Consider the following 72,089-nt stretch of genomic DNA (forward strand, 5'->3'; position numbering starts at 1 on the left):
ATTAAAAATAATGACTTAGATCTATATTTACCTACAAGGAAAGATGCATATGATACATTGTTAAACACTGAGAAAGGCAAAGCAAGTTTCATAATTAGGATGTCTCATTGTTTTTTCCTTCTAAATGAAGAAGAGAGAGAAAGAAATAGATTTGAAGGCAGTCACAGCTTGTATTTAAATCTCTGCTCTTCCATTTCAGAGTAGACGAGACCAAACCATTTAGCCTTTCTAATGATAAGTTTTCTCTGCTATAAAGCAAACTAAAAATAAAAGCTGCTTCTTGGTACTACTTGACTTAAAAAATAGTTACAACCTAGACGTTCAGAGTTATGTTTTATTTGGTGGGAATTTTTAGGACTTCAAGCCCCAGAGACAGCATCTCAAATAACCCTGACAGGACTGTTCCAATGAGCGGTGAGGAGGGGTCGGGGGGTGATGAGGGGTAGGGAGAGTCAGGTCATATAGAAGTTTTACAAAAAATGGTAGGTAGTATGAACCTCTAAAGATTATTGCTAATTAAAGAAAACCAGATATCCCAAATTAAGAAATTTAGAGCTTTTTTTTTTAATGTATAGGCAGATGCAAGAATTTGGGTGTGCTGAAACCATTCCATTCACACACATCTCAGGTGTGTGGGGCTGGCATAATGCATTTTTTCACATTCTCCACCCCCACCCCCCACCCCCACATTTGGAGTGCTGATGGTTGTGAGACATCCTTGTTTATTGATATGGCAGGAAATACTCCATTCCTCAGTGTTGTTCCAATGAAATAGTATATTTAATGCATTTTAACCTGGTGGTTTTCAACCAGGGACAATTTGGTCTCTAGAGGACATCTGGCAAGTCTAAGAGATGTCATTGGTTGTTAAAGCTGGTTTTGGAGAGGGGGTGGCTCTACAGGCCTCTAATGGCGGGGAGCTGAGAATCGTGTTAAATACCCTGGGATGCCCAGGATACCATTCTAGCCCACGCAACAAAGAATTAATTATCTGATCCCAGATATTAGTTGTGATAAAGTTGAAAAACTATTTTAGACATAATCAGCACTCAATGAATGTATATGAATGCCATTATTTATTAATATGCTAATAGTGTTGATCTTTCTATGGTAGGATGTATTGTGTGTTTCCATTTACTATCTTCATGTTGTATTACTGACTGTGTTAAATATAGACGGTTGCTGTTTAGTTGCTAAGTCATGCCAGCTCTTTTGTGATCCCATGGACTGTAGACCACCAGGCTCCTCCGTTCATGGCATTTCCCAGGCAAGAATACTGGAGTGGTTTGCCATATCTTTCTCCAAGGAATCTTCCCTACCCAGGGATCAAACCTGTGTCTCCTACACTGGCAGGTGGAGTTTTTACTCTGAGCCACTGGGGAAGGCTTGAACATAGGCTACTTGAGTACTAAAATAATAAATACAATTAACACTTCAACACTAATTTTCAGTGTCAATCTTTTAATGGCAACAATCACAGGTAATATAACTGGAAGCCCGTATAAGTCAGAGATCACATTTCATCTGCCTAGGTCGGGGCCTAGCATACAGTAGAGCCTGCTAAACTGAAGAGAAATGCGCAAGGCAGTAGTCCCGAGAAAGGGAGAGGACACTAGCTTGTATGACTCGACAAATTTTTGTTAGTCTTCTAACAAAGTGGATAGACTAATTTGTAATCAGTACATTTACAAATATGTAAATTATACTGCAAACATCCTGTCTGGAGGGAGTCTGTCAGCTAAACACTAGTCTTCTATGACATACTCTCACCAACTGCCACACCCATGTACCAACCAATCACACACATAAATTTAAAGGCTGTAAAAGTTAAAATATCTCCCAATAATAAACATCCTGAAGGTACAGAGGTTTTTTTTTGTTGTTGTTGTTGTTTTCCTTCATTCTACAGTGCGCATTACCCTCTGTTGTGTAGTGCTTTGATATGATTTCAAATCCACTTGTTTATGACAAATTGATGTTGTATTTATAAGCTGTTTTGATATTAAATAAAATTGTGTCTGTCTGTAGCTCAGCTGCTGAGGGGCCCTGCTGAGGCCTTATCAGTAACAATATGTGAAGAGGCAGCTAGCGCCAGGGAATATTTAGACTGTAAATACCCAGTGTGTAAGGACTAACCAAGAGTGTTTGGTCTGGGCAAGGCCACTCTTTCCTGATCAAAATAGCTCTCCAAAGACCTTAGGGCATTCGCTCCTGCTTGGGCAAGGCGACTCCGCTCTGCAATGGTAAAAACCATGCAGTGGCCCCTGCAAGATCATCTTGCCCGCCAACACTAGAGCCTCTGTTCCCTAGCAACATCTCTAACAACAAGGGACTTTCGTTTTGGTACCAGCAGCTGGACATCATCTCTAGGCCGGCTATGCAGTCTCTCCTGGGAACCAACTCATAGAAAGGTACGAGAGCTTAGTCAAATTAAATTCACACTTCATTCCTTTCATCTCCCCTTGCCTGGAAAAATAACATAGTTAATCTATCATTGGTTTGCAGTATATCTCCTTATTGGCTTATTAAGTGACATCTTACTGCATGCTAATGGCTTGTGAAATTATTACAATTCCTTCAGTGAACCTGTGTTAAATAAAATATTGGCAAAGAAAATTTGCCCCCAAATAAAACACTCTTTTTAGTTCAACAATGTTGTTTCATTTTCTTGCTGGATAATCTGCTCCAAAACATTAGAAAAAAAGAGAGAGAGAGAGAGACTCTGTTCTTATCCTGGAGAGTCCTTGAGAAACAGTGTTAACTGGTGAAGTTACATGAGACTGAGTAACACTTCTGAAGCTCCATGTCCTTATCTGTAAAATAAGGAGCATAACACTTATGTTGTGGGATTGCTTTGACAATCAGATGAGATAATGTGATAAAAAGAGCAATACACATCCCTGAGAGTGAAAGGTAGCAGTCGTCATTCTTTCCAAAAGATGGCCACTTTGCAATTTGCTATACCTGCAAAATGCTAACCCCTAACCCTAATGAACAACCAGTTTCTCTTTCAGTCCTGTCCTGGAAAAGAATGGTGAACACATACATGGTTATAAGTCACTAAGAGATACATACCATGTTGTCATGGGTCTACAGTCACCAAAGAGAGAAGCCAAATTTTATCAACGTTATCAATGTTCCTTAATGTGTTAATATACATTATTCCCTTCAAACCAGAAAATGCAATCAAGGCCACATTTAGTGTTAGTTGAAATTTGAAAAATAATTAAATACCGCAGCCAACTCAGTAAAGCTCTTCCTGTAAGTCATCTTTCCAAAATCCTTATATCCCGCTCTGCCCACTACTCCAGGGATGTTTTCAATTTGTCTCTCTTCATGCATCATTGAGAACAATACTTTGAATAACTCTAGAATACTTAGGTGGTCCCAAGGAATCTTTTTCTTGTCTGGTTTCACAAGGTCAATCAAAGGAAGCCTTCACTGTTCCATCACTGAATAATCAGTCAAGTCAAAAATAATTGATCTGTTCCAAGACTGTCACCAACATATCGATCCACCCATTGAACTCTGCTCAAAGACAAGGAAGGTGATGAAAGCGATGATTGCATTGAGAAATGAGCAAATGAAGGACCTTGTGCAGACAGCTTCCCCTCTTTCTTAATTATCTTGTTATTTTGTAAATTGATCTTAAGGCTATTAACACAGGAATCTGTATGCTCCATGACATGGTGGAAAGAATCGGGTCGAAATTTTCTCTTGGCCACCTTACTGTGTGAGTATAAACACACCTCCTCACCTCCAGTGGTTTTAGTCATAAAACAGGAATCTTTCTGAGACTTTCCACGGAGAGGCTATGACCATGAGGGAGCCAATGGAAGGCAAGTAACTAACAGCAAAGGCCTTGGAGTCAGATGACCATGATATGGATCCCAGCTCTGCGGTGTCATTGTTGTCAGACCTTGTGCAATGGACTTAATTTGCTTCTTAGTTCTCTTCCCTTTAAAATTGTTACAAAAACAGTAGCTACCTCACAGTGCCTTTATAAGTGATAGAACAGAAACTCATAAAGCATTTATTTTAGAGCACCCTGCTTTGAAAGCATTCAGAAAAGCTAGCCTTATTTCTGTCTTTTGAAACTCCTTTCATTATCTGTTTATTTCTTACGGTTTTTCAGTTTGTTTCACACATATTGAGCAGCTACACTGGATGAGATGTCCACCCCTCCTTGTTCAGCAAAACCCAAATCCCAAGACTCTCCTAGTTATAAAACTTTCTGGTATTTCCTAGATATATGGCTTTCCAATTTTAGATCGAATTTCTAATTCTCTCCTGAAGATAGATGTGGTGATATAAGCACTATATAATTGATATAATAAATGGGGTAGGTAACTCCCAGGAAGTACTTTTAATGGAAAGAAGTGTGTTCTTTTCTGCCCCATTTCTCCTTCAAAGAATTCTGTGAATATTCATGTGACTATTTCAGCTGGAAGGGAACTATGAACTTCAAGATGAAGTTGAAAACTTAACCTGTAAGTTGGAAAATGGGAGTGAAGGACAGCAGAACAGAAACATGGAAGAATTCTGGGACTCTGATGTTGATGGAGTCCCATAGCAGTCTTGGATCTTCTATTAGGATTCATAGCTGAGAATGAGAAATGTAGTTATGCTTATTGAAGTGACTGCTAATTGCAGTTGAGGAAAAGTCATATGATCATGCTAAAAGGACTCACCCTGGCAGTATAGAATCAAGTGATTGCCACAGTGCTGGCTGAGAAAATGCATGTGGATAATAGATAGGATAAAAATCTACTTACATGAGTGCATAGATTGAAGGGACAATAAATGAAAAAAATAATTTAAAAATGTGAAAGAATTTGCTATAGTCCAGCTCAGTCTATTTCAAAACAATATAATTCAGCTTTCCTCTCAAGAGTCTCTGAAAATTAAGTTTAAGTCATGTACAGACAACATAGAGTATAGGAAAAAAAATACAGGGCTGAGAATCAGGGACCTGGATTCTGTTCTACTACTTCTTGAATTAACTATGTAACTTTGAGGATTCATGTTTTTTCCTGAGCTTTAATTTTTCTGTACTATGTCCATCAGAACATCAACATGTGTTGCAGGAAAGGTTTTCAATAGGCTCATAAATATGTATCTTGAATCCTTAAAACATTATAACTAGTGCCATTGATGATTGATATTGACTGAAAGTTTCCATGGAAGAGAAGCACCAAGGGGCATTTTGGAATCTAAAAGTCTGTTGATGTACCAGTTGGCAGTACATCCTATAGGAATTGAGAATATGCATTTATGCACGAAAGTCTGCCCTTCACCCTGCCCCCAACCCAATCCCTGCCCTCTGTGAGGAGACACAAGCCTGCTATTCATCATAGTCTTTGCATGCCACCAAGAATGCACTGCCACTCCAGCCCATTGGAACAGGCGGTTGGTTGGCAAAGCCATCAGACACCTGTTGAGTCTGAGTCATCTCTATTCACAGGATGTGCTCACTGCCTGGGTGTAGCATGTTCAGTTAAGGATGAGAGCCCTGGCTAGCCCAAACTGGTGCAGCTGATGCTCTCATTCATTAGCAGCTTTTAGGGGAAACCAGAGAGCCATGGTCTAATTTCACTTGCTCCTTATCTTCTCCTTTGACACATGGATGTTCACAGTGGAGTGGTCATGCACATTCGTTCAGGCTCAGGAGCTTTATGAAGAATTATGGTAGGCTTGAGGGAAATCAACTGTTTCACTGAATTTAGAGTGAGTGGTTGGTGGCATTGATACATTATCTCCTTGATTCCCTTGACACTTTCTCTCAATGTACTCAGCTTTGCTAGCATGACTGCTCAAATAAAAGTCCAGGACACTATGTCAATTCCAGAACTAACAGGTCTTTCAGATTAAATTCATTCATCAGTCAATAAACACTTGATGCTAACTGGCACTTTTGTATTTGTTAAATGAATCCACAAGTATTGAAGTTGTCATAGGAACTGACTAGTCATCAGTATTGGGGTTTTTAGGACACTCTGGATAGTTAAGCCTGTCTCCCAAATGCCTCTTCAAAAATTCTATTTAGGAGTTCAGGAGCTACAACACACATGTAAGGAGAGGATGCGAGTCTTGAGAATAATTTCCTGTGAATTTTACAGGACACTGGAGATGCGCTCAGTCACTGCAGTTGTGTCCAACTCTGTGAATTATGTACTGTAGGCTGCTAGGCTCCACTGTCCATGGGATTCTCCAAGCAAAAATAATGGAGTGGGCTGCCATTCCCTCCTCCAAGGGATCTTCCTGACCCAGGAATCAAACCCATATCTCCTGAGTCTCCTGCATTGCAGGCAGGTTCTTTATCCACTGAGCCACCTGGGAAGCCCATTTCTAAAACCAGTTGATGTCTGATGACCACCTGAGTCTTTACTAATGGCATTGCCTTTATCTCTCTGGATGTTGAATTTACTGAAACACAGAGATACAAATAAGAACTGACATATTAACTTTGTTACTGACAAAGCAAGGTCAGAATGTGCAGTATGGCTTGAAACTGTATACAAAATAAAACTTTCCTCTTTCCTGCTGAATTAAGCTGACCAGCCCAGTCACAAATACAGTGGTGGAGCCTGAGGGTGTTCCTCTCAAAGATGCCATCTATGCTGCTCAGCTTACTTCAGGGAGGAAAGTGGCCAGCCTCCAGGCAGGCAGGTCCCATAAAAGAGATCCCAAAGAAATCACAGTAACTCTTTTCAAAGCAATCTAATTTATCTTATGGAGGGCAATACACCAGCGGTAAAGGGAAAGACAGAAATTCTTGACTCAGTATTTGGGAGAGAGCGAAAGTATGGACCAGTGATACTGTTGGGTAAAAAAAAAACAACAAAAAACAGCCCTTTCTTACATTTTCCAGGATTAAATAAAAAGGCAGACATGGCATGGAAGGGTGAGAAAACCCCTGGACTTGGAAGGAGATGAAACTAAAATTGAATCCAACTGCTATCATTTACTGGTTTTGGAGCAATCTCTATCTCTGTGTGCTCTCTGTGTCTTAGTTTTTTTTTTTTTTTCTTCTCCCCTCTTAATAGAACCAAGCTGGAGGAGGAAATGGCAACCTACTCCAGCATTCTAGCCTGAAAAACTGCATGATCAGAGGAGCCTGGTGGGCTACCATCCATCGGATCACAAAGACTCAGACAAGACTGAACACGCACGCAGACACACATGCACACAGAGCCAAGGGTGCTGAGATTTAAAGGTTTCCTTCAGAACAGTAGAGTGAGATGCTGAATAGAGTGAGAGTTGAGCATCCTAGAAACACCTAGTTTAGTGAATCCTTGTTTAACTGTTTTCTAAATACCAGTTTTTACATTTGTAAAATAGAGAATATGCAGGAAGAACTTAAGGCACAATAACTAAATACCTAATTGTCGCTAAAAACAAACCAACAACGGCTGTTTAACTTTATTTAATCACTTCTTGTGGAGTTTAAAGACTGTGACATCTTATGACCTATAACAAGAAACATATATTTGGTATCATTCCTTTCTAGCACACACCACCTAAAACCCTTAATATTTCTTAATCAGGAGAGTGATAAATGTGTCTTTTGTTAAGTTAATGAGTTGACTTTTCGGTTGCCCCTAAATCACCTAAAGAGGAACCAACCTTGTGTTTAGCAGGTGGAACTTTCAGTCCCATCCTTCTCACCTCTGGGGAGGGGAGAGAGGCTGGAGGTTGAATCAATTAACAGTGACCAATAATTGATCAACCATGCCAAGTCATGTAATGGAAGCCTCCATAAACCCCCATAAGGACAGGTTCAAAGACCTTCTGGTTGGTGAACACACAGTGATGCAGAAAGACTGGCTTACCAGGAAGGAGGCGTCCTTTCTATGAGGCTGTGACACACACACTTAGCAAAGGAAATCACGGAAACGTAACCAGATACAAGGTAGGGAATCAAAGGCTCTAAAGAAAGTGAAAGTGTTAGTCACTCGGTCATGTCAGACTCTTTATGACCCCATGGACTGTAGCCCACCAGGCTCCTCTGTCCATGGAATTTTCCAGGCAAGGATACTGGAGTGGGTTGCCATTCCCTTCTCCAGGAAATCTGCCCAAGCCAGGTATTGAACCCCGGTCTCTTTCATAGCAGGCAGATTCTTTACCATCTGAGACAACAGGGAAGCTCTCAAGCAGCATAGAAATACTGTTACAACCAATTTTAGAAAATTCATGGCACCAGTATGCTTTTCAGAAGACAAGGACACTGTCATCTTTCAGTCAGCTGAACAAGTCAAAAATCAAATTATGATCCTAGGTCTGTCTCTTATGTTCACATTCACATCCAATTAATCAGAAAATTCTGTCAACCCCAAATGCATCACAGATCTGAGGTTGTCTTCATCTTCAGGACAACTATCTGAGTTTAAGCTGCTGGTATGTCTCTGCCTAGATGGCTTTAGGAGCTTCTGGATCGATCCCCATCTTTCCCCCTTTTGTTTTTCTCTGTAAAGCAGCCAGCAAAATCATTTCAAGACAAGATTCAGGTTATATCCCTCCCTGCTGTCAAAATCTCTAATGACAAAGTGGATCACAGTCTAGTGATAAACAGAGCAATTCAAGAAGATATAAAAATTCTAAATGTCAATGAATCTATTATCTGAAGCACAGAACATGGAAAACAGATAGTGACAAAATAGATCTGACACATCTATGCTTACAAATGGTGATTTTTTTTTTTATAGCTCTTTCAGTAATTGATAGATCGAGCAAAGGGAAATTACGGCATATGCCTTAATAGGTTACAAGTAGGCTGAGACACTCATCCCCTTAGCCAGATGGGTTCTCTCCTCTGAACTGTTATGTTTATAAATGCCTGTAGGAAGATTGGGAAGCACTGCCTTCAACCACCTCTCAAATAATAACCTGTACCAAAATGCTCATTATAGTATTTTGGGATAGTGAACATTTTGAAATAACCAACATATCCATTGGCAGAATTAAAAAAAAAAGATGTATGTCTACACCATGGATTACACATTCATAGACAAATCTTACAAATATAACACTGAGAAAGAAAGTTGGAGGAAACATGCAACATGATGTATGAAAATGTTAAAAATTCACTACACAGTATTGTAATTACTCAAGGATTCATGGGCATGATTTGAAAGCATAAAGAAAAACAATAAAGACAAGTATGGCAATGAAAGTCACCAAATTCAGTTTAGGGATTATGTATTGGAAGGATGGAAGAAAAGACAGGAGGAAAAAAGTTATAGTAATGAATTCATGAGGGAAATGAAATGGGTTTAAGTCTTTTTTTTTAAAAAGTGTTTTCTCTCTTAAGGGGCAATGGTACATAGGTTTTATTATGCTGTTATTTTTACACATGAAAAAGAAAACAAAGTTCTATTCCAAAGCTTAGAAAAGAACATGCACATACCACACTACACACACACTCAGGAATATATGCATCTGTGAACATGTCTCTTGTGCTTTCCTATCAAACTCTTTATTCTGGTTTCCAAAGCATACATTATATGATCTCTGCCCACCTTTCAGACCCAATATTGTAGCACCCTCCCTGTGTCAGCCTGTTCAGAGCCTCTAAAAGGTCGAGTTTATCCCTGCCTCTGAACATACTTGCTTTCCCTGGTAACTGTCTTCCTGACACCTTACCATTTAGAAATCACCTTTGGTGTCACCAAATTAAACAGCCTCTCTTGAACACACAAGCTAAGGTAGTCACTGCCATTCTCATGACTTTACCTGAGTTTACTTCTCCCATATAGTTTCTGGAAATGTTTTGCTTATATGATTGCTTCTTGCTTGAACTCTGCTTGTCTAGAACTTGAGCTCCATGAGAGTAGGCACCTTATTTGCTTGCATCCAACACTTCTCCAAGCAGTATTATTATTATTATCCTCGAAGAATTGATGCTTTTCAACTGTGGTGTTGGAGAAGACCCTTGAGAGTCCCTTGGACTGCAAGGAGATCAAACCAGTCCATCCTAAAGGAGATCAGTCTTGGTTGTTCATTGGAAGGACTGATGTTGAAGCTGAAACTCCAATATTTTGGCCACTTCATGCAAAGAGTTCACTCATTGGAAAAGACCCTAATGCTGGGAAGGATTGGGGGCAGGAAGAGAGGGGGACGACCGAGGATGAGATGGCTGGATGGCGTTACCAACTCGATGGACATGGGTTTGGGTAGACTCCGGGAGTTGGTGATAGACAGGGAGGCCTGGCGTGCTGCAATTCATGGGCTCGCAAGGAGTCAGATACGACTGAGTGACTGAACTGAACTGAACAACTTTTTAGTTCAATAATTTCTCCCTAAGAGTTAGCCTTAGTCTTCCAAGTTAGTATTGCTCAGCCTCTGTGAACCAACTTCCTAGGCTTAGATATTGTTCTTCTTGTTAGCTGTGTGATTTTAGGCAAATTCCTTAACCTCTCTGCAAAATGGAGCTAGTAATGCTAGTATCCACACCACAGGATTGTTGTGAAGATTAAAAGATCTACTGCACATAAAGCACTTAGATCAGTGCCCAGAGCACAGTAAACACCATGTAAATGTCAGCAATAAACATTCTTCCCTTATTAACTTTGGGACACTAGCTTTGACCTTTGTGGTGACCAGCAAGAGTTGGTCACCTTCTCTCATAGTTTACATAAGCTTTTAAACAACTTGACTAAATCTCTTCTGATTCCTGGGTTGGTGAACCTCTGGAATGTTGGGAAGAGCAGCCCTCTCTGAAAGCATAGAAGCTTGGGGCCCTTTCCCCCAACAGCTAGTTGGTCAGAAGCACAGGTAATAGCCTGGCCTTGCAACTGAGGTCTGGAGTGGTGGGGAGGAGTGCAGTTTTGCAGGACTCAACTCTTAGCCTGTGGAATCTGATGCTGTGTGCAGGTAGTTAGTGTGCTGGAATGGAGTTGAATTGTATGACACTCAGCTGGTGTCCTGAGAATTGCTTGGTGGTGGTGTGGAAATGTTCCTCCTTCTACCTACCTACCCCCCCACACCCACCCACACCCACCCACCCACCCACCCACACACACACACACGCACACTTTACACACACACGCACACTTTACACACACACACACACTTTACACACACACACACTTTACACACACACACTTTACACACACTTTACACACACACACACACTTTCTCTCTCTCTCCAGAAATCCTTAGGATATTTCTTCATGGTGCCAACAATATTGGTTTGGGTTTTTTCCATAAGATATTATATACTATCCAACCCCATACTTCAGCATTAATTGTTATTGCATACCTAATGGCAAATAAGTCCTTTTTAAATAAATTTTCCTGTGATTTTAATTTGCTTTGACTGGAATGGCTAAGGGTGTAATACATCTGGTCCTAAGCTACCTCTCTGTTTTCTCCCCTTCTCATTTCTTCTCTTATACTCTGTGCAACTGTCCTTGGAAAATGTTTCCAGATCATTCCTCAATAAGGTTTTATTGAACTGAATTAAAATCTGAAATGATTATGATATCAGACAATTGGATTTTATTCTATAAGCCCAACTACTATTTCTGATCTCTAAATATTTACTAAATTTTCCTTTTAATTCCAAAGCATTTTTATCTCTAAAATTATATATGAATGGCAGTTAGAATAGGAAAATTTCTTATGGCTCCATCCATTTACCATGCATTCTCAAGTTTTCACAGCGTTCACTATTTACTCATACAATAAACAGAGAATGTTTATGATGTACTGGCCTTCATATGTATCAATTTGGAAAAAGAAAAAGACATTTCTCCTTAAGGATTTCAAAATCTAGTGGGAAGAAAGATATATATGAAGAAAGAGGGAAAAGAAGATTTTAATGTGGGAAATCAAGTACTATGGAAGAAATAAGCATAGGGGATTTCTATAGAGAGTTCAGAGCTAATCCAGTTTGGGGTTAAAGTAGGATTAGGGTGTTAAGAACACAAAAAGCTGTGCAGTGGAGCTGACACAGGCTGAATGTCAAGGATATGGGCAAAAGCAGTCCATACCAACAGAGGTAACATTGTAAACAAGTTCAGTTCCATGTGAGAAGGCCCCTCATTTGGGGTCTGCAAGAGTTGAAAGACTGATCATTCTGTTTCCCTTTTGCAAAGGATAAAAAGAAAGCTTGAGTTTGGGATGGCACATTTCTTTAGCTTCTTCATCTGCTGAAGGAAACTTACACTGTGAGAAGAGGCTCTATGGTCCTTTGCAAGGATTCAGTCTCAGAAATAAAGACTTGAGAGGTGTGGAATAAAAGTCAGAGATACCTTGAGTCAAGCTATTTCAAACTTGTCAGAAAAAGTGCCTTAGAAATCCCCACTTGTAGCAAACATCAGATCTTGCAAGATTGGAGCTCTGCCTGAATTTGACCTTCTTCCTACATGTGGTTTGCCAGTGGCTCTGTGACAAGTGCAAGACCTGGAAGAAACCTCCGTCCTCAGAGACTTGGAAAAGGCTGTCCAGGAATCTGTGTGGACAAAAACCATCCCTCTAGTGGTGGCCTGAGCAGATTATCACAACACCAATGTTGCCCTGACATTGCATTCAAGATTTGAGAAGATTCAGTTCACTTCAGTTCAATTGCTCAGTCATGTCCAACTCTTTGAGACCCCTTGGACTGCAGCACAGCAGGCATCCCTGTCCATCACCAACTCCCAGAGTTTGCTCAAACTCATGTCCATTGAGTCAGTGATGCCATCCAACCATCTTACCCCCGTTGTCCCCTTCTCCTCCCACCTTCAATCTTTCCCAGCATCAGGGTCTTTTCAATGAGTCAGTTCTTCACATCAGGTAGCCAAAGTATTAGAGTTTCAGCTTCAACATTAGTCCTTACAATGAATATTCAGGACTGATTTCCTTTAGGATTGACTATTTTGATCTCCTTGCAGTCCAAAGGACTCTCAAGAGTCTTCTCCAAAACCACAGTTCAAAAGCATCAATTCTTCAGCACTCAGCTTTCTTTATAGTCCAAATCTCACATCCATACATGACTACTGGAAAAACCATAGCCTTGACTAGATGGGCCTTTGTTGGCAAGGTAATGTCTCTGCTTTTTAATATGCTGTCTAGCTTGGTCATAACTTTTCGTCCATCATGGCTGCAGTTACCAACTGCAGTGATTTGGAGCCTGAAAAAATAAAGTCTCTCACTGTTTCCACTGTTTCTCCATCTATTTGCCATGAAGTGATGGGACCAGATGCCATGATCTTCATTTTCTGAATGTTGAGCTTTAAGCCAACTTTTTCACTCTCTTTCACTTTCATCAAGAGTTTCTTTAGTTCTTCTTCACTTTCTGCCATAAGGGTGGTGTCATCTGCATATCTGAGGTTATTGATATTTCTGTCAGCAATCTTGATTCCAGCTTGTGCTTCATGCAGCCCAGTGTTTCTCATGATGTACTCTGCATATAAGTTAAATAAGCAGAGTGATAATATACAGCCTTGAGGTACTCCTTTCCCTATTTGGAACCAGTATGTTGTTGCATATTCAGTTCTAACTGTTGCTTCCTAACCTGCATACAGATTTCTCAAGAGGCAGGTCAGGTGGTCTGGTATTCCCTGCTCCTTAAGAATCTTCATGGTTGTGGAGATCCACATAGTCAAAGGCTTTGGCATAGTCAATAAAGCAGAAATAAATGTTCTTCTGGAATTCTCTTGCTTTTTCAATAATCCAACGGTTGTTGGCAATTTGATCTTTGGTTCCTCTGCCTTTCCTAAAACCAACTTGAACATCTGGAAGTTCATGGTTCACTATTGTTGAAGCCTGGCTTGATAATTTTGAGTATTACTTTACTAGCGTGTGAGATGAGTGAAATTGTGAGGTAGCCTGAGCATTCTTTGGCATTGCCTTTCTTTGAGAAGATTAGGACTGCTAAGAGATCAAGCCCTGAACCTTTGGAGTGGGAGCACTGACTCCAAGACCCTAGACTACCACTACCCCTAGGGAGTATCAAATAGTGAGAACTCACACAAAGGAAACCACTTGAATACAAGACCTGGCATCACCCAACTACCAGTAGCACCCTGTGCAGGACACCTCATCTAAACAACAAAACAAAACAAAAATATAAATCCAATCATCAGCAGACAGGATTAACACCTTATTCAGCCTTGCCCATTTGAGGAAAAACAAATAAACAAACAAACAAAAAACTCAGTGCAAATCTCACCCTATAAGCTTACACAAACCACCGGCCCAAACTTAGGAGGGCAGAAAGGAAAAGGAAGAAAGAATTTAACCTTGAAACCTGGGAAAAAGAGACCTCAAACACAATAAGTTGAAAAAAATAATGAAAAGACAGAGAAATATTATATAAATGAAGGAACAACCTACAAACACAGATGTCCAAATAGATGAAGAGGAAATAGGCAAACTACCTGAAAAAGAATTCAGAATAATGATAGTAAAGATCACCAAAAACCTTGAAAACAAAATAGAGAAAATGCAAGAATCAATTAACAAAGACCTAGAAGAATTAAAGAACAAACATACAGAGACAAACAACACAATTACTGATATTAAAAATACTCTAGAAGGAATAAATAGCAGAATATCTGAAGCAAAAGAACGAATCAAGAAGATAAAGTGGTGGAAATACCTTCTGAAGAGCAGAATAAAGTAAAAAGGATGAAAAGAACTGAGGATAGTCTCAGATACACCTGGGACAATATCTAATGCACCAGCATTCAAATTATAGGGGTCCCAGAAGAAGAAGAGAAAAATAAAGCGTATGAGAAATTTTTTGAAGAGTTTATAGTTGAAAATTTCCCCAACATGTTAAAGGAAATAGTCAATCAAGTCCAAGAGGCACAAAGAGTCCCATTACAGAATAAACCCAAGGAGAAACACACCAAGACAGATACTAATCAAACTAACAAAAACTGAAAACAAAGAAAAAACATTAAAAGCAGCAAGGGAAAAGCAACAAGTAACATACAAGAGAAACCCCAAATGCTTAATAGCTGAATTTTTCAGCAGAAAGTCTGCAGGCCAGAAGGAAATGGCAGGATATATTTAAAGTACTGAAACAGAAAATTCTACAACCAAGATTACAGTACCCAGTAAGGATCTTATTCAAAATTTATGGAGAAATAAAAAAGCTTTTTAGACAAGCAAAAGTTAAGAGAATTCAGTACCACCAAACCAGCTTTACAACAAATGTTAAAGGGACTTATATAGTCAATAAATACAAGAGAAGAAAAAAGATCTACAAAATTCAAACAAGAAAACAGCAATAGGAACATATATATCAATAATGACTTTAAATGTAAATAGATTAAATGCTCCAACCAAAAGACACAGACTGGCTGAATGGAAACAAAAACAAGTCCTATATATATATGCTGTCTACAACAAACCCACTTCAGACCTCAGGACACAGATAGACTGAAAATAAGAGGATGGAAAAATATATTCCATGCAAATGGGAAGCAAAAGAAAGCTGGAGTAGCAATCCTCATATTAGACAAAACAGACCTTAAAATAAAAAGATTATAAGAGATAAGGAAGGGCACTACATAATTATCAAGCGATCAGTTCCAGAGGAAGACATAACAACTGTAAGTATCTATGCACCCAACACAGGAGCACTTCAATACACGAGAAAAACACAAACAGACATAAAAGGAGAAATTGACAGTAACACAATAAGAGTAGGGGGACTTTAATGCCTCACTTACACCATTGGACAGACCATCAAAACAGAAAATTAATAAGGAAACACAAGCATTAAATGATACAGTAGATGAGATGGATCTAACTGATATCTTCAGGACATTCCATCCAAATGCAGAAGAATACATCTTCTTCTCGAGTGCACATGGAACATTCTCTAGGATAGACCACATCTTGGGTCACAAATCAAACCTCAGTAAATTTAAGAAAATGGAAATCATGTCAATCATCTTCTCTGATCACAATGCTGTGTGACTGGTTATCAATTACAAGAAAACTGTAAGAAACAAAAACACATGGACATTAACCACCATGTTTCTAAATAACCAACAGGTTACTGAAGAAATCAAAAGGTAAGTAAAAAACTTTCTAGAAACAAAGGACAATGAAAACACCACACAAAACCTATGGTACGCAGCAAAAGTACTTTTAAGAGGGAAATTTATAGCAACACAATCCTACATCAAGAAACAAGAAAAACATCAAATAGACAACCTAACTTTACACCTAAAACAACTGGAAAAAGAACAACACCAAAATTAGTAGAAGGAAAGGAATCATAAAGATCTGAGCAGAAATAAATGAAAAAGAAATGAAAGAAACAATAGTAAAGATTAATAAAACTAAAAGCTGGTTCTTTGAGAAGATAAACAAAATTGACAAACCTTTAGCCAGACTCACCAAGAAAAAAAGAGAGAAGAATCAAATCAACAAAATTAGAAATGAAAAAGGAGAGGTTACAACAGACAATCTAGAAATACAAAGGATTATAAGAGACTATTATGAGCAACCATATGGCAATAAAATGGATAACCTGGAAGAAATGGACAGATTCTTAGAAAAGTTCAATCTTCCAGGACTGAACCAGGAAGAAAAAGGAATTATGAGCAAACCAATTACAAGCACTGAAATTAAAACTGTGATCAAAAATCTCCCCAAAAGCAAAAGCCCAGGCTTCACAGGAGAATTCTATCATTCAGAGAAGAGCTAATGCTTATCCTTCTAAAATTCTTTCCAATAGTTACAGAGGAAAGGGTACTTCAAAACTCATTTGAAGGCCACCATCAGCCAATACCAAAACCAGACAAAGACAACAACAACAAAAAAGAAAACTACAGGCCAATATCACTGATGAACATAGATGCAAAAATCCTCAACAAAATTTTAGTAAATAGAATTCAGCAACACATCAAAAAGCTCATACACCATGATCAAGTTGGGTTTATTCCAGGGATGCAAGGATTCTTTAATATACGCAAGTCAATCAAGGTAATACACCATATTAACAAATTGAAAGATAAAAACCGTATCATCTCAATCGATGCAGAGGAAGCCTTTGACAAAGTTCAGCACCCATTTATGATTAAAACTCTTCCAAAAATGGGCATAGAAGGAATCTACCTCAACATAGTAAAGGCCACATATGATAAGCCTACATGGTGCAAACTGAAAGCATTCCCCCTAAGATTAGGAACAAGACAAGGGTGTCCACTTTCACCACTATTATTCAACATAGTTCTGGAAGTCCTAGCTACAGCAATCAGAGAAGAAATACAAATAAAAGAAATCCAGATTGGCAGAGAAGAAGTAAAGCTCTCATTGTTTGCATATGGCTTGATACTGTACATAGAAAACCCTAAAGATAGTATCAGAAAATTACTAGAGCTAAGAAGCAGAAGATATTAAGAAGAGGTGGCAAGAATACATGGAAGAACTGTACAAAAAAGATCTTCACGACCCAGATAATCATGATGATGTGATCACTAATCTAGAGCCAGACATCTTGGAATGTGAAGTCAAGTGGGCCTTAGAAAGCATCTCTACGAACAAAGCTAGTGGAGGTGATGGCATTCCAGTTGAGCTGTTTCAAATCCTGAAAGATGATGCTGTGAAAGTGCTGCACTCAATATGCCAGCAAGTTTGGAAAACTCAGCAGTGGCCACAGGACTGGAAAAGGTCAGTTTTTATTCCAATCTCAAAGAAAGGCAATGCCAAAGAATGCTCTAACTACTGCACAATTGCACTCATCTCACATGCTAGTAAAGTAATGCTCAAAATTCTCCAAGCCAGACTTCAGCAATATGTGAACCGTGAACTCCCTGATGTTCAAGCTAGTTTTAGAAAAGGCAGAGAAACCAGAGATCAAATTGCCAACATCTGCTGGATCATGGAAAAAGCAAGAGTTCCAGAAAAACATCTATTTTTGCTTTCTTGACTATGCCAAAGCCTTTGACTGTGTGGATCACAATAAACTGTGGAAAACTCTGAAAGAGATGGAATACCAGACCACCTAACCTGCCTCTTGAGAAATCTGTATGCAGGTCAGGAAGCAACAGTTAAAACTGGACATGGAACAACAGACTGGTTCCAAATAGGAAAAGGAGTACATCAAGGCTGTATATTGTCACCCTGCTTATTTAACTTATATGCAGAGTACATCATGAGAAATGAACGCTGGACTGGAAGAAACACAAGCTGGAATCAAGATTGCCAGGAGAAATCAATAACCTCAGATATGCAGATGATACCACCGTTATGGCAGAAAGTGAAGAGGAGCTAAAAAGCCTCTTGATGAAAGTGAAAGAGGAGAGTGAAAAAGTTGGCTTAAAGCTCCACATTCAGAAAACGAAGATCATGGCATCTGGTCCCATCACTTCATGGGCAATAGATGGGTAACAGTGGAAACAGTGTCAGACTTTATTTTTGGGGGCTCCACAATCACTGCAGATGGTGACTGCAGCCATGAAATTAAAAGACGCTTACTCCTTGGAAGAAAAGTTATGACCAACCTAGATAGCATATTCAAAAGCAGAGACATTACTTTGCCAACTAAGGTCTGGCTAGTCAAGGCTATGGTTTTTCCTGTGGTCATGTATGGATGTGAGAGTTGGACTGTGAAGAAGGCTGAGGGCCAAAGAATTTATGCTTTTGAACTGTGGTGTTGGAGAACACTCTTGAGGGTCCCTTGGACTGCAAGGAGATCTAACCAGTCCATTCTGAGGAAATCAACCCTGGGATTTCTTTGGAAGGAATGATGCTAAAGCTGAAGCTCCAGTACTTTGGCCACCTCATGTGAAGAGTTGACTCATTGGAAAAGACTCTGATGCTGGGAGGGGTTGGGGGCAGGAGAAGAAGGGGACGACCCAGGAGGAGATGGCTGGATGGCATCACTGACTTGATGGACGTGAGTCTGAGTGAACTCTGGGAGTTGGTGATGGATAGGGAGGCCTGGCGTGCTGTGATTCATGGGGTCGCAAAGAGTCAGACACAACTGAGCGAATGAACTGAACCAAACCGAACTGAACTGAATCAGTGAATTTAGCAAAGTTGCAGGATGCAAAAATCAATACATACAAATCACTTGCATTTCCATATACTAACAATGAAAAATCAGACAGAAATTAAGAAATCAATCCCATTCACCATTGCAACAAAAAAATTAAATATCGACAAATAAACTTACCTAAGAGGACAAAAGAACTATACACAGAAAATTATAAGACACTAATGAAAGAAATCAAAGATGACATAAACAGATGGAGAGATATTTCATGTTCCTGGGTAGGAAGAATCAATATTGTGAAAAGGATACTATCAAACAGTCTATAGATTCAATGCAGTCCTTATCAAATTACCAATGACATTTTCCACCAGACTAGAACAATAATTTCACAATTTATAGAAAACACAAAAAACCTCAAATAGCTAAAGCAGAGAAGAATGCAGATGGAGGAATCAAGCTTCCTGAATTCAGATTATACTACAAAGCTACAGTCATCAAGACAGTATGGTACTGGCACAAAATATAGACCAATGAAACAAGATAGAAAGCCCAGAAATAAACCCATGCACCTATGGGTATCTTATTTTTGACAACGGAGGCAAGAATCAAGAATACACAATGCAGCAAAGATGGCCTCTTCAATTAATGGTGCTAGGAAAACTGGACAATTAAATGTAAAAAATGAAATTAGAACACGTCCTAACACCATATACAAAGATAAACTCAAAATGGATTAAAGACCTAAATGTAAGGCCAGAAACTATAAAACTGGTAGAGGAAAACATAGGCAGAACACTGGATGACATAAATCAAATCAAGATCGTCTATCACCCACCTCCTAGAGTAATGGAAATAAAAACAAAAGTAAGCAAGTGGGGCCTGGTTAAACTTGAAAGCTTTTGCACAGCAAAGGAAACACTAAGCAAGGTGAAAAGACAACCCTCAGAATGGGAGAAAATAATAACAAATGAGACAATTGACAAAGGATCAATTTCCGAAATATGCAAGCAGCTCATACAACTCAACTCAATTCCAGAAAAACAAACAACCCAATAAAAAAGTGGGAAAAAGACCTAAACAGACATTTCTCCAAAGAAGACATACAGATGGCTAACAAACACATGAAAAGATGCTCAACACTGCTCGTTATTAGAGAAATGCAAAGCAAAACTACAATGAGGTGATCTTCACACTAGTCAAAATGGCCATCATCATAAGGTCTATAAACAGCAAATGCTGGAGAGGGTGTGAAGAAAAGTGAACACTCTTGTATTGTTGGTGGGAATGTAAATTGATACAGCCACAGTGGAAGATGGTATGGAGATTCCTTAAAAAACTAGGAATGAAACCACCATATGACCCAGCAATCCCACTCATATACCCCTAAGGACACCAAAATCAAAAAAGACACATGTATCGCATTGCTCATTGCAGCACTATTTACAATAGCTAGAACATGGAAGCCACCTAGATGTCCACTGACAGATGAATGGGTAAAGAAGTAGTGGTACATACACACAATGGGCTATTACTCAGCCATAAAAAGGAAAGCCTTTGAGTCAGTTCTAATGAGGTGGATGAACCTAGAACCTATTATACAGAGTGAAGTGAGTCAGAAAGAGAAAGGTAAATTTTGTATTCTAATGCATACATACAGAATGTGGAAAAATATTACTTAAGAGTTTATTTCCAGGGCAGCAATGGAGAAACAGTAATAGAGAATAGATTTATGGCCACGGGGAGAGGCGAGGAGAGGGTGAGACGTATGGAGAGGATCACATGGAAACTTACATGACCATAGGTAAAACAAATAGCCAGTGGAAATCTGTTGTATGGCTAAGGAAACTCAAACAGGGGCTCTGTATCGACGTAGAGGGGAGGGGTGGGGAGGGATATGAGGGAGGTTCAAAAGGGAGGACATATATATATACCTATGGCTGATTCATGTTGAAGTTTGACAGAAAACAATAAAATTCTGTAAAGCAATTATCCTATAGTAGGATAATAGATAATAATAGATTTTAAAAATTCAATTGACCTACCAAAAAAAAAGAAAAAAAGCTCATCATCCATAGTGAAGAAGTAACATTCTGAAAATACCTAGATTAACAAGTGAACCATGGCCAGTCCCGGAGAAAGAAACTGATTTACCATTGGAATGCCCCCACTTGGCTTCCTAACCCAAACTTCCAATCACAAGCCATTAAACTTCCTCCAGCAGTAGTCATCAGTGAGATGATCTGGCTTTGATTCTTTTCTAGGGATAACTTCAGGACCTAGCATTAAGAGGAGATGGAAGCTCTGCAGTAAGTCAATTTGGCTGACAGTTCTATGTAATCAGGTCATTAAGGTTTAGTAACTAGAGTCTTACCACTAGTTCATGACCATGCTTCACACTCAATTTATATTATGCAGCCTTCTCTCATTGAACTGTTTATTCCACAATTATTTATTGTTGCCATTGATACGCCAGGTGCTTTGCTAGGCATGATGGCTACAGTGATAACTAAGCTCTGATCCCTGCCATATCAGAAAACATTGTCTCTCCTTCGTTCCTCTGAGTCTGATGCTCTGTCTTAGGTTTCTAGGCAGTTTCTCTGCAGACTTTTCAAGGCTCTGCTGAGAACTTCAGGAACTCTCAAATGCCATTCTCAGATTGTGGTTCCTATGGATAGATCTCTTCTACCTTCTGCCAGGGCTCTAACATTGCATTTCACCCATTTTTGGCTTACCTTCTTTCTCTAAGTCTTCTGAACTTCCTTTTAAGTATTTATCCTAGAGGACCTGTCTACCTATCAAGTTCTGGTCTTCTTCAGGTTATCCCATCCTACCACAGATCAATAACTGGTCTGGGGCCCAAGGTCATTTGGTGAGTTAACAGAGACTTGGTATTATTATTTCATTTAATATCTCTTTATTGAGCACCTGGTATATGACAGGAGTTTGTTACATATATTGCAAAGTTATTTACTTTCCCTGAGCTTCAGTTTTTTCCAGATGGAATATTAATACCTACCTCTGGTTGGGTGGTAGTAAGAATTAATAGAGATTGTAGGCTTAGGTCAAAAAATTCCCTAGAATCAGAGTTGAAGGAAAGAATTCATTTAGAAGTGACTGAGTGATGGTGTGCTTTCAGGTAAGAGAATGAGAAAAGCAAGATAGAGAAGGAAAAGGAGCAATAGAGAAGTTAGTTTCAGATGAGGTCTACCTTTAGCCTAATGCTTGTGGGTGCCAAGAGCATAGGTTGCACCACAGCATCTGTCCTGGGCTCTGTTTTCAAATCAGGACTCGAGGGAAGTGGTGGTGGGGGAGCTCATGTTGTTGTTGCTATTTAGAGGTTAAGTCATGTCTGACTCTTTGCAAAACCATGGAATGTAGCACACCAGGCTCCTAAATCCATGGGATTTCCCAGGTAAGGATACTGAGTGGGTTGCCATTTCCTTTCCCAGGAAATCTTCCCAAAGCAGGGATTGAACTTGCAACCCCTGCATTGGTAGGCAGACACTTTATTGCTGAGCCACTGGGGAAGCAGGGGAAATATTATACATCATAATCTCAGGTTGTCCAAGGATAAGAGGCTTTAGGAGTCCAAGGGGAAGCCTCTGAAGAAAGTTATAAGTGAAAGGTGGGATCTGAAATACCCACAGCACCGGAGGCGGGGCGGGGGTGGGGGTGGGTACACCCATCCAACAGGTTAAAGGGATCCTAAAGGACTTGGGTAGGGAACCAACATCATTGGTGATAATAATCTTACAGTGGAGACAGAGAAGGAAACACGTTATTGTAAATTAGTGGAACTGACTGAAGCATAAAAGTGGGAGCTTTCAATGCTATCTGTGAACCAAGGGGGAAGAGCGACTTCTTGGAGGATGATGAAAGTGAATGATGCTTTTAAGGATAAACAGATGGTACCCAGGCAAAACCATGTGCCAAATGTGGTCCTTCAAGGCTTTGACCAAGACCATCACCCAAAACCGACTTCCTTATTTCATTGCCCTACCTGACAGGGAGACACTTTTCCGTTGGGAAAAATCAAGAACCTGCCTTCTGACTGTCATTAGGATGCAGCATGGCAAATCAATATCTGATGTGGTGAAACTGGGGTGAAGTTCACTTCTTCCCAGGCAGTTGTCCAAACACTCTGTTCATGCTAATACTCTTACAGCACAGCCCAGGAAGGGCATACTACAAATGCGTAGATTGATATCAGCATGTGCTGGGCACAGCTCCAAGCTCGGCTTTCAGCAGTTTGTAAAGATGCACACGAAGCACAAAGCAAAAGATATAGATTGGCTTGACCCTAGAAGAGGGAGCAAACATACTGTTCTTGTAGGCTGTTGCCATTTGACTTTGTTCAGGGGCCTCTAGGGGCAAAGGCATAGACTAAGAGCATTTCATGATCCAAAAGGCGGGAATCAGAAAGAGCACATCTTATTAAAACCTCATCTAGTCCACAGTTACGACACTTGAAAGATGAGAGCGAGAAGGAGAGAGATTAAGTTCAGTCTTCAGTGCTTCTGACTGGGGAGAAGGCATTGATTCATCCAGGAGATTGCTAATAGCAGGTGTCTTGTGTAACTTATGGCAATGCGCAAAGTTGTTTGGGCCCTAATCCTTTTCCATCTGTTCCATAACAGGGAGAGGAAACAGGAGAGCTTGTGAATAATTCTAGAACTTCAGCATCCTTTTCACCCTGGAATGTGGAAGTCCCACTTCCCCTTCACTGACTTGATGATCTCCCGAAGATGATGGGGGAGATTTCTGAGGAGGACGGTTACCCCTCAGACATGAGCTCTTTCTCATCTCCTGTGATCTATGCTGGTGAAGCTTCCTGGACTTGAAAGGAGCCAGGGAGGTGTGATGCATTTCTCTCGGTAGGGACACAATGGCAAAGTCCTTCTGTTCCTCCTTTCCTCTGCTTACACGGAACTGTGCTCAGGTTTCCTCCTGAAAGAAGCATCCTGTACTAGCCTGGGCCGAAGTTTTGGGAAGAGCAGAGCTGGAGAAGTGGGGCAGAGGGAACAATAGGTTCAGCACATCCACTCAAGAGGCATTTTCCAATATAATAATGCATATCATCCACCAGACATGGGGCTTTTTCATGAGTCTGAACTTCCATGCATATTTCAGAACTTGGGAATCCATTAAAATCCACTTAAAAAATATTTTGGCTGTTGCATTAGCTGAGAAGAGGCTCTAGAAGATTGTCTTCTTGATAAGGAACACTGATGTAGGTGGTCTGAAGACTACCAGACCTGAATGCAAAGCAGGTGTGGCCCTCTGCCTGTGGGCACAAGTTGGCTATGGCTCTGTAGGTGGGTTGTTTAACTTCTCGGATTAGTTTTTTCATTTGTAGAACAGAGATAATATTAGTGTTTCCAACTCTGAAAGGTTAGTGTGTCATAACAGATAATTTTTAAAGTGTGACATGTGTTAGTTTTTATTTTCATATTATTATGTAAGAAACTATACAAAATACAAGACACATATGTTCTAAGTGGTACTTGGTTCTTCAGTAGGTGTGTTAGTACAAATTGAACTCTTAGGGTAATATTTGAGCTGATCCTTGAAGAAGAAATAGACTTTCAGCAGGTAAAGGTAGGAGAGAAATGTAGTTCAAATGGAAGTCTATGTTATGTTTCCTAAGGCTGCCTTTATAAAACAAACAAACAAACTACCACAAAATCAGTGGCTTAAATCAATAGTAATTGGGACTTCTCTGGTGGTCCAGTGATTAAGAATCTGCATCGCTATCCAGAGGATGTGGGTTTGATCCCTTGGTTGGGAAACTAAGATCCTACATGCTGTGGAGCAACTAAGCTCTTGCCCCACAATCCCTGAGCCCACACGCTCTGAAGCCCATGTGCCACCACTACTGAGTCCAAGTGTCACGATGAGAGATCCCACGTGATGCGGTGAAAATCCTTCATGCTGCAACTAAGACCTGACCCAGCCAAATAAATAAATAAATACTTTTAAAAAGTAGCAATTTATTTGTCCACATTTCAGGAGACTCCAAATTCAAAATCAAGGTATTGACCAAACCATATTTGCTCAAGATTTTAGGGGAACGAGCTTCCCTTGTGGCTCAGCTGGTAAAAAATCCACCCGCAGTGTGGGAGACCTGGGTTCAGTCCCTAGGTTGGGAAGATCCCCTGGAGAAGGGAAAGGCTACGCACTCCAGTATTCTCGCCTGGAGAATTCACTGGAGAATTCCATGGACTGTATAGTCAATGGGGTTGCAAAGAGTCGGACATGGCTGAGTGACTTTCCCTTTCACTTTAGGAGAAAACCCTTCCTTGACTCTTTCTAACGTCTCGTGGTTGCTGGCAATCCTTGACGACTCCTGGCTTGTAGACCCATCACTGCCATCTGTGCTTCCATCATCATATGGTATTTCCTTGTGTGTCTGTGTTCACATTTCTCTTACAAGAGCACCAATCATTAGGGGCCGCCCTAATCCCTGTGATCTTACCTTATTTGCATTTCTAAAGACCCTATTTTCAAATAAAGTCATATTCATAGATATTAGAGATTAGGATTTGAATTTATTTTGGGTGTGGGGTGGGGGAAGTACGCAATGCAACTTGCTACATTATGTGAACAGAATTCAAGAGGGGAGGCATGAGATTTATTTAGAGAAACAGTGAGTCAATTATAAAAATAGTAGAAAATGTATCAGATGAGTGGACAATTCTGGAAGTGAATAGCAACCAACAAACAAGTACCACAGTAGGAGCTGGGAGCATCAAGATGAATAAGACTACTTCATTAGAGAGATTTGATAAAGCATGGAACACCTTCCTGTATAAAGGTAACTGTACTCCAGGTGGTGAGTGCTCTCAAGGATTGTGACAAACAGGAAATACATACTCTGGGAACAGCGGGTATGCCTCTTACTTCTTACTCATCACTGAAAGTCCAGAACCTAGTTTCTGAAACATAGTGGGCACTAAATAAATACTGTTGAATAGGTGAATGAACACCTGCTTTTATAGATAAAGAAATCAAATGAGAGCAACTTGAGGAAGCAAATAATGATAATACAGCCGGCATAAAACCTGGCCTAATTGGCTTCAGAATCCATATTCTATTGACTATTTTGCTGACTCTTTGATTTCCTTCTTAACTCAGGAAAGTTTGTTGGCCTGGCTATTGTCTATTTTCCACTGTATGTAGAGGGTAGAAATTACAATGCATCTTGACTTCCTGAGACCACGAGGCAAAGTTGTTCATGAGGCATGCCATTTGACAGAGCAATGGCCTTGATCTGGCTCCATTCCCTCAAATGACATGCTTAGTTTCTCCCACAGATGTTAGGCAGAGCCTAGAGGACACAGTGACATTTGGCATCTGCAAAAGGCCATTGTAATTCTTCTGTCACAGGCATTGTCTTTCAGCCTTTTAATATCCATTCAAAATAGTGCCATATCCTGACCCGATGCCAATGGAGATAAACAGTGTTCAGCAAGATGGGTTTGCCCTCAGGTATTCATTACTGAGTTGGGAGATAAAATGGAATTCAGGTTCATTAGGTAATGAAATCTCAGGATCACAAAGAAACTTAAAGTTCATCTGATTTTTCTCTGTTCTAAACAATGCTTGATGCACCATTAGCCCTGAACACACACACACACGCACACGCACACACTTGTTTGCAAGACTTTTCCAAATACTTAGCTCACAGATACAACCACACATAGAATCTTAGCCTTTGCCCTTTGAAGATAGGGATAGAATTCTTTTTGACTTAATAAGAGTAGTTCTTATAAAGAGGGAAATTTAATAGTAAAAAAAAAAGAACAATAGGCAGATTTACCCAGATTTAGCAGAAGCAGGGGGGAAAAAAGATAAAAAACAAACAAACAAACAAACAAACACAGAACTTGTTCAATGCATAGTGTAAAAGAGACAATTAAGAAGAAATGGTCATTAGTTCCAAATACTAAAGAGACATCAAGTAAAATTAATAAGAAAAAGAGGAGGAGGAGGAAGATGCTAGTGTTTATAATTGCCAATCCAAACCTGTTCCTTCCTTGGTGCACCCCATTTAGTTAAAGGTGACTCCATTTAACAACAAGCCCCTGCCCCTGCCCCTGCTGTTGCTGCTGCTAAGTCTCTTCAGTCGTGTCCGACTCTGTGCAACCCCATAGATGGCAGCCCACCAGGCTCCCCCGTCCCTGGGATTCTCCAGGCAAGAACACTGGAGTGGGTTGCCATTTCCTTCTCCAATGCATGAAAGTGAAATGTGAAAGTGAAGTCGCTCAGTCATGCCCGATTCTTCGCGACCGACTCTTCGCGACCCGTGGACTGCAGCCCACCAGGCTCCTCCATCCATGGGATTTTCCAGGCAAGAGTACTGGAGTGGGGTGCCATTGCCTTCTCTGCCCCTGCCCCTAGTAGGACATTATACTTAATTCCTGTGTTTTACATACATCTTCACACATTCAATAGAAAACCTTCTTTCTCTAACCTCAATATTTCAGACACTCATCACTCAAACACGTTTCACCACCCACACTGTCTCAGTCCTTGCCATACCCGCATCCTCTCTCCTTGACCACTGTGGTCATCTTCCTGTGGGGCTCTAGGCTTCCACTCTGACTTGAAGCAGTCTCTCTCTCTTTTTTTTATATTGCAGCCAAGCCAGTCCTTAAAAACGTAAATATAAATACATCACCCCTTTTCTCAACACTCCCTCCCTTCTCCTTTCCCCCATTCTCCCTTTGCACCACCCACTGTGACCTCCCTCACCGAACACACCCTGCTCATCCCTCCTGCATCAGGACTTTGGGGCTTGTATTCTCCACGCTAAATCACACTTCTCCTACACATCCAAATGGTTCACACTCATGCTTTGTTTAGATCTTACTCAACTGTCACACCACCACATACCGCCCCTAAGCACTGAAGAAATAAAAATTAGAAAAAAAAGAGTTTTCCATTATTCTCAATTTCCTTACTTTGCTTTGTCTTTCATCATAGCACTGACCATCACCTGCATATATACATCCGTGTGTGTCAAGTTGCTTCAGTCATGTCCGACTCTTTGCGAGCCTATGGACTATAACCCACCCAGTCCTCTGTCCATGAGATTCTCCAGGCAAGAATCCTGGAGTGGGTTGCCTTTTCCCCCTCCAGGCGATCTTCCTGCATTGGCAGATGGGTTGTTTATAACTAGCACCACCTGGGAAGCCCATGTGCATATATATTTTTATATAACCTCACACAGTTAAGATATCAGCTTATGAGGACAGGAACGTTACCCATTCTGTGTTCACTCATGGAACTCCACTGTCTAGGACATGCTTGGTAATTATTGGCACAGACCAATTGCTTAGTGAATGAAGACTGCACTTAGGAGCGAACATGTAGTTCTTGACTCTTGAAAGGTGAGTTTTTTTCTAGTGATGATGAGAATGTCCTCAGAAGTTACAGAGCTATTTTCTTCCTTTTAAATAAACTCAATGGGAAAAAAATATTTTTTTTCCTTCCCATTTGTTCCAGTGTTTGAGTACCACTGGACTGATACACCCTTTGCCTACTCTGGAAACAATCTCTGTGATCAAAAGATGAAATAAATGATTGGCTAGACCAGATCCTGCTTCCAGCACACCGGCATTGGGATTCATCAATCCCCAAGCCATATGGACTTAGGGAATAGGAGTGCTGTGATTCCCCAAGAGGAAATAGAAACACGTTAGCAAGAGGAGAGCCCGGTTTTATGAGATCTAAAACTTAAGAAAATGAGTATAAAACTGCAAATGCAATATTCATTGTAGGGCTCTGGAAGTGGCCTGTGTATGTAACAGGCCCTACAACTTAAAATTATAGCATCATGGCAAATCTATTTTGGGGAAGAAAAAGTTAAAAAGAAGAAACCATATGTCCTCACAAGGGGAGTGAAAGAGAAGAGAAGACGTGGACCAGCAGAGAGGAGGGCTTGATTAGAGACTAAAGAAGGATGCCTCTCCATTAGACCTGACGGAGTTCCCCCCTCTCCAGCTGAACACATTTCCTGCACAATGTAGGAATTTTCAGAGTGATTTCTAGCCAGGAAGAGAGGAATGCAGAATTTGGTCTTCAGCTTTCTGTCCTTACCATTGTCTGCAGCTTGCTCTAAAGTGACTTGTGGAAAGAACAGCTGTGCATCCCCAGTACAGCTAATCCTTTGAAAAAAAAAAAAAAAACTTACATAATATAAATGTGTTCAGTTTGATCCCCTCCTGCCCCATAACTTAAAACATCCCAGAGAATGTCAAGTTTGGGTGGAGTCTGAATATTAATAATGAGTCCTGCACTATACACCCAGCGTCTCAACACAAGGGGAGAGGGGTCTCACTTCATGGGTCCTGGAAGCTTATCCTGTTCCTGGGGGGTGGGGGAAATGGTGAGACTGCATGTATCCATAGAAACGCAAATGGACTTGGTGCTTGAGGTCTGAGCAGTTCTGTCCTGATCAGTTCATAAAGTGTTACATTAGTGAACTTGTGTAAAAGCCCATGAATATCACCCTACAGAGGTCAGGTGAGGCAGCAAGGGTATTCACAGGGAGCTGGGGAAGAACACAAAGAAAAGAACATGTGTGGGCCAGGTGTGAGCCCCACCATATGAACTGGTCCTTGCACTAATGCCTGATGACAAGCATCCTCTACACTTACAGTGCTTTTTGGAGCACCCTCAGATTACAAACATTAGTGTCACATGCTCATGAAAGAATAGAGCTCAGAGGTCATCTGGGGCAACTTCTTTATGTAACCAAGAACCACGTATGAAGCATATACTACATGTCAGGCAACATGCTCAATGCTTTCCATGAAATATTTCTAATCTTCAAAACAACCCTCCTTCTAAGACATTACAAAGCCACATCATAGCAAGCAAAGCTTCCCTGGTTTCTCAAACAGTAAAGAATCTGCCTGCAGTGCAGGAGACCCGGGTTCAAGCGCTGGGTTAGGAAGATCCCCTGGAGAAGGGAATGGCAACCCACTCCAGTATTCTTGCCTTGGAGATTTCCACGGACAGAGGAGCTGGCAGGCTACAGTCCATGGGGTCGCAAAGAGTCAGGCACGACTGAGCAATGAACACTTTCATAGTAAGCAAGCAAACAAAATATCTGCCCAGAAGTCACAAGGAAAGGAAATAGTACACACAGAATTCAACCTTTCATCTAACCCTAAAGCTTATGATTTCCATGAGTAATAGATCCTAATAATATTTTTATTATGATTACCACTGTTTATAATTTATAGTGAGCACCATTATGTGCCAGATACTGTTAAATGCAATATGTGTGTATGCATAAGACTGTTCCTTTGATAATCTATTCAGTGTAACTTATGCAAGATCACTGGTCAGTATTTGATATCTGAACTCTTGTTTTTCTGATTCTGGTGATTAGAAATGAAATGCTTTGCTTATATTCACTCACGAGTGATGCTAAGCCTCAGAGTGTTCCTGAGGACTAGTTGATGTGGACAGCTGGGCTTTTCATGGCCAGCAGCCTGGCAGCCAGTGCTATACAATTTATGACAGGATAACTTAATGCGGAATGCCTCCCCAGAGGACAATTCTACTCTTGCCTGATGATTCCAAAGTAGTTGACTCTGAACTGGACCAGGGGGCCCCTAAACCATGCTGTGCCACGCCTATATGTCATGAGCTTTGCTTACTCCATGGTGCTCAAGTAACCACAGGCCTCGGGTGGATGTGTAGCGGATCCCACGAGCTGGCTTCCTTTCCACTCTCTTGATTGTTGGCTCTTCTGTGGTGGCCAGAGAACAGACTGGCTCAGCATTTAGATTTGAAAGTGCACATTAGAGTCCCACGTGTGCTGCCCGAGGAATGCACAGCTCTGTCAGTTTTATATTTCATGTTTGTCCAGCTCAGAGATGGTAACTCATCCAAGGCAATGGAGGGCTCACTGGATGTCCTGGGTCTGAACAGTTGATCCTTGAAGCCCCAGAGAGAAATATGAAATGGTTTGAGGTACAGAACCTGGACCAGTGCTTTTTCAGGAACCTCCCTCCAAAGAGCTGGTTTGAGATAAAAATGGTATCCCACTTGAGAAACCCTTATGTTGGTCTGGTCAGGGCAGAAGTCCAGACATTCCAAGAGTTTGTGGAAGAAAAACTAGATTTTCAGTTACTTGAGGCTTGGGTTTCAATTCTCATTTCAAAAGAGTCCAAGATGAAAGAATTCTACCAGCTAATTTTAGAGCAAATGGTTTTATCCCTCCAATTGACTCAAACAGCAAAGAGGAAAGGGAACTGAGAAAAAAAATGGAGATCTTTAGTTTAAACCAACCAAGGCCTATGAAGCCTGTGCGTACTATGATTTTACTTTTCAACACTGGAGGCAAAACTCTCCATGATTGGTACTATGGAGTAATTTTGCTAACTTATATAAAAACAAAGACCTCCTGGATATGCCTCAGCTAAATGATTAACTGGGAAATGGTTTATCTCTCTAGGGCTGAGAGTAAAAACCCCTCTGTATTTTAAGCCTGTTTCCTCTTCTCTAAAATTGGAAGATGGAATCAGAGGAAATCAGGGGAAAAGGAGCTTAGAAATCACTCATTCCCAATCCTTAAGAAGCAGAGATGTCTGAAGTTTACAGGATTTGTTACAAGGTCAAACAGCTAGTTCGCAGCAGAGACTAAAACTTTGGTGTTCTGAACAAAATTCATTACTTTTGCTTTCTTTTTTTTATTTAAACCAAACAATTTCAATCCATCTTTTTCAAAATTCCATGGCATTATTGGAAGAATATATTGAATGAAGTCACTGCCATGGAAGATTTGGAAATCTAGGTTTTGAAGAGCTTTGCAGATGAAAGCAATATTTGCCACAGACCACAAGAAGAGGAGGGCGGTACCACCTCCTCAGCGTTTGGGAGGGCTGGCTCTGGTGAGCCTTGGCCACTGCCTCTGGAGAAACCAGGACAGTCAGCCTGAGGCAACCAGAGAGAAAGAGTCACTTCAGTTGCCCTCTGCCTGCCCTCTAACCTGACCCTGAGGAATCGGGGATGGAAAGAAATACAATCCTTCCCAGGCCTCCTTGCCTTGACTGCTTTGGATCTGAGCTCCCTTTCTCTCTCTAAGGGCTGAGAGTCCAGGTCTCTGTACATGACTGAGGCAAATATGTTTCCAATGGATTGAAGGACAGGAGACTTGAGAACCAAAGAAGAGGCAGTCTCTTCATTTGCTTTCCCCACCCTCCATTATAGAATGGAACTCTGATCAGCAAACTCCCCATTAAAAGTGCCTCCCGCCGTACACGGGCCTGGTCCTGGATCCTCCCCCTAGAGGATACCTTCTGCCTTTTCTCCCCTATGATGCTCCCCTGCCCCCTGCACCGCCCCCTCCGCGCACCCCCCCCCCCCCCCGGCCACTACCCCTCTGAACTTTATTCTGCTCCTTACAATAGCCCTACTGTATCTTGCACAAAACTCCTGGGGAGGCCTTGGTTCCTCTGCCTGAAACAGTCACTTTCTACCTCTGCAGCAGCACTAATACCACGGTGCAACCATCTACACATCACTTCTACAGGAAAGTCTTCACTGACTAGGGCTCAGCATCTCCTCTGATCTCCAGGGCACACTTGTGCTTACCACTGGCAGGATGTTTACCACTGTATTGGTATTATCTGTTTAACTTACCTTTTCCTCAATATATCATAAATTCCATGAGCTCAGGGATCAATGTGTATTTTGTTCAACATTTTGTTTCCAGACTTCAGCAGCATTGTTGGTGTAATACAAGATTGTAAGATATTTAGTGGATAAAGGGACAACACTTAACATTTACTGGATGCCTACTATCACTGTTTTAAATAACATTTATTGGATGCTTACTGTTAGACTATCACTGTTTTTAAATGCTTGAAGGATATTATCATCAATTCTTTTAACAGTCTTAGAAGAAAATGACATCATTATCTCCATTTAGTAGAGGAGAAAACTTAAAGACTAGTGGCCTTTAAAAAACTTTCCTATAACTATCGGGTTGGCCAAAATGTTCAGTTGGGTTTTTCCATAACATCATATGGAAGAACCTGAATGAACTTTCTGGCCAACCCAGTACGTGATTAGTAGTAGAGAAGGGAGTGGAAAGCATGAAGCTTGCCCTGAAAATCCATGTTTTTACTCACTGTTTTGACTGGTTCTCTCATCAACTCTGATTTCCCTGGGATTTGGTACAAAAGGAATGCTGTGTTAGAAAAGGGTCCCTTATCAGTCCTAACATATCATCTTTGTACAGCTTAATGTTTGCATGTGGGGTGTGGTGGAGATAGAAAGAGATGCTTCTTGAGCATCTTCTAATGAATAGGCATATACCTTCTCTCTCTGCCTGAAGGCCCTCACTTCAGTGAAGAGCTCCCCCAATTCCAGTTTAAACGATTTCTGTGAAAAACAAAGTATTATCAAAGCAGGCCCAGGGCATCCTTTGCTAAAATTTCCTGATAGTTAACAATAAACTCCGTCTCATTCATGAGTTCACCTAAAAGAAAACCCTATTGCTTTTAGGATGTTAGGGCAGAGATTTGGGTCAGATAGGGATAGGAATACTTTATAAGAAAGAAAATCAGATTAGTTGGGCCTCTATACATTTTGGCTTTAATTTCTCAAGGAATTGTTGAAATCTTTCTCCTTTCTATCTGACCACTCCTTCAGCATTCACCAGAGGGGACTTTGAGGGTAAAGGTGTGACTTTACACAAGCCCAGAAACACCAGGGAATTGACACAACCATCCCTGAAAAACAACACACAGGCCCCTCAGAAGAGGACTTCACGGAAGTTAGACAAGTCTTGGGGAGTGGAGGTGATAAATTCTGTTTCTGCTGTCTCCCCAGCATGCTTTCCTGTCCGCAATCTCCTGGCTCACACACATTAGGAGAATGAGCTAAATCCTCTTACACCTCAAGGCCAGGTATCCATCAATTAAGGCGGTCACCAAAACCTATGTACATAAGAGCTCACTTATTCAATACATATTCATGAACACCAATTTCCTCCAAAGGGTGTCAGGCAATCATGAATATACTTACGACCAAGGAACAATTTCTACAGTCAAGTCTTAGATTCCAGTTTTGAGATGTATAGAAAGAGAGAAAGAAAAGAAAGTGAAGTTGCTCAGTTGTATCTGACTGTTCGTGACCCCATGGTCTGTAGCCTACCAGGCTCCTCCATCCATGGTATTCTCTAGGCAAAAGTACTGGAGTGGGTTGCCATTTCCTTCTCCAAGGGATCTTCCTGACCCAGGGATCGAACCCAGGTCTAGGCAGACGCTTTTACCGTCTGAGCCACCAGGGAAGTATAGAGTTCCTTTTGATTACATACTGACTTGGTGGTGAGTAGTTACGCCAGTTTGGATAAATCAGACAGCAGGGCCCAGACTTTTTTCATCATGAATATTACTTCTCAGTGTTAAGGTAGTTGATATCTTAAATATTTTCATGAGAAATCTCTTTTGAGGTGTTTGAGGTGTTAGATCTGCCCAAAGATAGACTAACCTGCCTTGAGGTGTAGCGAACTTCTACTCACTGGAAGTACTCAAGCACAGGTGAGTAACCATTTGCTTGAGATGTTGTACTGAGAGTTCCAGCATTAGCCACTCTTTTACACTAAAATAATGAAACAACCAAGAACCAAAAAATTATGTGTTTTATCACTTAGGATTTCATCGATCTGAGAGAAATGCAATGCCTAAAACAACTTAGAGAAATAAAAGGCCATACCTTCAATATTTCAAGAAGTTCAAAGTTAGGTGGATTAGGTGGTTAAGTGGGCTCATCAGTGCTACTGTGGACTCGGAAAGTTTTTTGTTTTGCTCCATAATCGTAAGTCAATAGATCTTATTCTTATGCTCGTAATAATGATAAAGTTAATGATGATGAGAGTACTGACACTTTGTAGTTCTAACCAAAGACCACCCTAATTGCTTTCGTGTATTTACTCATGGTTATAAGAGGGCAGCTATACCACAGATCTCATACATGTGTTCCAGTAAATTAAGAAGGCAGTGTGTGTGGGAGAGAGACTAAATAGGCCAAAGAAATATTCTATCAGTACAAGTGTTTTTAGAAGCCCACCCAAAAGTAGTCTACTTTAGTTCCATTGGACAAAAGAGTCTCATATGACCATCCTGAGCTGGAAGGAGACCAAAGGAAAAAGGACCGTGAATGGAGATTGGGTCAGTGAATGAACTGCTTCTTCCACATGAGTTAAGCCTTTTCACATCCCTAATGTCAACTGATCCTTTCAACAACCCTATATACTAGATACCAAAGGAAACTGAAGAACACAGAGTTTTAAGTAACTAGTCATTTAGGTATTAATTTCCAAAGCTGAGATGTGAATCCCCCCTTCACTGACCTCAGAAGCAGCTTCCATGGTTGTCACTACTACAGAAGGCTACCTCCCTAAATCCCTCTCTCCCTGAAATTTGATAACTGAGATGTGCTAGTCACCTTGAAATAGAAGACAGAGTAGAATTACACGGAGGCAAGCCCAGAGTCAGGTCTTTTTCCTGTAATGGCTTTCCATGAATTTGCTGGATCCACCAAAGGTCTAATAAGGTAAATGCTCAGTGCCACTTAACCAGGCACAAGTGCAGGCTGGCATCAGAGTTAAGAGCACTGCTGCTACCGCTGCTGAGTGAGGCGCGGATTCTCTAGGTGAAAAGTCATTCTCCGGGAATAGGCTAGATTTCTTCACCAGCACGTTCCACATACCAGGGCACAAGAGGATCACTCATGCGGCCCTGGATGAACGTCATCCCCAGCACTTCAGTCACCTGACGGGGATGCTCTTTCCTAAGCCGTTTCATCTGACTTCCCATGAGTGGCATAAGCACTAGGAAAATCCAGAAAACTGTAAGATGGCGTCATTTCCTTTTTGGCAAAGGTATCAGCTAGGTTATTCCCTTAGGATTTTTAGGTTAAAAGGCTAAAGGAGACACGGATGACTCTCTGCCTAAAATATTTGCTGTTGCCCTAGAACCACTTCTCCCCATGGGGAGGCAGCATAGCACAGACATAAGAGCAGGCTGAGTGGATCTGATCCCTGACCCCCACCCCCCAGGCCCTAGCTGTGCCACCTAAACTCTCTGAACTCATACGGTTGTTTTGAGGGTTAAGTAAGGCACTAATCTTGAAATCATTCAGCACGGTGGTCAGCTGGCATAAAGTGAAGAATAAACATGGGCTACAATTCACTATTATTACTGGTATTGTTGGTCCCATTATTACTTTTCAGAGTAGGTCTTGAGTTTCTTACCATCTGGAGGAATAAGCCAGTCAGGAATAAGGAATAATCTGGTAAGATTTCTAGGTATTTCCAAGGTGAATTTGAGGGTTCATGGATATAAATTGCAGAGGTGAGGCACCCAAGCCAGCATTTCTGCCATTGAAAATTAAAAATGGAGATCTATTTGTGGACCTCCACATAGGCTAGTGGACCTATGAATATTCATCCAGAATTTAAAGGATCTTTAAAATTAATTCTCTCTCTATAAAATGATCCAGTAGTGGGAGAAACACTCAGGACCAGGGTTTCAAAAATCAGTCCCTGGGTCTGGTCCATTTCTTCCTTAAAAAAAAAAAAAAATTATAGCCCCCACTGAGGCAGATAACAATATCACCTATTAACTCTTAAAAAAACCTAAGTGGATTAGCACAGTTGAGCCTCACAGTTCCTTGATGTAGGCTCTATTATCCTCGATCTGGTAAAGAGATGAAGACAGAAACTGAACAACTGGCCCAAGGGCACAAAGTCTGCAAGGGGCTAAGCCATGCTTTGGACACAGCTAAGGACGCTCCTTATTGCCAAATTCAGACTTAAATTGAAGAAAGTAGGGAAAACCACTAGACCATTCAGGTATGACCTAAATCAAATCCCTTATGATTATACAGTGGAAGTGAGAAATAGATTTAAGGACCTAGATCTGATAGATAGAGTGCCTGATGAACTATGGATGGAGATTTGTGACATTGTACAGGAGACAGAGATCAAGACCATCCCCATGGAAAAGAAATGCAAAAAAGCAAAATGGCTGTCTGGGGAGGCCTTACAAATAGCTGTGAAAAGAAGAGAAGCAAAAAGCAAAGGAGAAAAGGAAAGATATAAGCATCTGAATGCAGAGTTCCACAGAATAGCAAGGAGAGATAAGAAAGCCTTCTTCAGTGATCAACGCAAAGAAATAGAGGAAAACAACAGAATGGGAAAGACTAGAGATCTCTTCAAGAAAATTAGAGATACCAAGGGAACATTTCATGCAAAGATGGGCTCGATAAGGGACAGAAATGGTAGGGACCTAACAGAAGCAGAAGATATTAAGAAGAGGTGGCAAGAATACACAGAAGAACTGTACAAAAAAGATCTTCATGACCCAGATAATCATGATGGTGTGATCACTCATCTAGAGCCAGACATCATGGAATGTGAAGTCAAGTGGGCCTTAGAAAGCATCACTATGAAAAAAGCTAGTGGAGGTGATGGCATTCCAGTGGAGCTATTTCAAATCCTGAAAGATGATGCTGTGAATGTGTTGCACTCAATATGCCAGCAAATTTGGAAAACTCAGCAGTGGCCACAGGACTGGAAAAGTCAGTTTTCATTCCAATTCCAAAGAAAGGCAATGCCAAAGAATGCTAAAACTACTGCACAGTTGCACTCATCTCACACACTAGTAAAGTGATGCTCAAAATTCTCCAAACCAGGCTTCAACAATATGTGAACCTTGAACTTCCTGATGTTCAAGCTGGTTTTAGAAAAGGCAGAGGAACCAGAGATCAAATTGCCAACATCCGCTGGATCATCGAAAAAGCAAGAGAGTTCCAGAAAAACATCTATTTCTGCTTTATTGACTATGCCAAGGCCTTTGACTGTGTGGATCACAATAAAATGTGGAAAATTCTGAGAGAGATGGGAATACCAGACCACCTGACCTGCCTCTGTATGCAGGTCAGGAAGCAACAGTTAAAACTGGACATGGAACAACAGACTGGTTCCAAATAGGAAAAGGAGTACATCAAGGCTGTATATTGTCACCCTGCTTATTTAACTTCTATGCAGAATACATCATGAGAAACGCTGGGCTGGAAGAAACACAAGCTGGAATCAAGATTGCCGGAAGAAATAACCTCAGATATGCAGATGACACCACCCTTATGGCAGAAAGTGAAGAGGAGCTAAAAAGCCTCTTGATGAAAGTGAAAGAGGAGAGTGAAAAGTTGGCTTAAAGCTCAACATTCAGAAAACGAAGGTCATGGCATCTGGTCCCATCACTTCATGGGAAATAGATGGGGAAACAGTGGAAACAGTGTCAGACTTTATTTTTGGGGGTTCCACAATCACTGCAGATGGTAACTGCAGCCATAAAATTAAAAGATGCTTACTCCTTGGAAGAAAAGTTATGACCAACCTAGATAGCATATTCAAAAGCAGAGACATTACTTTGCCGACTAAGTCCATCTAGTCAAGGCCATGGTTTTTCCTGTGGTCATGTATGGATGTGAGAGGTGGACTGTAAAGAAGGCTGAGCGCCAAAGAATTGATGCTTTTGAACTGTGGTGTTGGAGAAGACTCTTGAGAGTCCGTTGGACTGCAAGGAGATCCAACCAGTTCATTCTGAAGGAGATCAGCCCTGGGATTTCTTTGGAAGGACTGATGCTGAAGCTGAAACTCCAGTACTTTGGCCACCTGATGCGAAGAGTTGACTCATTGGAAAAGACTCTGATGCTGGGAGGGATTGGGGGCAGGAGGAGAAGGGGACGACTGAGGATGAGATGGCTGGATGGCATCACCGACTCGATGGATGTGAGTCTGAGTGAACTCCGGGAGTTGGTGATGGACAGGGAGGCCTGGCGTGCTGCGATCCATGGGGTCGCAAAGAGTTGGACATGACTGAGCAACTGAACTGAACTGAAGGACGCTGTAAATACAGCTCATCTCTGCCTTCCTGCCTTCTGAAGCGAGGAGGAGAAGGTGGCCTGTATGAGCTGTCTCTGCTCATCACTTTCTTCCTTACTCCTTTCTCTCCTGGCATTTTGGCCTCTCATCATTTCCTAGCACACTTCAAGTTTATTCTCACCACTGAATGTTTGCATTTCCTTTTTTCTCTATCCTAGAATGAATCCAGGGGTTCCTCAGAGGAGAGAGTGACTCCTGAGAGGGTACCTTTGTCCCAGAAGCCACACTTTAAAATATAACAAAAACAAATGAAAAATATTCTTGTGGGTAGTAGTGTTTGTTTTTAAATTGGGATTCCTTTCCAGTTCTCAAGCCTCCATCATCACCTACCAAGTGGGGGTGGGGGAGGGAATCCTCCACAAGCATCCTTCAGGTCATCATTCTTCTCAGTTTGCCCAGAACAGTCCCACTTTATGCCTATATCCTTGGTGTAATTAGTAAAAGCACCCTTTTTCACTCTCAAAATGGGTCTCAGTTTAGAAAACAGTCACCCTGTTTATGATGAGAATTTTTATCCCCATTATCAATACCTCATTACTTGAATTTATTTACAGATAGCAGGTAGGAAGAAAGAAGAATATCCCTATCTGCATCCAGGCCCATGCTTTTCAAAAGTCAAATTGGCTCTATTCTTAAGTGGCTAGAAAATCTCCCAGTTTTGACACCTTTCCACTCATGGCCCACCAACTGTTCTTAATTCTTTGTTACTGCCTCCGTCATGAAGCTGATAACAATGGACTCACATTTATAAGTTTATTTTATACGTTTCCCTTTTGTATATGTGTTTATTGTTTCCTTATTGAGAAACAAGATAAAAAGCTAGGTTTTCCTACTTCATTTTATTGACCATGGTGTCCCTACAATAGTATCAAAAAGAATCAAATACGTAGAAATAAATCAAACAAAATAAGTTCAAAACTGGTATTCTAAAATATACAAAACATTATTGAAAGAAATTATAGAAGTCCTAATTAATTGGAAAGGGATCTTGCATTAATGGATTGAAGAACAATATTGCTAATATGGTGATACTCTTCGACCTGATCTACAAATTCATTGCAGTCATAATGAAAATCCCAGTTTATTTCTTTGTATGAACAGATTCTGAAATTCACACGGAATTGTAAGGAGTCCAATAGGCAAAGCAAATCGAGAAAAAGAATGATTAGGAAGACTCACCCTTTCTAATTCCAAAACTTACTATAAAACAATGGTAATTCAGACAGTGTGATATTGGCACAAGTAAAGACATATAGATCTGTGGAATAGAACTGAGAATTCAAAAATAAATCCACATGTCTGTGGTGAACTGATTTCCAACAAGTATTCTAAAAGCATTCAATGGGGAAAGAATAGTCATTTCAACAGGTGGTGCTAGGACAACTAAATTATCACAGGCAAAAGAATGAAGGTTACATCATATTAAAAACCCAATTCAAAATGTATCAAAACATAAATGTAAGAGTTTAATATACAAAAGTCTTTGCAGAAAACATAGACTTAAATTTTCATGACGTTAGTAGGAAATTTCTTAGATATGACATCAAAAGTGTAAACAACAAAATAAAAGAAATAGATAAACTGGATATCGTCAACAACTCAAGAATAACGAAATCCTGCAATCCTCACTAAAGTGAAAGTCAAAGTAGCTCAGTGTCCGATGCTTTGTGACCTCATCGACTATACAAATCCATGGGATTTTCCAGGCCAGAATGGAGTGGGTAGCCTTTCCCTTCTCCAGGGGATCTTCCCAACCCAGGGATCGAAGCCAGGTCTCCCACATTGCAGGCGGATTCTTTACCAGCTGAGCCACAAGGGAAGCCCAAGAATACTGGAGTAGGTAGCCTATACCTTCTCCAGGGATCTTCCTGACCCAGGAATCGAACCGGGGTCTCCTGCACTGCAGGTGATTCTTTATCAACTGAGCTATCAGGGAGGCCCAAACATCACATAAGTGAGTGTGAAAGCTGATCTTTCCTTAGTTGAGCTTTCTGATAATTTCAGCCACTGCCTAACTGCAGCCTTCTTACAAGCCTGAGACAGAGGACCCAGTTAAGCAACACTAGGAATCCTGACCCAGATAACCAATTTTTTTTTAAGACTTTTTCTTTTAAATGGGCAAAGAATCTGAAGAGACATTCATCAAAGGAAGATATACAAATGGACAACAGGCACAGAAAAGATGTTCAACATCATTAGCCATCAGTGAAATATAAATCAAAACCACAATGAGACACACCACACACCCACTGGGATGGCTATAATAATTTTATAAAACAGATAATAAGTCTGGAGAGGATATAGAAAATTGGAGCTTCATATACTGCTCCTGGAAATATAAAATAGTACAACCACATTAGAAAACAGTCTGGCAGGTCTTCAAAAAGTTAAATATATGGCTACAATATAACTCAGCAATTCCATTTTGAGGTATGTACTTACAAGAAATAAAAATAAGTATTTTTCACACAAAACCTTGTACACAAATGTTTGTACAGTATAATTCATAATAGCCCAAACTGGAAACAGCCCAAAAGCTTATCAATAGATAAATGGATAAATAAAAATGTGGAATGTGGTATCTTCATATAGTGGAATTATATAATTATTCAGCCACATGGATGAACCTTGAAAATACTAAGTGGAAGAAACCCACCACCAAGGACCCCATACATGTGATCACATTTGTATGAAATGCTCAGAAGAGGCAAATCTATAGAGACAGAAAGGAGGTTAATGGTTGTCTGGGGCTAAAGTAGAAGAAAGTTGGGGAGGAGGGCAATGGGAGGGACTACTAAAAAATTTCTTACTTTTGAGGATGATGAAAAAGCTCTAAAATTGTGGTAATGGTTATACAAATCTATGACTATTTGAAAACTATTGAATTGCATACTTTAAATGGGTGTGAATTATGTCCCAATAAAGCTCTTATAAGAATCAAAGAAAACTTAAAAATCCTTGCAGGCAAGAAATTTACATTGCATAGAAGAAAAACACATCCAGTTGTTCCCCAATATGAGAAGGGGGAGCAGTGGAGATTATACCATAAAGAAGAGACACGGGATCTAATGCTAACAAAATATGGGAACAAGATTTTATTTTAAAGATTTACAAAGAACATAAATATGAACAAGTGATTCTTGGAGCTGAACCTTAGAGGCATAGAAGGAAGTCTTATGTAAAATAAATGCAAGAACATTCCGACAGATATAAAGCTATAAGGAAAGACAACGTCTAATTCAGAGTTTGACCGAGACCTTTGCTGGCTTTTGCTTTTTCCGATTTTCAAACACAAGCACTACAGCACACACTTCAATTATACAACCATACTTTTTATTCAAGTGATTTGGAAATAATCAGAAGACCATCTGTGTTTGAACACAGGTGACATAAACTGACACACCCACATGTAAACACATCATTTATCTTCTATGGTGAATGATTTATCTATAAGCAAACTTAGGTATAAATACTGAATGAGAGGCACTAGAAATGACTTGACAGCCAAAGATTTAACCCTCAAAGATGCTTTAATCTAGTCAAGAAGAGAGACAGGAAAGCCTACGGTTTGGTGTTCTATTATCGATAACATGACTATTACGTAGACAGAACACAAAACCCAAACTAGGATGGATCAGGGACTGTGCCCCTAAGGACGCAGCTTGATGATCATTGAGGGAGGAAAGATGAAGAGTCTGTTGTAGTACATTTATGGAACTACTTCTAAATCAATTTGACTGTTATGGGCAGTATATTTTTTAAAAATTTTATTGGAGTAGAGTTGATTTACGATGTTGAGTCAGCTTCAGGTGTACAGCAAAGTGAATTGGTTGTACAAATATATACATCCATTTTCTTAGATTCTTTTCGCATAGAGGCCATTACAGAGTACTGAGTAGAGTTCTCTTTGCTATTCAGTAGTCCTCACTGGTTATCGCGGGCAACGTATTTGGGGATATGGGAGACCCTAAATGTAAGCCAAGGACAGACCATAAAGCAAAGAATAGTGTTGGCACACTTCCTTAAATAATCACAGCAAGGTGCAAGAAAAAAGAATTCATATACTTGGATTCTATAGCCTCTAATGAAACATGAATCTTATATAAGGCCTTTTGATCTCAATATCCTGGTGTCTAAAATGAGTACTCAAATTTATACCATTTTTTCAGCCTTAAATTTTAGAATCCTGCACATGTACAGATAAGCCTCTGGCACAAACCTTTAAAATCAAAAATTGTACTAAAAGAACACCACTGGAACAACCACCATCACAATGCCCTTTTGCTCGTTAAACAAGTTAAACAAGAATGCAGAATGATTTGAAAACAAATCTAAACTAATAATATCAAGAATCTTAGCTTATTTCTTTTCCTCTTTTTTCCCCCCACTCTGTAAGATATTTTGCCAAGCCTGCTAACCTTTGATGCAGAATATATGGGAGGCCTCTGCTCTTGCATTACTCTGTTTCAAGTACCAGGGAAATGTGCTCTGACAGACTTTTATGTCCCCATGGAGCCAAACTCAAACCATGAGCAGAATGGCTTACATGGTAGAATGCATGTTGTCCTGATGTTAAGCATGGAACTGCCAGTTTAGATGCATGTTTGAACAGCTATGTCATGGTTGGAAAAAATCACCCTCTCTTTCTCAGCCTAACTGTAGAACTACATGACTGTATCTATGATACATATGTATATTCCTACACACACACACACACACACACAGACACAAGTGTATGTCTATGTTTATATCAATTGTGTCCCTTTAGTTTATAATTTTGGAAAAGGCAATGGCAACCCACTCCAGTACTCTTGCCTGGAAAATCCCATGGACGGAGGAGTCTGGTAGGCTGCAGTCCATGGGGTCATTAAGAGTCAGACATGACTGAGCGACTTCACTTTCTCTTTTCACTTTCATGCATTGGAGAAGGAAATGGAACCCACTCCAGTGTTCTTGCCTGGAGAATCCCGAGGACAGAGGAGCCTGGTGGACTGCTATCTATGGGGTCACACAGAGTCAGACACAACTGAAGTGACTTAGCAGCAGCAGTCTATAATTCTGATATTTTGACATTTGGGGGCTGTGCTGACCCTGGAGGGCTGCCTCATCTATGGCCTATGAATGCATCTTTCGTATTTAAATTGACCAATACAGAGCCCATCTAGCTCTGGATAACTTTCTAATCACCTCCTTTATCCAGCTCCATATACTCCAGGCCACTCTCTACCTGCCCTAATCACCCCTCCTCCCTCTTAAGACTAGGTTCTAGTCACCAAAGGACAGCCTCTGCATTCCAAAGCCTGCTGAGATTATTCCAACCTGCTTACCTTGTCTCACCTGTCCATTCCCTCCTGCAGAAATCACAGTAAAGTTGGGGCCACAACTTTCCCTCTCCCTCTGCCTCCTGGTTGACCTCAATACTTCTTCAGGTTCCCTCTTCTTCCTCTGCCCATAGTGCAGCACGATCCCTTCTTGTTGAGATTTGTAAGTAAAAAAACTGTCTTTTCAAGGTCAGTTGGCTTTTGACTTTGTCAAATTTATATAATAAAAGACATAAATGTGCACAAACACATGTGTACGTACGTATGAAGTGAAGTGAAGTCACTCAGTCGTGTCCAACTCTTTGCGACCCCATGGACTGTAGCCCACCAGCTCCTCCATCCATGGAATTTTCTAGGCAGGAGTACTAGAGTGGGTTGCCATTTCCTTCTTCAGGGGATCTTCCCGACCCAGGGATTGAACCCAGGTCTCCCGCATTACGGGGCAGACGCTTTACCGTCTGAGCCACCAGGGAATCCCATAAAGTACACAAACACACGTGTACATATATATACACATATATAAAGGCTAACAAAATGTGCACCTTTAAAAGCATTGTATCCAGCAACAGATAAACAGGTTTCAATTCTTCACTAATTTTGGTTAGTACCCTTGGGCAACTATAGGCCTCTGTTCTCTCAACTTTATAAATACAAGATAGTAAAACTTGTAGACAATCTTAATAGCTAGATGCTGTGTGTGTGTGTGTGTGTGTATTGAGAGTGGAGGGGAAAAAAAGGAAGCGAAAAAGAGTGCTGGTAAAATAGAGACACAACGACATAAAGAGGTCAGCATTCTCAATACTACTATTGATAATCCTGTACAAAGCACCCTTATAAACCTTGCAAATTTATATGTGCCATTTATCAGTCATCCCAACATGGCAAGTTTCTCCATCAACATTAAAAATGTGTTTCTAGTGTGGAAACCAAGCAGGGGAAAGGGGAGGGTGGGATGAAATAGGAGAGTGAGACTGACATATATAAACTATTGATAATACGTATAAAATAGACAACTAATGTGGAGAAGGAAATGGCACCCCACTCCAGTACTCTTGCCTGGAAAATCACATGGACGGAGGAGCCAGGTGGGCTGCAGTCCATGGGGTCACTAGGCATCGCAGGCGACTGAGCAACTTCACTTTCAATTTTCACTTTCAACTTTCATGCATTGGAGAAGGAAATGGGAACCCACTCCAGTGTTCTTGCCTGGAGAATCCCAGGGACGGGGGAGCCTGGTGGGTTGCTGTCTATGGGGTCTCACAGAGTTGGTCACAACTGAAGCAAATTAGCAGCAGCAGCAGCAGCAGCAACAAACTAATGAGAACCTTACTGTGTAGCTCAGGGAACCCTACTCAGCACTCTGTGGCGACCTAAATGGGAAGGATATCCAAAAAAGAGGGGGTATATATAGCTATATAGCTGATTCACTTTGCTGTACAATATAAACCAGCACAACATTGCAAAGCAACTATACTCCCATAAAATAAATAAATAAATAAATAAAAATACACAAAAATGGAAAAAAGAAAAATATGTATTTCTATATCAGGTGACATTTTGTGTTGTTAGAATACTTTTTAAAAAAAAACATAGTTAAGCATTCCAAAAACCACTGAAGTGTATACTTTGCATGGTGAATTTTATGTTACCTAAAGAATATCTCAAGCAAAAAACATGCCATAAACAGTGAATAAAGAGAATTAAATGACAAGCCATAGAATGGGAGAAAATACTTGCAAAACCTATAGAGATATGTGACAGTATCCAAAAGATAGGATTAAAAACCCTTAAAAGTCAACAATAATACGAATCATGATCCAATTTTTTTACAAAAGAGAAAATACCTGAACACTAGGGAACTGTAAATGAAAAGATCAATGAGATAGCACTACACATCTATTGAATGGCTAAAATTCACAACAATGAGGACAATAGCTGACAAAGATGTGGGACAACGGAAACTAATTCACTGCTGATGGAGAAGGAAAACAGCACAGACATTTTGGAAACAGTGACTTACAAGGCTAGCGATGCTCTTACCTTACAATCCAACAGTTACACTCTCCAGTGTATACCCATGTGAAATGAAAATTTGAGTCCACATAAAAAGTTGCACAAAAACGTTTAAAGCAGCTTTGACTAAGATGCCCTGCAATAGGTGGCTGTGTAAACAAATGATGATACTTCCATACAATTAAATATTTTCAGTGATAAGAAGGCATGATTTGTCAAGCACAAAAAGACATGAAATAACATTAAAAGTCTATTTCTAGGGGAAGGAAGCTAATCTGAAAAGGCTGCATACTGAATGATTCCAACTACATGTCATTTAGAAAAAGGTAAAACAGTGGTGATAGTGAAAACAACAACAACAAAAAAACCCATAACAACGAACAAACTCAACGGCTGCCAAGAGTTTGAGTGGAGGGGGAGGGACAAACAGGTGGAGTATAGGAAATCTTTTGGACAGTAAAACTCTTCTACCACCACTATTTAACACCAGAGAGATACATGACTTAAAAAATTGTATCCAGACATGTCATTTTCAGGGCTTCTTAGGTGATGCTAGTGGTAAAGAACCCACCTACCAATGCAGGAGACAGAAGAGACCCGAGCCCCACCCCTGGGTTGGAAGATTGCCTGGAGTAGGAAATGGCAACCCACTGTAGTGTTTTTGCCTGGAGAATTCCATGGATGGAGGAGCCTGGTGGGGGGCGAATGGTCCACGGGGTTGCAAAGAGTCAGACATGACTGAAGCAACTTAGCACGCATCTCATTTTCAAACTACAGAAAATCAAACATAAATAAAAAATCCTGAAAGAAACCAGAGAGAAAAAAATGTCTGTAGAGGAATCACATGTGACCTCTTCTCAGAAACCACACGAGCAAGAAGACAGTAAAATATTTAATGCATTGAAAGATAAAAATATACCAACTTAGGATTCTGTACTTTGTAAAATTATTTTTCAGAAGTGATGGAAAAATAAAGACTTCCTCGACAAATGAATGCTGAGGGAGTTTGTTGCCAGTAGGTGTGCCTTTCAAGGGATGTTAACAAAAGTTCTTTAGAGTTTGAATATAAGTTAGAAACTTGGATCTACAATCCACATAAAATAAGGAAGAGTACTGAAGAATAAGTGAAGGCTAAAAACAAACTTTTATCCTTTTTCTTAATTGATATAACAGATAACAGTTTGTTTAAAATAATAGTGCCAACAACATAATTAATTGTGCAGGCCTGTGCACATGTGTCCGACTCTTGGCAACCCCATGGACTGTAGCTCTCCAGGCTCCTCTGTCCATGGAATTCTCCAAGCAAGAATACTGGTGTGGGTTGCCATTCCCTTCTCCAGGGGGTCTTCCCAACCCAAGGGTAGAACCCAGGTCTTGCATTATAGGCAGATTCTCTACCATCTGAGGCACCAGGAAAGCCCTGGTGCATATGTGTGTATATTTGTGTGTGCATGCTAAGTTGCTTCAGTCATGTCCAATGTTTTGCAGCCCTATGGACTGTAGCCTGCCAGGCTCCTCTGTCCATGGGATTTTCCAGGCAAGAATGCTGGAGTGGGTTGCGGTGCTATACTCCAGGAGATCTTCCCTACCCAGGGATCAAACTGGTATCTCTTAACATCTCTTGCGTTGCAGGTGGGTTCTTTATCGCTAGTGCTGCCCGGGAAGCCCATATTTATATATACTTATATATAAATGAAATGAATGACCATAAAAATGTAATGGAATCAACAGATAACCAAAGAGGCTTAATAAGAGATTAACAAGAGTCTGTGCAATATCATCCTATGATGTTATTTCTTCATACAGGAAATAATGAACTAAAAATGTTAAACTGAAAATATTTTTAAAGTAAAATATGCCATAATCCCACATAATATTGAGTTATTTAAGAATTAATTTAGCCAGGATAACAAAATTCCTGTGGACAAACTCCATATCCAGTGAAGGATGTAGAAGGTGATTTTAATAAATAGAGAAACTTCCACACTTATCGATAGGATAACACCATTTTAAACATATCAATTCTCCCTAAACTAATCTACAAATTTAAAGCAAGCCCAATAAAATTTTAAGTTGAGTGATTTTTATATACTTGTTAAGACTAAAATGTAATAGACTAAAATTAGCTAAAGTAACTTTAAAAATAGTAAAGGGAGGAAGCTTATCCTTACGAGATATTAAGACATGCATCAAGAACACAGTAATAAAAACAGTGTTTTACTGGTGTAATAAAAGGAAAATTGACTAATGGAAGATAATAAATAGCCCTGAGACAGAAATGAGATCTAAATATATAATGAACTAGGCACAACTAATTAATGGGAAAATGACACATTTTTTAGTAGATGGTTATGAACAAATACTGCTTCCTTTTAACATGACAAATGAATCCAGATCACTATCTAACCCCACAAAAAAATTGTGAATTCTAGAATGATCAGAGATACAAATGGGAAAACCAAAATTGTAAATTTAATGAGAATCCCCCCTCCTGTATTTGAAATCAATTTAAAAAATTGATATCTGGAACATAAATTTATCTCCTGTCAATCAACCCCCCCCAAAAAAAAGAAACTAAATAAAAAATACAAGCAGGAAGGTTACAGAAAATAAAAGCATATACATGATTGGATGATCAAAATCATTCCTAATCAGAGATCTGCAAATTAAAACACAAAGTGATAGTACTGTGCACTTATTTGACTAGCTAATTGCAACTTTTCTAGTCCATATTATTTTTCCATCTTTTAGAATACAGAGCTTTCTTTATTAAAACCTATCATTAACAAACTGCATTTTAAGCAGAACTCAGAACTCAGAGTAAGGAGTAAGGTTTCTTAGAAATTTATTATGAAATCATTCCCTTTTCTAAATAAGTGCCCCCTTATGAAATAGAGTTCTTAAAGTCTCAATAGAAATGCCTTGGTATAACCACTGGAAACAGTTACATGGGCTGTTAATCTATTCATTACAGTGGTGCAAAAAAAGAAGAAAAAAAAAGACTGTGCTATTTGGATGCATTTTATGCAACAAGTTGAGGTTCAGTTTGGTGGATCATATCACATCTTCTTTATTTCCAGCAATGCATTAACTATCCTTGATCTGTGACCACTGAAGGTTTGTATTGTAAGGAAGGGATTGATCTATTAATCACAGATTAATTAAATTCAGCCTATTTGATTATTTAATTGATAATTCATTTATTCACTCTTTATTGAGATCCATTAATTGATTGAGGTCCATTCTTAAGCACTGGTTCAGATTCTGGGAGTGCAGAATGTGCCTGCCCTCTATAAGCTTATAATCCAACATGAGTCAAGACTTGGCTCCATACTTATAAACTGTCACTCAAAACATGTTTCAAATTGCACCTTCTCATTTGTGCAACGAAAATAAAAATTCCCATCTTGCATGGAGATTGTGAGAATTAACCCATACTGTGTATATATTGTGCTCTTCCAAAACCATTTTTTTTTTTTTTTTACATGTCAACTACCTTCCTTCATCTGAAGGCAAAAAGGACAGAAAGAACTAGTCTTCCTTTTTGCTTTGGTGAAGTTAAAAGGCTCTTATTCCATGGTGGAACTTGTAATTTTACGCCCTTTTTGAAAGGATATATATTTCACTCTGTCAAACTTTACCTGCAGTGTATATTCTTTAAGAGTCTTCTTTATGAGTAGCCCCCAAATAGTACAGGATTGTTCAACGAAAGAATTCTACTTTATTCACCAATCTCACCCATTTTGTCACACACAGGCACACACACACTCAACTTGGCATTGCAAACTCCATAAATCTGAAAATTATTCTTAGCAATGTGTGTATACGAGGTGTGTAGCCTCTGCTGGGAAGAAGAACTCTAAGTATTTATTTGGCTGTCAACAGAGGGAAGGATGAATGTGAACATTGGCCAGTCTCCTGGTCTCCTCCAGAGGCCAATAGTCTTTTTGTGAATACCACAAAAGGAATGCATAGGTGATTAAACACCAGGCTTCACACACTGATGATCCTGAGCTCTTGTAGTGTGATTATTTTCCCAGAAGCCCCATAAAAAAGTTGGAATCACCTCTTCCATTTCACAGGTGATATTTCCTCCAGTTGGATACAGTAACTCCTGTCCCCTCAGCCAAATGTTTGAATATCCAGATGACTGTAGGTGGAGAAGAAAGCCAAGTTGCCATTGAACTTACCACTTTCAATGGGGGGAACACCTTGGAAAGTATTACTGTAAATTGCTTTTCGAGAGAGTAGGTAGAAGTTGGCCAATTAACAAAGGCAAAGGAAAGTTGCGAAGACTGAGGAAGATAAATCTGAAGTGTCTGGAAAGAGGACGTAACCAGGTAAAGTTACAAACAATTTAATTAGCCAAATGTTGATAAGGAGTGACAAAGCGAAGTCAAAGATGCTGTGCCAATGGCGCTAGAACCCACCAAACCACTCAGAGTGGTTTGCATGTATGTGAACAATCAGCTGACTCTTCCACGCACTTAGTCGGCTGCTTTTAGTTTTACATGCAGTTTTTCAGGTCTGTCCCATTTATAAATGTACAACAACATCTGTGAGCTATGCAACACAAAGAGAAATATGATTCTGGGGGCAATAAAAAGCTGAAATTCTCTTTGAGCATTGATTGATTTTAAAAGGTAACTCTAAGAATAGGTAATGTAAGAGTCCTAAAAAGTAATGTTTCTTTTAAAACTGTGTCACAGTTTAGCACACTAATGCATGTAATGAGGGTCATTTAAAATATATTTTGAAATGTTTTTGCTTTTTATACCATATAAATATCTGTGTAGCCCAATGACATCTTTTTGTTGCTTAAACTAGATTTTAAGTATAGAGAGTTGACCTTATCATACTAAGCACAATGACATTACCCATCCCTAGAGATGACACTGGAGTTTAATTTACCTGTTTCCTCAATTCTCTGGTGCCCAGTTCCTTTCTCTAGTTCAAATATAGTCAATATGAAGCTTCCAATATATGTCATGAAATATTAGTATGTTCTCATAAAATGCCTATTGTGCAGTACATCTTTTCAAGTTAGTAACACTGCCTTCCTTCTTACCATCTTTCCTTCTTTCCTCTTTCCCTTCATCCCTTCCTCTCCCAGGACTGAGCCCTGAAGCTTTCACCATTAAAATGGGGCCAACAGCAAAAATGTCTTTGCACAGACTACCCTCCTTGCCCCAGTTCCGGATCTCCTTAGCTCTGAGTGTCCTCCCACCCTGAGGCCCCACAGAATCTCAGTACATATTACACATTCTTCCAGCAAGATGAATCCACTGGCAGGCAGCCAAGAACACAGAGGCACACATGAGGCTCCCCGAGCTGGCTGGACTTCCTCCAATTGTGGTCATAGGTAGCTGCAGAGACAGGCAGAAACACAGGTCCTGGAGACTGGACCAAAGGCATGGTGGGTTGGGTGGGTGGAACCACAGGCATACTGTACAGGTGCCAACCAGTGACCTCTACTCAAACAGTGTCATAAGAAAAGAAAGAAGCATCACAAAATGCAGAAGGATCCTTTGACCTCCCTGCCCTCATCTTCTCCCACAGACATACACAGCTGATTTTCCAGGACCCTAAGATTCTTAATTAAACACTAGATAACAGCTACCACTTCTTGTGAAAGCCGGAAAATAATAAGCTATAGGCATCCTACACTCATTATCTTTCAGTTTTAGGAAACACATGCAAGGTAGATGTGATTATTTCTGATTCAGAAATAGTACATAACATACCCCAGGACTGCATGCCAATAAGCAGCAGAATCAGCACCAAGATTCAGACTTTCCCTGATGTTACTGTTTGTGGTTTTCCTCCTTAAACACATCACTATTGACAGTAATGTTAACAGCAATAGAGCTTATTTCTGAAAACTTAATATGTATTGGACATCATTTCAAGGGATTTCCACAAATTCAGTTTTCGTGACAATAATCCTAATTGAATTAATTCTTTCCTCCTCTATGACTTTTAAATAATTATTATTTTATTAAGCAGAGTGCTAAGACTAAGATACTTAAGCAACTTGCCCAAGTTCCTAGAAGTAGTAAGATCCAGAGATGTAATCTGAAATCAGATACATGTGACTCTGGACCCTCAACTCTTGAATCTTTTCTCTCCAATGTAGACACTCTTTACCATGTCTGTGGGTCATCCTTAGGAGTGACTTTTGATATATTTCCTAGCACCAGTTGAAAGCAGTGTCTCTTTCAAAGCTCAGACAATATTTAAGATATAACAGGAACTTGAATTATCAAATGAATAAGTATAGCTTTACTTTCAGAGAGCTATTATTAAGGTTTATCTCTGCAGAGAAAGACAAATATCCTATGGCATCACTTATATGCAGAATCTTAAAAAATGATACAAATGAACTTATTTGTGAAACAGAAATAGACTCTCAAACGTAGAGAACAAATTTATGGTTACCAAAGTGGGCAGTTAAGTTAGGAGTTTGGGATTAACAGATATACACCGCTATATATAAAATAGGTAAACAACAAGGACCCATGGTATAGCATAGGGAACTATATTCAATATCTTGTATTAACCTACAATGGAAAAGGATCCAAAAAATACATAAACGCACATAAATGTATATATGTATAACAGAATCACTTTGCTCTACACTTGAAATTAATACATTAGAAATTAACTATACTTCAATAAAAAATGAAGGTTTAAAAGATTTATCTCAGAAGCTCTATGAGGCTATAAACTTCTTATTTTGTTTCTCTCTGCATACCCTCAAGGTGTCTGGATTTGTGTTAGTGTATAGAAGATAATAAATATTCTTGTGGAAGGAAAGAACGAAAAAAAAAAAAAGGTCAGTTAAAATGCTCAGCTCTTAGGGATAACTTCCAGCCATACTAAGAGGAAGGATGAACTAGAGGAGAGACTCCACCTTGAATCATGACCGAGTCTTCAGTTTAGTAGTAGCTAAAATGAGAGTTTAAAAGAACCACCGCTATGATCTAAACCTCCAATTCTACCCAGAATTGATGACTTCCTAGAAAAGGAGGAAGAGTCAGTATAGCACTTCTTGTGCTTCTCAGAGTCCTTGGAGTCAGGCCAAGCCAACGAAAGATGGACGGGGGATGTGTGCTATTTATAATGTGGTCCATGTGCAAGCCTCATTTCCTAGAAATGCATATTGAATCACTAGAAATTCTAAGACTTCAGGTGAAACAGTGAAACCAATATAGCATAGACACACATTCACATGTGTATACACATGTGTGCATGCACACACACACACATGTGGGAGCCACATGTCCCATCAGAAAGATGAACTCGTCCCACTTTCCCTCTTGTATTAACCACGAATTCCCTTTTTTTATATTCTGGTGCTTTGACATCTGGAGGCTTGCTGATGTTGGAAGAATTGTTCCTTCCAGGAATTGCCAGTTCCTAGAGATAGTAAACAACTTGGCCATGAACATGACTTTCAAATGTGAACCAGTCAATCCAGAGCCATACCCCCAGCCACCTGCCTTGTTGGGCTCTCCCAGCCACCACTAACTACCTGCCCTCATCATTCCAGGGCCAGGTTCCAGACAACTAGGGAGAGCTTATACCTCAGAGTTCTCTGAAATCATTCAAACTAGCCAATCCTAAGTCTGATCACCCTTGTATGTTTCTTTTTATGGAACCACAAGTTGAGAACTTTTGTCCAGTTTCCCTCTTTCCCCTAACCGCTAACCAACCCTGGTGTTTCCCCAAGTGGCCCATGGCATGCTCCTTTCTGTGAGTATAACAAACTCTTATCTTCAGTGACAGTTACCTCCTGATCTGTTGGCCTCATCATACCTAAACCATAATTTAAAAAATATATATTAAAAATCTCTGAACATATTATTTATGACCTTAATTTCCTAACAAGAATGCAAGGACTGGCATTGTTAAAGAAGGAGAAAGCTCCCAGATTTGCAACAATGTTAGCAAAGGCAGAGTAGGGGACTTACACTGTTATGGGGGCAATAAGATGCTGTAAGGAGATATAAGCCAGGGATTGCTGCCACAGAAGGAAGGGAAAGGTACAGCGATGGTGAAAGCTACCTTGCTGGTGTCCCCCTGAGTATGAAGGCTCATAAATTCAAGGTTATTGGCACTTTTGCAGCATTTATAACTCCTTTACAGATTTAGGTTTGCAAGATTATAGGAACAACCCCAAGTTTCTTGTTCTATTGCTTTGAGAACTAACTGGCTTAACTTTCTTCAGGATGAGAAACAATACAAGTAAGCCTTCTAGGTAATTATGCCTTAACTATTAAAGATAATGGTTTGTCAATTTAGAAAGCAATTTAACTGGTCATGTATTGCTAAGTACTTATAGCAAGGTTTAAAGAAAGAAGAAAACGTAGGTACAAATTAAAAGGCTTCTGGACTAGTATGCAATTATTGTCATCTAACTGAAATGTTTCCAAGGGTCAACAGAAAACAGCCTTGATACCTTTTTTTGTTGGAATTAGAGGGTCACTGGGACTTGGCTCTCTGAACAGGTAGAGCATCAGAAGGTGTAAACATTTGAGTGTGGTGATTAAACCATGGGTTCTAGCATCACCCAGACATGGAGCTGACTAGTGGCACTGCTGCTTACTAGCTATGCAATTTGGGGTGATGAATTTAACCTTTCTCCACCTCAAGTTCCTTATCTATGAAATGAGGATAAAAATAGTACCCATGTGAATGCACTGTAATAAAAATTAAACAAGTTAACACACATGCTCAGCACATTGTCTGGCTCAGTCACTGGCTGCATAAATGCTGGCTTTCAGTAGATCCCACAACCTGCTACAAGCGCCAGAGAAATGAGGACTTGTTGCATTATATATTTTCTTAATTATTTTCAAGGTACTTTCTTTTCATTCAAGGTTTCAGTCTTCATAGGACTTTCTTATATTTCTTGTATTTCTATTCTTGCATTTCTAAATATGCCTATATTTCTGTTTCTTACTCAAGAGAAGTTTGACTCAAGAAGAATAAGGTACTACAATCCCATGTATGTCAAGAGGAGAATTCATAACTTCCCTACACATATTTAAAGTCCTATAAAGTTCTTTTACAAAATGGAAGTAAATTTGTCTACCTGCTCAACTCCTTCTTAATGCTTCACTTTTGGACCTCAAGGTTTAATGTAATTTAATTTGTACTGATTATTAACGAAACTCTAACATCATTCAGATCATTGAGAGCCAGCTTATTAAACAGTTCTGTCTCACCCTCCACCTTTGGAACAGTACAAATCATTAAACAGAACAGTTTTTAAACAGACAGGCACTGTGGTTTTCTTACATCTTTCTCCAAAGCCTTAGAAAATTACTATTAGTGTCATTCAAGTTGGGAAACTTAGTCATATTTTCTAAACCTTATGGATATGTCCCAGAATGAAAAAGGATGGAGAATAAGTCTTAAACAGCTGGGAGAGGTTTTGTGGATTTCATAGTGGCTGGGAACTACTAACAAGGAAATATTACACATGGCCTCTGGCAGGAACATATTATAAAATCCAGAGCCTTTTGTTATGGGCTGAGTAGAGTATTATTCATAATTGTTATTTGATTTGGGCTTCTTCCCATCTTCTAACAGAAGACTTTTCTGCCTTGAAATATTGCAACATTTAAAGGTGCCCCATGTCTCTGATTATATGCTATATAACCTGGCAAATGTTACTCAAAAAAAAAAAAAAAAAAGCCCGTGAGTAAAATTTGCAGTAGCAGATGGCATTTTCACCAACTCACAGAGCCAGCTTTTTTTACTGAGGTAAGGATCCACCCTCAGTTGAGTAATGGTAGGAAATGCCCATCATTCCCAGAATATTTCATTCCTTCGAATGACCTTCATTAATCCCTCAAGCATTCCCAATAACTCCAGGAAACCATCCAAATTCATCTATGTCTGGCTGCTCCTTGTGTTGCCAGCTCCATCTCACACTGCTTCTCTGCCCTACAAACCTGAAACTCCAGTCATCTACAGTTTTAATGATTGTAGCTCCTACAGGTGACAAGTAATCCCAAGCAGATGATGACATATAATAATAGGTAAATTTACCAATGCACTAATTTTTGTGACACGTGCTTCAGGCGGGTGACCATCAGAGAGTCAATGGCTGCTGAGTGAGACTAGCTGGTTGCCCAGCATATGCCTTTCAACAGCACTTTGCCTTTTTTTTTTTTTTTTGTTTATTCCTCTGTATACTCTGTATGGGGTATATCACTTACATATTACCACAAAAATGCTGTTCTACAAACAACCACAAACCTCAGTGGCCTACGACAATAAACATTTGCTTTGCTCCTGTGTCTGTGGGGTTCAGAGGGTGGGGTATGAGCACTGGTTGATTTCACCTGGGCACGCGCATAAGCTTGTGTTCAAACATGGGTTTCCTGTTAGCATGGTCGTGGTTGTCAAGGCTCACATATAAACGTGGGATCATAATAGGCTATTGGCTGGTCTAGTTTGGCCTCAGCCAGAACAACCAAAGCAACTTGGTTCTGCTCTACTTGCCCATCCTCCTCCTGTGGGCTAATCCACGTATGTTCTCGTAACAATGCAGAATTACAAAAGCTATGCAAGAACAACCACACGAACAACTTCAAGCCTGTACTTGCATCATGAATGCTAACACTCTATTGGCCAAAACAAGTCACATGGCCATGCCCAACATGAGAGGCACTAGGAAGTGCCTTGCCACTCAAGTGGTAAGGATATAGGAAGAGTGAAGAACAGAAGGCATTTTTGCAATCAAGCTACCCCATGGGAGCAATGGGTTCCAGAGTGGTATTTGAGAGGACCACCTTCTTTTCCACTTGAATTCCTGGATAAAGCTATACAGTTTTTCACTTTCATGCTTATGCACTGATAGCCCTTTCCCCAAATCCTCACATTACTACTCAGCATTATGCCTGTCTGTAGGTACAGAGACAGGACAAATAGCCTCTGATTTTAGAAAGAATATAGCTTATTAGGGCAACTGACACTTACATACTACTAAGTTAAATATTAATAATATAAATACAGCAATATAATGCTCAGTCCACAGTGAGAAAGTGTAGATTATGCATCCCATCCCTCTGATGTACCTTTGAGTTTACCTGCAGCTAGAGTGGACAGTTCTTGGGGTCTGACAAGTTCCTGTCTCAGGTACCTATACCTCTCTGCTTCTGTATCTGAGGGCTTTCTTCCACATCAGTGGAAGTCTGCACCAATGCACGTAGATTAAAACCCAGAAGCACTACAGATTTAATGTCCCAAGAGAAAATCTTCAGCCAATGAGGCGAGAATCAATGAACAAACACCCCAGCTTCCCACCCCTCACCGGGATAATTCTGAGTCATGTTCTTCAGAGTTCCTCAGTGAAAGCCTGGCAGTGGCCGCCAGAAATAGTCACTCATAAATACACTCTTTGTTTTTCTACCCTTCCCGTCTTGCTTTCTCCAGTCACTTACTGGGCATTTGTGATCATCTCCCATATAAACTACTTGCCCCAAAGTCCTCATTACAGGCTCTACTTTTCAGCAGAACCCTAACTAAGATAGGAGGCAATAATGTTAGTTAGCTATAACTACTATGCAAAAGTAGAGAAGTTCTCAAGGAGCACAGAAGAACGGAGGGTGCTGAACCCTTGCCATTTCTTTGTTTAGATTCTACATACTATGCTATTCACCTGTGAGCTTCACATGCCCAAGCAGGTAAAGCTATTTCCTGAGTGGTTCCTCTGGTGTGCTCAGTCATGTCCAACTCTTTTGCGATCCCATGGACTGTAGCCTGCAGGGTTCCTCTGTCCATGGGATTTCCCAGGCAAGAATACTGGAGTGGGTTGCCATTTCCTTCTCCACTGTATCTTCCTGACCCAGGGATCGAACCTGTGTCTCCTGCATTGAAAGGTGGTTTCTTTACCACTAGTGCCACCTGGTAAGCCTGAGTGGTCCCTATAGTTATATCATTTGACAGGATTGGGCAAAGGAAGGAGGCACCCCCCCCACCCCCGCCAAAAAAAAAAACACCTTTGTGTAAGTAATAGTTTGAGTAATAGTGTTTGTAGTAAAATATGAGGTAGCTATAGATCAATGTCCAAAATTCTTTCAACAGGGATTAATTTCTTTAGATAAGCATTGCCCCATCTCCACGAGAGCTTTGTGCAAAATTCAGCTAGGGACAAAACAAGCAGCGGTACAGGAGGTGAAACGTGTAGCTCTGAAGACAGAAGGCCCTGCTCTTCATTAGCTCTGTGGCTTTTAATAAGCAAGTGTCTCAATCTCCTTATCTCCAAAATGGGATTCAGTTCAGTTCAGTTCAGTCACTCAGTCGTGTCTGACTCTTTGCGACCCCATGAATTGCAGCATGCCAAGCCTCCCTGTCCATCACCAGCTCCCGGAGTTCACTCAAACTTACGTCCATTGAGTCAGTAATGCCATCCAGCCATCTCATTCTCTGTCGTCCCCTTTTCCTCCTGCCCCCAATCCCTCCCAGCATCAGAGTCTTTTCCAATGAGTCAACTCTTCGCATGAGGTGGCCAAAGTACTGGAGTTTCAGCGTCACCATCATTCCTTCCAAAGAACACCCAGGGCTGATCTCCTTTAGAATAGACTGGTTGGATCTCCTTGCAGTCCAAGGGACTCTCAAGAGTCTTCTCCAAAAATGGGATTAGTAATCTCTAATCTACATGTTTATTATCAGTATTAAATAAAATGGCAACCATAAACCTCCAGGCACTATCCCTGACTTATGATAGATACAGAGTGAGTTTTGTCCCTTATTAACTTGGAGTCAGACAAACATGAGCTTGAATTTCAATCCTACAACTAAATGGTTAGATGACTATAGGGCAATATAGGATAGTGATTAATAGCTCAAGCTCAATATTTGAAGCCAAGTGGATTTAGGTTTAACACTACCATGTGCAAATTATGTGACCTCAAGCAAGTTCCTAAACCTTTCTGGACCTAGCTGTCCCATTTTTAAATGAGAATAAAGACCTGCTGCAATTCAGCTATTCTAAAATATACTTTTAAATTAATAACTCTGATATCAAAACACATCTTACAATTAATGGCATATCATAGTATATTGGCAGCATTTTACTGTATTAGTGAAACATGAATACACGAAGAATGCCAACAGTGTGCAATTAATATTATCTTAGATACACTGAATTATAGCTTTACCTAATATCAAAGGTTGTGCACTTTAAATGAGATGGTACTTTAAAAGGTTTCTAATAAATACTCAGTAAAATAAACTATTACATAGCTTAACTTAATACTCTTCATCAGTTTTAAGCTTCTCATTTATATGAATTCAAACAGTAACACCAATATTTTAAGGTCCAGGGGGAAGCTAATCTAGGAGGAATTAAATCATCTAACACAGGACCTGCAAGGACCTCACCTCATTTGCGTGAGGCCACCACCTCTACCATCAATACCATCCCCATCTTCATGGCCCAGTACCAATGTCATTACCACTAGACTGACACTACTGGCAATGCTGCTATAATGATCTGATCTTGACAGGCTTATGCCTTTGACAGCAAGACTCTCATTGGCTGACTTATGTCATAGCTTGCTTCCTGATTGTGCTGGAGGATTGCTCATGTGAGCCAGCAGAGAGAAATAGATCATGAGAACCACTTCCGTGCCAGACCATATACACAATGATATAGGCTCAATCTCCACCAGGGATATTTTTTGGAAAGGAGTTGGGTAATGAACAATTAAAACACTAAAAGCAGCAACAGTCATATAAATTTCCACTAGATCCCTTCTTCTAAAATGTGCCCTAAAACTAGGCCATTGATTTCATTTTCTCCTGAATACTGGAAAGCTTTTTAAAAAGTAAGGAAAGATGTGTAAAGCATAGTGAAGCACCAACATGTCTTCTACAAACACAAAAGCCTGTCTCTGAAAAATGTACAGAAGGCCTGTATTTCAGGAGTTTAGGGTGTTAGGGAGCTACAAAGTTTAGATTAGGAGGAAAATTGGAGGTATCAATTTTGATTTCCCAAACTTCCATAAGTCTTTCAATAGAAGACAGTATTTGGGAAAGGACTTGTTTGAGACTTTAAAATCATGGTTTTATGTCTACTGAAGCCTCTCCATGCACAGAGAAGAGAAAATAGCATTCTGTAGTGATAAGAATATCAACTAGAAAACAAACACTTGACTTTAAATCCTAACTCAGCTTTAGAAAAGGCAGAGGAACCAAAGATCAAATTGCCAACAGTTGTTGGATCATAGAAAAAGCAAGATAATTACAGAAAAACATCTACTTCTTTTTCATTGACTATGCTAAACCTTTGACTGTGTTGATCACAACAAACTATGGAAATTTCTTCAAGGTATGGAAATACCAGACCACCTTACTTGTCTCCTGAGAATATGGAGGTCAAAAGAACTGAACATGGAACAATGGACTGGTTCCAAATTGGGAAAAGAGTACGTCAAGGCTGCATATAACAACCCTACTTATTTAACTTCTGTTTAGAGTACATCATAAGAAATGCCTGGCTGGCTGGACCACAAGCTAGAATCAAGATTTCCAGGAGAAATAAGAGGTATCTACAACCTCAGATATACAAATGATACCATTTGGCCTCTAATGGCAGAAAGTGAAGAGGAGCTAAAGAGCTTGTTGATGAAAGTGAAAGAAGAGTGGAAAAGTTGGCTTAAAACTCATTCAAAAACCCAAGATTATGGCATCCAGTCCCATCACTTCATGGCAAATAGATGGGGAAAAAGTAAAAATAGTGACAGATTTTATTTTCTTGGGCTCCAAAATCACTGCAGATGGTGACTGCAGCCATGAAATTAAAAGATGCTTGCTCCTTGGAAGAAAAGCTATGACCAACCTAAACAGCATATTAAAAAGCAGAGACATTATTTTGCCAACAAAGGTCCGTCTAGTCCAAGCTACGGTTTTTCCAGTAGTAAGGTATGGATGTGAGAGTTGGACCATGAAGAAAGCTGAGCACCAAAGAATTGATTCTTTTGAATTGTGGTGCTAGAGAATACTCTTGAGAGTCCCTTGGACAGTAAAGAGATCAAACAAGTCAGTCTTAAAAGAAATCAACCCTGAATATTCATTGGAAGGGCTGATGCTGAAGCTCCAATACTTTGGCCACCTGATGTAAAGAGCTGACTCATTAGAAAAGGCCCCAATGCTGGGAAAGATTGAGGGCAAGAAGAGACGGGCCACAGAGGATGAGATGGGTTGGATGGCATCACCACTCAATGGACATGAGTTTGAGCAAACTCTGGAGATGGTGAAGAACAGGGGCCTGGCGTGCTGTAGTCCATGAGGTTGCAAATAGTTGGACATGACTCAGTTACTGAAAAACAACAGCTATAAGAACTTGGGCTAGACTTCTTTTCCTCTGATTCCTGCTATGGTTGAGAGATGATACTAGTCACTTCGCAAGGATTTGACAGGATTGGTAAGAAAGCATTTTAAGTACCTAATGCATATAGTATGTCAACATTTCTTCCATGGACTGTAAATTGTGTAATTATATTTTTATTTTACACCTTTTGTATTTTTTAGTGACTGCTGGGATGCTAGAAAATTAGGCACTTTCCTAACAAACCTGAAGGACATTCTGAATCTCTTTCCCCCTTTTTTTGAATTTAACTTACTTTTTCATTTACTTCTTACTTTTGATAAACTTGTGGTACCTTGCTATATTTTAAGGATGATGCCTTAAAACATCTCTATGATAGTCAATGCCTTATCATCGCTATGACAGATCCAGAAATTTCCATATACATAATTAACCACTTAGAAAGGGGAATTTGGATTGAGTACTCTTGGTAGAACTATCTTTCCATTGGGCACTGATTTAATCCACTGTTCTGAAATTTTTGGAAACTGTACTGATATGATAATGTGGATTACCACACAATTACACTCAGAGACTGCAGCCAGTAATCTTGGTTGGGGATCCTTACTCTTTCTTCATGGATATGTAAGAAAACAAACTTTAGGAAACCCAAGGCAGATGCTCTTTCCTCCATCAGTGGAGCTTTACAGAGCGTTCCACTCTTCCTTGATAAATTCCCATCCTGGGGTCTAATCTCCCATCCTAAGAGGGCTTTGCAAGCTGGGCAACTGAACTGAGACTCTCAGCCTCCCTAGCAAGACACTCTGTTTCAAATCTATCTCACTTCTGTTCTCTCTGTGCTCCGTTTATTGATCCGACTGAATACATAATTTTATTGTAAGCCAAATGTAAAATGTTTATAAATGAAATGTAAATAACCAGAGTCTGAAAGACTTCATAGGTCTTGTTCCTGGTGTCATAAATGGTCCAGTCACTTAATAGGGTGCTGTTTTTCCCTGAGGAAAAAGGAACAATTACAGATATGAATGTAAAGTTGAGAAAAAAATAACTTTAAATAAATTTTAGGTAAAGTTATAAATAAACTTTAAATATAAATATATTTAATATGTGGGAATAATCATATATTCTCTGGCCCTTGATTGAGCTTACATCTGAGAAAACAACAAGTTTTCTAAATAATTCTTACTTATTAAAAAAAAAAAAGCAAAAAGTGTAGTAAAATGGAAAGGGAGGCAGTGTCCTAGTTGCCAGGCACTTCACACATGTTGTCTCATTTAAACTCTAAAGCAAGGCCCCCAAAGATGATATTTTTACAGATTGAGTAAATAGAGGCTCAGAGAAGTTAAGTGACATGTCCATGGTCACACAGCTGGTGAGTGGAAAGCTGAGCATTAAGCTCAGTTTGGTCCTGCCTCAAAGTCCAAACTCCTCCCGTAGGACAGATTACTAAGCAGTTTAATAAGCACCACATGAAATGCTGAGAGATGCTCTAGATTTTCCCAAATCCCACGGCAAAGCAGAAAATAAATGAAAAGGGAAAAAAAAAAATGCACAGACTTCCAGGCAAGCAGGAAATCATACTTTCCCATGAGCTGGGCTTGCCAAAGAGCATTTGCAGGGGGTCTGCCTGCCAGGGCCCATGTGGGATGTGTGTCCTCCAGGGCCCTCCCATTCCTCGTAAAGGCATGATTCACTAAGGGTCCAGTCTTCAGCCCCTTTATGTACCACGGTTGGAATTCAGAATCATGTGAGGCATTTCTCAAACAAGAGGCTGACAGAAGCTTCCAGCCCCTGCATCTCTGATTTTGTCTCTGTGACTCTTTGCTGAGGTATTTCAGTGGAACACAACCCCGGCCCAGCACAGTGGTGAGTTATGTGCCGAGCATCCTGCCCGGCACCACGTGTGAGTGCTCATGTGTGCACACAGCGTTCACATTTCCAGCAACGCTCAGGAGCAGTTCAGTACCCATAAGGGTTCCTTGTAATGCTGAGGCTGTTGCAGGGGAGAGGCAGGAGGTGTGTCTCTCTGCAGCCCAGGCACTTTATACATGTTCCTTTGAAGCCTTGGAAACTGGAAAATGAATCATCTTTATGACTTGGGTCACTTGTGCCAGAGTGAGAGCCTTCCTGAAAGAGGCTTTTCTCACCCAGAGATGGCATCTATGCCCCCACCCCTCCACATACACACATCCGCAGTCCCCTTGCAGATGGAGAAGCAAGGAAACAGGTCCCTAGCTTTGGAAACCTACCTTCTGAGTCAACTCCTCTTGATTCAGTTTATCTTTAGCAGCTTCTGAAGAGGGTGTTTTGACTAAGGGTCTCCAACAGCTCTGCTGGATTTTGAACCCCTGGTAATGTAACAACCTCCGCCAATGATCCCTCTTACAGTGGGAAAGGACCACTTGAATCAAGCATCCACCATGCACACACCAGGCACTTGATTTAATTCCCACAACCCTTTGAGATAATAGCATAAGTGTCTTTAGGCATAAGAAATTAAAGTGGCCAAGGGGTCAAAACTGAAGTTAAGAACGGTCCCAAGGCATTTTCATTCACAATCCAGTATTCTTCCTGCTACAGCACACTAACTTGACTCATTCACTTCCACACACTCAATCACTCTTTTATAAACTCATTCAATAAACATCATTTGAGTGCCCATTATACGCTACATATGGTGTGAAGCACTGAGATGCAGCAGTGAGCAAGACAGAGCAAGTTGTCACTGAGGATACAAAGTACTTGGGAGAGACATATGGTGAACAAAGAAATAGAATTGTGTTGTGCAGAAACAGTGCAATGAAATGTTTGTAAACATAAAGCAAGGAGTGATAGTCTTGGGGAGACGAGTGGAGTCAAAGAACAATTCTCTGAATAAATGATACCTGAAAGATACCAAGCAAAGACAAGCAGTGTGAGCAAAGAACGAAAGAGAAAAAAGCTCGTACAGAGTCCCCCACGCCTAAAGGGGTTTGCACTGTTCAAGAAATTAGAAGAAGTTTAATGTGGTGGGAGTGTCTCCTGGTTGCTCCAAATCACAACTTTCCTGATAAATGTTAGCCAATAGTCTTCTCATCTAATGAGAAACATGAAGATAGGGATTCAGCCCAGAAGTCACTTCCTTCAAGAAGAATGTCCCTTTGTTGAGAGAGGCCTCTGTATAAATAGCACCCAAGACCAGGGAAAAGAGTGACTTCTGGCTCAATAAGCAGATGACAATTCTCATTAAGTTACTAGGAAGGAAATGAGCATAAAGGTAAGCTCCTGACCCCCGACACCCATCCCATTTATCAGTGGTGCCCAACCTTGCTCACACCAGGGACCTGTGTCATGGAAGATGACTTCTCCATGGATGGGATGGGGTGGCCTGGTTGTGTACAGGGCATGGAGAAGTACTGATCTGAAGCTCAGGGCTTGGGGACCCCTGGAATCTCTCACCAGTATCTTTAGCCACTGAATAGTTTTTCTCCTTAACCCCAGAATGGATGGCATTTAAAAGTCATTCTTTTATGTGCTGAGTATCAGGCATCCTAAAGGATATGCCCTCCTTACCCTAAAACCTGAAGTTAACTGTTTTCGGTAAATCCTTCTCTAGTCCTCTAATATGAAGTTATCTTCATCCTGTCTTTTCTGGATCCCAGGAAAAGATAATGCATCTGTCTGCACTTCTATTAATCCAAAACTCTATTCTAGAGGGGAACTGGCAGAAAGAAAATTAACATTTATTGGTCACCTACTATGTGACAACCACCATTTAATTTCACCCCATATAGCAGGTGTAATAATCCCATTTTCAGATGAGAAAAATAAGGGCTTGAAAAGTACATGATTTGCTTATAATTACATAATAAAAGCAAGAGCAAAGACTTGAACCCATTTTGTTCTGAAGCTCACATGTGGCTTTAGGACTCAGGGTGTTTAAAGGCAATGACTATGAAATCTAGTCATTGAAATCTAGTGGCACATGGAACTCACTCTCCTTCCTAGAAATCTATCTTTAGGTAAATTATTAGCACCAGATCTGAAACCCAAGTATGTAAAGGAGATCCAGTGATATTTTAGTGAATGATCCAGATAGACTGAACATATATAATGAAAATCTGGTTGGAAAATTTGACTTTCAAGGCAATGAGAAATCTTAGGAGAAAGCATTTTATTTTCAATTGTACAATATTCCAATAGATAACTCCATTCATAATTACTTTTCAAAGAGACCCACATGAGCATCACACGACAAAATTCCCTGGGGAGAGATTAATATATCTCCTTTGTTTGCGTACACTGTCACAGTGAATTAAAAGACAGTAGGTCTCAGCCTTGATCAAGCTTGGTTTCTAATTCTGCCTATGCTATTTCCCAGATGAGTCATATGAACACATTGCTGAACTTTCCTGAGCTTCTGTTTGCGCTTTCATACACTGGTAATAAAAATAGCAAAATGAGGAGGAGTTGCTTTTTTAAAAAGTAGCACATAGTAGGCTAGTAGGTATTCAACAAATGCTCATCTTGTCTCTCCCCTTCCAATAAACTCATCATGTATTTAATAGTCTATATTGACTTATGGTTTTACTGTGATAATTCCCATAATTATAATAATACTTAGCACTCACATACCATGGTAGCATTTGTAAAGTGTTTTCAAGTTTGCTATCTTATTCAATCATGACCTAGATATTGATATCATTGCTTTAACCAAATTTTACAAATGAGGGAATCAAGTCTGGAATGGCAATATGATTTGAGGAGGGTCAAGAACAAGAGCTCTGGGACCCCACTGCTCATGGGAATACTAGGCCTTGCTCTATAACCTTAGGCAAATTATATAATCACTCTGTGACTCAGTTTACTCATCTTTAAAACTGAGAATAATAATAGTACTTATTTAACAATGTTGGGAGAATAAGTTAATATAGTTATGTATATGCTTAGAACAATAAGTATTCAATTAATGTTCTATATTATTTTTTGTTGCAAAAGAGTTACCACTTGAGCATTTGAGAGAATGAAATAAGGCAATAAATAAATTCATACATATAAAGTATTTGCACTCATTTCTGATATACAGTAAGGGTTCAGCAAGTATTACCTGCTATTATTGTTCCATGTGACTCAGACGGTAAGTAGAAAAAATGGTTTTTGATTGAGCGTCCTCAGAAGTTAAAGCTATTATTGGTCAGGAGGGAAAAGATTGAGGAAAGAGCAGTGGGAGCCCTGTTAAGTGCCAAGCAAAGTGCAAATATCTTTTTAGCCTTGCTTACCCACTCCAGTGTTCTTGCCTGGAGAATCCCAGGGATGGAGGAGCCTGGTGGGTTGCTGTCTATGGGGTCGCACAGAGTCGGACACAACTGAAGTGACTTAGCAGCAGCAGCACTCTATTCTCCCAACAATCTTACAAGACATAGAGCTATAACAGAGATTTTGGAAGTTCTGATACATTTTCCCTACAGTTTCTAATCCTCACACAGGAAATGATAGGTTGTTTTATTAACTTCCTGTAATAAAGATGTGTCCAGGGAGGCTGATGAATTACTGCCCCACCTGCCTGTCTTACTCAATGCTCCACGTTAACAGTCTGGTTCCCACCATCTGCCAGGTCTCCATCCCCACTCGCTACAACCACGACTGAAGAACGCAAGCTTCTTTTCTATGTAAATCAAGCTTTGACTCCCTGACTCCAGCGCATGTGGGAGACAAGCCTCCTGCTCTTTCTAGGAGCCCTCACTCAGGGTGAATTCCAATCAGAAGTTGGAAACTGGGCCAGGTGGGAGCCTTGGAGTAAAAGGTGTTTTTGTCAGAGGGAATCCACTGAAGCCAGGATTTTGTTGCTTTTGACAGGGAGCCTAATTAGCCTTTAACTCTTTAACCACAACGTCCTCTTGAAGTATGGAGAGGAAATTAACCACCCGCGCTCAGAGCCACATGGAAGAAATTAAAGCAATGTCCGCCTTCACTAATCCTTTCAAGGCAAAATAGTAAATATGCATTATATTTAACAATTGTGTTTCCCTGGAGCTAAGCATGGGTTTCAGTGAAAATAAATACTCTGTAATGTGTCTCAGAATGCTACCCTGGAATTGCAAATAGAGTCTTTTGCCCTCAACCCCAGCAGAAGGAACTGCATAATGACAAGGACCAGGATCAATAAATAGGGCCTGGTTTGTTATCCAGGATTTATAATTCATCGTTGCTTGCAAAACAGAAGCTTGACTAGGTGTGAAGATCACTTTCCTAGTTTGGCTGTTTTCCAGTCTTCAGTGCTGGCTTAGACAGAGGCCAGGGTTGTATAAGGCTCAGAAGAAATGGAATTGTCCTGGCTGTATCACGGACCTATTGCACACTCAGAGTTTGTATCATGGCAACCTTCATTTAGTTCATCATATGTGTTTGTAATATATGTTCATCATAGTTTATTCACATACATCCATGATACATAATTTATTCTTTTATAGTTTATTCATATTGGTAAATATATATTTGTCTAGGTAAACATGTATGTTTATACAAACATATGTTTATATTTGGTGTATGTGTATATATGTATATATATTCCTGGATGTGGGAAAGAGTTGTAGAAGTTAGTTTATTATAGCCTCATGAAGTCACTTCTGAAGTCATTGTTTGCTAGAGCAAAAATGGGGACTCAGAGATAGATTATCTAAGTTGAGGGGTTTTTCAAATGCAGTCCCCAGAGGCCTGGAGTTCTGTAAAGGAGCTACAGAAAGATACGCATCTAGGTGCATTTGTATCTAAATTTGAAGCCTAGTCATGACACTCACTAACTTCATAACCCCGAGCAAGCTTTCTGCCTCTGTATAATGGGCATGATAACAATTTTGTTATAGGGATGTCATGAGTCTTACATGAGTTGATGCATGTAAAGTGTGTACCACAGAGTTGGAATATGATAAGTGATCAATGAATATTAGCTCTTACTATGTACCTACGACTCTTTCTCCCTCTATGACCATGATTAAATATCAGTATTCCTGGAAGATTATTCTTGAAATAAACTTCTCATTTTCTAAGAGATTTTTAAAAACTTATTAATCCTGTTTAACATACTGTAGTATATATATAAGGAAGAGTAAGTTCAGAAAGTGGAGGTAACACTGTCAAGGTCATAGAAAGACTGTGGTCTGTTGTTAAGAGGAAGGTTCCAGCAAAGATTTAGGCTTGCTGGTTTTACCAAAGCTCACTGGGACTGGTGAAGAGGTTATCGAATAAAGGAGACTCGAATTTAGTCTGTATACTGACACTAGCCTCCCCAGTTTCCACTCAGGTATGTACATGCACAAACATGTACACGTATACTCACTGATTCACATGCAGACACACACATGATCTGGGTGCAAACTCTTTTGTTAGTTGGTCAGTTGTGTCCAACTCTTTGCAACCCTGTGGACTATATAGCTGCCAGGCCCCTTTGTCCTTGGAATTTTCCAGGCAAGAATACTGGAGTGCATTAAAATTTTCTTCTCCAGGGAAATTTCCCAACTGGGGACAGAACATGGGTGTCCTGCTTCGCAGGCAGAGTCTTTACCATCTGAGATATCAGGGAAGCCCTTGGTAAGCTGTTTATTTTTCACTTCCGCCTTGTATTCTGTAAACTTGCAGGCATATCACTCATCAGATTGATCATGGTGGGACAACTCTACCAAACCAATCAGTGTGCCTAGTACGCCCACCTCCCTGATTCTCCCCACTACAATAAGCTGTTTACAAGTATTATTTTTCCTTTAATTCTGGTCAGATAGAGAGTAGCCACATATGATTTTTCTATAGTCACAGAATCTCAAATTCATAAAAGTTAAACAAATTGCTCAAATCCATGGGGTCACAGAGTTGGATATGACTGAGCAACTAAGCACAACACAGCACATGCTAAGATTTAAAAACAGTTTCGTGTCACTCCAAAGACCATGCTTTATTCCAGAATTTTGTAAGCTGAGATCCCAATTCATTACTTGATCAAGGTTGCTCAGTTAAATGGGTTTCAACCAGCATCTACAATAATAAAAACAGAATGAAAGGAAAAAAAAAAAAAAAACCACAAGGGTACATCAGAGAGTATTATTTTGTAACACTTAAGTACATGTGCATGGGTTTGTGTGTTTGGAATAGGCATATAAAATAATTTTGAACTGTAAGTCTCAGTTAGAAGAGGTTGAAAGTTAGTGCCTTATTAATCTATATTGCCAGGGACAGTCCAGTCAGTCCAAGCTTCCCAGGAACCCTCCAGGCAGAATAAAATGCTTCAGCATGTGTGTTCCCACAGCACAGTGTACGTTCCTAGCTTATAACCCTAACTTGGGTTTTCTCCCCAAAGCATGGCCACGTGTATAAGGAGGCTTTCCTCCGGTGTTTTTCCTCTCCACCTCTCCCTGCCTCCTGGAGCACCTTGGGGAGATTGGACGCCCGATGAGTGTTTATTGCTTTGAAAAGCTGATACAATTGCTTTGATACAACTGAAAAGCTGAGCAGTGTGTCAATAAAAGCTAAATGCTCCAGGTTCTCCATCTCCTAGATTTCTCTCTTTTATGACCTAGCTTGAGATCATTTCACTCTTCTTTAGTACCTATAGCAATAACAGGCTGGGGGAAAAAATAAAGACAAAAGAGAAAGAGAGGAAGGTTTAGAATTAATCATTTGGGTAAGACTCCAAGAAGCAGAGAAACAAAATTATTTACTAAGTATATGTTTTGATATAAAGGAGATACAAATGACTTTTATCCAAACGATCACAGGCCCACCAACTGTCTAAAGTTAATAATGAATAACTGAATGTAATTGGTTATATTCAGAAGTTATATCCAAAGGATAGACTTGAGATAATGTTGACAAGGAGAAAAAAAAAGAAAAATGAGAACTTTCCACTCCCATTTCCTGTGCTATCCTTTGGCCAAACACAGAAAGCCAGCCCAAACTCTGCCTCCTGAGGCGAGAGCAAGTTTGACTGCAACTTTCTGGTTGTTTATTGTTGTTTTATTACTCTCCATTTTCACACACTTCGGCAGAAGGGAAACAGAAATGCTGAGTACCGTGTGTACATTCTCATGAGAAGAAGCCACAACAAACGCTGATAAAGCAGAAGTCCCTGGGGTCATATCTTCCTTCGCTCCATGCAGGAGGAACGTGCTCGATGACATCTTCTCAGATGAGCAAGGAATTCTTAATTTGGAATCAGTGTTGACCAACCAGGCTTTGAAAGCATTTTATCACTTGGTTTCGGACATAATCCACAGGGCTGTCATGGATTCATTGTACAGACTTCTCAAAGAGCACCTTATATAGTCGATTGTCTATTATTGTTAATCACTGTATTGTCTCATTAGCTATTGTTATTATTTACGTGGCTCTGATTCTGTGAAAGGGTGTGAAAATGGCGAATAATAAAACAACAATAAATAAGTTTAGGTCTGCGAGCCTTGTCAGAACTTAGAGGGTAACCCCTCAGGGCAGATGGATGGGGCCGGGGTAGACCTGTGACTCTGTGGAATATTTCACACTTTGTGAAATACGACACTGCAAGTTTACAGAATTTAATCAAATAAAATTTGTGATTATACAGAAAGTCTTTTCATTCAAATCTCAAATCCTTCATTATTTTAATCTATGGACTTGGCTTCTTTTTGTTAGAGAAATGTACTGGTTTGAATTAAATTTGTGATGACCTTGGGAATATAATGATGTCAGAGCACATCCTTCCTTCCATCTCCCCATGCAATGAGTCACTACCTCCCAACCCAGTTGACTCTTCCACTTCTATCCTGATCACTAGGTTCTTAGTCCAGCCTCTATACTCTTTAAGATACTTTTCTCAGTTTCTCCAGACAAAGGATCATGAGGAAGAAATGGAAAAGTGTGTTCATAGCCATTGAAAGTGGGATGGTTAACAATTAAATAAAATGCTAATTAATTTTACACAGTATTTGAGGCTATTAAAAATATTAGAACCAGGAAAATGGCCCTTGATAAATTCAGACAGAAAAGTAAGATTCAAAATAGTTGTTTATTTTTTTAATATAAATTTACTTTTTTTAGTTGGAGGCTAATTACTTTACAATATTGTATTGGTTTAGTATGGTCCTATTATTATAAAAATAAATAGCCACCCATATACTTTATGTGTGTGTATATATGTGCCATTATGGAAGCTATGTATCTTTGTGTGTATGTAAGATTAAAGGGGGTATAAAGTTAGACCCCCTAATTTCAACTAAACATACATATGTTTAGGAAAAAGTTTAGAAATAATCCATATACACAGTAATATCTATGTTAGAGTGGCAGAGTCTGGACGTTATTCACTTTTTGTTTCAAATACAATCTTACTACTTTTATGATATACAGATGAATTATAGATAAAATATTGATATATAGATGAGAGAGATTTAAGTAAGGATTAATTATACAACTATAGACATACTCCTAATGTGTCTAGGACTCAAATTTACCTTTTTGCCACATGAGGTCATAGGCTAAAAGATCTCCATA

This window comes from Oryx dammah, unplaced genomic scaffold, assembly GCF_014754425.2.
Source record: "Oryx dammah isolate SB20612 unplaced genomic scaffold, SCBI_Odam_1.1 HiC_scaffold_19, whole genome shotgun sequence".
NCBI lineage: Eukaryota > Metazoa > Chordata > Mammalia > Artiodactyla > Bovidae > Oryx > Oryx dammah.